This window comes from Oncorhynchus mykiss, chromosome 6 (genome assembly GCF_057628025.1).
Source record: "Oncorhynchus mykiss isolate SJ-2025 chromosome 6, ASM5762802v1, whole genome shotgun sequence".
NCBI lineage: Eukaryota > Metazoa > Chordata > Actinopteri > Salmoniformes > Salmonidae > Oncorhynchus > Oncorhynchus mykiss.
Window position 1 is genome coordinate 956,904 of NC_143027.1, and position 72,089 is coordinate 1,028,992.

Genomic DNA, 72,089 nt, shown 5'->3' on the forward strand with positions numbered 1-72,089 from the left:
CAACACAATTCACCACTACTATGGCTGACCCTGTAAAACAACACAATTCACCACTACTATGGCTGACCCTGTAAAACAACACATAGATACTGAGTCATAGATGATGATTAAATGATTAGACTCATCACATCGATGAGTCTACTCACTATCTATCTATGATGAGCCTACTCACTATCCATGATGAGTCTACTCACTATCTATGATGAGTCTATTCACTAGTATCTATGATGAGTCTACTCACTATCGATGATGAGTCTACTTACTGTCTATCTATGATGAGTCTAATCAATAGTATCTATGATGAGTCTAATCACTATCTGTGAATAGACTACTCAATATCTATGATGAGTGTACTCACTAGTATCTATGATGAGTCTACTCACAAGTATCTATGATGAGTCTACTCTAGAATCTATGATGAGTGTACTCACTAGAATCTATGGTGAGTCTACTCACTACCTTTGATAAGTCTACTCACTATCTATGATGAGTTTACTCACTATCTCTCTGTGATGAGTCTAATCAATAGTATCCATGATGAGTCTAATCACTATCTGTGAATAGACTACTCAATATCTATGATGAGTCTACTCACTCACTATCTATGATGAGTCTACTCACTATCTATGATGAGTCTACTCACTAGTATCTATGCTGAGTCTACTCACTTGTATCTATGATGAGTCTGTTCACTAGTATCTATGGTGAGTCTACTCACTATCTATGATGAGTCTACTCACTAGTGTCTATGATGAGTCTACTCACTATCTATGATGAGTCTACTCACTAGTATCTATGATGAGTCTACTCACTAGTATATATGATGAGTCTGCTCACTGGTATCTATGATGACTCTACTCACTATCTATGATCCGTCTACTCACTATCTATGATGAGTCTACTCACTATCTATCTATGATGATTCTACCCACTAGTATCTATGGTGTGTCTACTCACTAGTATCTATGATGAATCTACTTACTATCTATGATGAGTCTACTCACTAGTATCTATGATGAGTCTACTCACTACTATGATGTGTCTACTCACTAGTATCTATGATGAGCCTACTCACTATCTATGATGAGTCTTCTCACTATCTATGATGAGTCTACTCACTATCTATGATGAGTCTACTCACTATCTATGATGAGTCTACTCTAGAATCTATGATGAGTCTATTCACTAGTATCTATGGTGAGTCTGCCCACTAGAATCTATGGTGAGTCTACTCTAGTATCTATGATGAGTCTACTCACTAGTATCTATGATGAGTCTACCCACTAGTATCTATGATGAGTCTACCCACTATCTATGATGAGTCTACCCACTAGTATCTATGATGAGTCTACTCACTATCTATGATGAGTCTACCCACTAGTATCTATGATGAGTCTACTCACTATCTATGATGAATCTACTCTAGAATCTATTCACTAGTATCTATGGTGAGTCTACTCACTAGTCTCTATGATGAGTCTACTCACTAGTATCTATGATGAGTCTACTCTAGAATCTATGATTAGTCTACTCACTAGTATCTATGATGGGTCTACTCACTACTATCTATTATGAGTCTTTCTAGTCCTTCTAGCATGGACATGTCTTACTGCATCCTTCTAGTATGGACATGTCTTACTGCATCCTTCTAGCATTGACATGTCTTACTGCATCCTTCTAGTATGGACATGTCTTACTGCATCCTTCTAGTATGGACATGTCTTATTGCATCCTTCTAGCATGGACATGTCTTACTGCATCCTTCTAGCATGGACATGTCTTACTGCATCCTTCTAGTATGGACATGTCTTACTGCATCCTTCTAGCATGGACATGTCTTACTGCATCCTTCAAGCATGGACATGTCTTACTGCATCCTTCTAGTATGGACATGTCTTACTGCATCCTTCTAGTATGGACATGTCTTACTGCATCCTTCTAGTATGGACATGTCTTACTGCATCCTTCTAGTATGGGCATGTCTTACTGCATCCTTCTAGTATGGACATGTCTTACTGCATCCTTCTAGTATGGACATGTCTTACTGCATCCTTCTAGTATGGACATGTCTTACTGCATCCTTCTAGTATGGACATGTCTTACTGCATCCTTCTAGTATGGACATGTCTTACTGCATCCTTCTAGTATGGACATGTCTTACTGCATCCTTCTAGTATGGACATGTCTTACTGCATCCTTCTAGTATGGACATGTCTTACTGCATCCTTCTAGTATGGACATGTCTTACTGCATCCTTCTAGTATGGACATGTCTTACTGCATCCTTCTAGTATGGACATGTCTTACTGCATCCTTCTAGCATGGACATGTCTTACTGCATCCTTCTAGCATGGACATGTCTTACTGCATCCTTCTAGTATGGACATGTCTTACTGCATCCTTCTAGTATGGACATGTCTTACTGCATCCTTCTAGTATGGACATGTCTTACTGCATCCTTCTAGTATGGACATGTCTTACTGCATCCTTCTAGCATTGAACTTCTGTCTTTGAAAGTCCAGACACACACAAAATAATAAAATGCAAATGAATTACTTAAAAATAATGCAGTGTGATTTTCTGGATTTTTGTTTTAGATTCCGTCTCTCACAGTTGAAGTGTATCTATGAAAAACAATTACAGACTTCTACATGCTTTGTAAGTAGGAAAACCTGCAAAATCAGCAGTGTATCAAATACTTGTTCTCCCCACGGTACATATCCGTCTGTCTGTGACCAAAGGTTTGCTTCCACTCTATACCCTTCTCTACTCTCCCCCTGTACTGCCATCACAAATATAACCTCGGCGTTCAGCCATGCTGCTGGAATGAGGTTGACCTTCTCTGTTAACAGCTGCTCTCTCCCTCTCTCTCACACACACACAGCCTGACCCTCTCACTCACTCATACACCTCTCACAGACACAGTCGTGCTTCCCTACCCAGGAGTATCAGCCTAACCCGGACCCAACGAGGTAGAACCCCAACACGACTACAACATGTCGGATAATAGCTCTAAGATCGACACGGACGTGTGGACCCTAACTCGGTTTGTGATGGAGACGGGGCGCCAGGTCAAGGGGTCAACAGGAGAGCTGACCCAGCTGATTAACAGTCTGCTGACATCCATCAAAGCCATCTCCTGCGCCGTGCGTAAGGCCGGACTCGCACACCTGTAAGTACTACACTGTCTCCCTGACTACAGCACACCTGTCAGTACTACACTGTCTCTCTGCACCTCCACCTGTAAGTACTACACTGTCTCTCTGCACCTCCACCGGTAAGTACTACACTGTCTCTCTGCACCTCCACCTGTAAGTACTACACTGTCTCTCTGCACCTCCATCTGTAAGTACTACACTGTCTCTCTGCACCTTCACCTGTAAGTACTACACTGTCTCTCTGCACCTCCACCTGTAAGTACTACACTGTCTCTCTGCACCTCCACCTGTAAGTACTACACTGTCTCTCTGCACCTCCACCTGTAAGTACTACACTGTCTCTCTGCACCTCCACCTGTAAGTACTACACTGTCTCTCTGCACCTCCACCTGTAAGTACTACACTGTCTCTCTGCACCTCCACCTGTAAGTACTACACTGTCTCTCTGCACCTCCACCTGTAAGTACTACACTGGCTCTCTGCACCTCCACCTGTAAGTACTACACTGGCTCTCTGCACCTCCACCTGTAAGTACTACACTGTCTCTCTGACTACAGCACACCTGTAAGTACTACACTGTCTCTCTGCACCTCCACCTGTAAGTACTACACTGTCTCTCTGCACCTCCACCTGTAAGTACTACACTGTCTCTCTGCACCTCCACCTGTAAGTACTACACTGTCTCTCTGCACCTCCACCTGTAATTACTACACTGTCTCTCTGCACCTCCACCTGTAAGTACTACACTGGCTCTCTGCACCTCCACCTGTAAGTACTACACTGTCTCTCTGCACCTCCACCTGTAAGTACTACACTGTCTCTCTGCACCTCCACCTGTAAGTACTACACTGTCTCTCTGCACCTACACCTGTAAGTACTACACTGTCTCTCTGCACCTCCACCTGTAAGTACTACACTGTCTCTCTGCACCTCCACCGGTAAGTACTACACTGTCTCTCTGAACCTCCACCTGTAAGTACTACACTGTCTCTCTGCACCTCCACCTGTAAGTACTACACTGTCTCTCTGCACCTCCACCTGTAAGTACTGCACTGTCTCTGTGCACCTCTACCTGTAAGTACTACACTGTCTCTCTGCACCTCCATACCTACCTGTAATTACTACACTGTCTCTCTGCACCTCCACCTGTAAGTACTACACTGTCTCTCTGCACCTCCACCTGTAAGTACTACACTGTCTCTCTGCACCTCCACCTGTAAGTACTACACTGTCTCTCTGAACCTCCACCTGTAATTACTACACTGTCTCTCTGCACCTCCACCTGTAAGTACTACACTGTCTCTCTGCACCTCCACCTGTAAGTACTACACTGTCTCTCTGCACCTCCACCTGTAAGTACTACACTGTCTCTCTGAACCTCCACCTGTAAGTACTACACTGTCTCTCTGCACCTCCACCTGTAAGTACTACACTGTCTCTCTGAACCTCCACCTGTAAGTACTACACTGTCTCTCTGAACCTCCACCTGTAAGTACTACACTGTCTCTCTGCACCTCCACCTGTAAGTACTACACTGTCTCTCTGCACCTCCACCTGTAAGTACTACACTGTCTCTCTGCACCTCCACCTGTAAGTACTACACTGTCTCTCTGCACCTCCACCTGTACCTTTGAAACATAATTCAAAAGTTATTGGAAAGTCCTGATTGAAAGTTATGAACCATTTTCAATTCATTCATGCAACATGGATGGCAGAAGAGATTGAGAGACAGACAGTGTTTGTGATAGAGACAGTATATAGTGTTAATTAAGGACGTTCCCCTCTGCAGTGTGACATGTTTCTACGGTACTCCCCTCTCAGTTGAATCAGAGCAACAGGATGTTAAAGTCAGTTAGCTAACTACTGTTTGAGAGTAACCTACAGGCAGCAGCATGTGAATGAAATGGGTGTGGTGAGTTGAATGCATGGGGACACATGCTTCTGCCATGACCTGTGATATTTAAGGCTGAATGTACTGTATGCTCCAGCAAGAGATAGCTGTTCTCTGGGACAGTACAGGATGTTGTATTCAGCAGGAGATAGCTGTTCTCTGGGACAGTACAGGATGTTGTATTCAGCAGGAGATAGCTGTTCTCTGGGACAGTACAGGATGTTGTATTCAGCAGGAGATAGCTGTTCTCTGGGACAGTACAGGATGTTGTATTCAGCAGGAGATAGCTGTTCTCTGGGACAGTACAGGATGTTGTATTCAGCAGGAGATAGCATTTTTAAAGCCCTTTTTGCATCAGCCGATGTCACAAAGTGCTATTCAGAAACGCAAGCAATGCAGATGTAGAAGCCTGGTGGCTAGGAAAAACTCCCTAGAAAGGCAGGAACTTAGGAAGAAATCTAGAGAGGAACCAGGGGCTGAGGGGTGGCCAGTCCTCTTCTGGCTGTGCCAGGTGGAGATAATAAAAGTACATGGCCAAGATGTTCATAGATGACCAGCAGGGTAACATAATAATAATCACAGTGGTTGTAGAGGGGGCAACAGGTCAACACCTCAGGAGTAAATGTCAGTTGGCTTTTCATAGCCGATCATTCAGAGTTAGAGACAGCAGACGCAGTAGAGAGAGAGTCGAAAACAGCAGGTATGGGACAAGGTAGCACGTCCGGTGAACAGGTCAGGGTTCCATAGCCGCAGGCAAAACAGTTGAAACTGGAGCAGCAGCACGACCAGGTAGACTGGGGACAACAAGGAGTCATCATGTCAGGTAGTCCTGAGGCATGGTCCTAGGGCTCAGGTCCTCCGAGAGAAGAGAGAAAAGAGAGAAAGAGAGAGAGAAAGAGATAGAGGGAGCATACTTAAATTCACACAGGACACCGGATAAGACAAGAGAAATACTCCAGATATAACAGACTGACCCTAGCCCCCCCGACACATAAACTACTGCAGCATAAATACTGGAGACTGAGACAGGAGGGGACTGGAGGCACTGTGGCCCCGTCCGACGATACCCCCGGACAGGGTCAACCAGGCAGGATATAACCCCACCCACTTTGCCAAAGCACAGTTCTAGTCAAGATTTTTGGTTCTAGTCAAGATCCTAGCAGCCGTGTTAAGAACTTGTTTAGATCTTATTGTTTCTTGGGACGTAGAACTAGCATCTCTGTTTTGTTCGAGTTTAAACGTAACACATTTTCCTTGTGTCTGAAACACAGGCTTCCAGGGAGGGCAATTTTAGGGCTTCACCATGTTTCATTGAAATGTACAGCTGTGTATCATCCGCATAGCAGTGAAAGTTAACATTATGTTTCCAAATGACATCAACAAGAGGTCAAATATATAATGAAAACAATAGAGGTCCTAAAACGGAACCTTGAGGAACACCGACATTTACAGTTGATTTGTCAGAGGACAAACCATCCACAGAGACAAACTGATATCAAAAGCAGCATTAAGGTATAGGAGCACAATGACAGATGCAGAGCCTCGGTCTGATGCCATTAAAAGGTAATTTACCACCTTCACGACTGCAGTCTCAGTACTATGATGGGGTCTAAAACCAGACTGAAGCATTTCGTATACATTGTTTGTCTTCAGGAAGGCAATGAGTTGCTGCGCAACAGCTTTTTCAAGAATGTTTGAGAGGAATGGAAGATTCGATATAGGCCGATTAGTTTTTATATTTTCTGGGTCAAGGTTTGGCTTTTTCAAGAGAGGCTTTATTACTGCCACTTTTAGTGAGTTTGGTACACATCCGGTGGATAGAGAGACGTTTATTATGTACAACATAGGAGGACCAGGCACAGTGGCAGCCCTTTCCGTAGTTTATTTGGAATAGGGTCCAGCATGCAGCTTGAAGGTTTTGAGGCCATGATTATTTTCATCAATGTGTCAAGAGATATAGTACTAAAACACTTGAGTGTTTCCCTAGGTCCTGGCAGTGTTGTGCAGACTCAGGACAACTGAGCTTTGGAGGAATACGCAGATTTAAAGAGGAGTCCGCAATTTGCTTCCTAATGATCATGATCTTTGTGAAAGCCATCCTCTCTTGGGGAATGCTGTTTTTAGTTAGCTTTGCTACAGCAACAAACATTTATTTTGGATTGTTCTTATTCTCCTCAATTAAGTTGGAAAAATAGAATGATGGAGCAGCAGTGAGGGCTCTTTGATACGGTACTGTCTTTCCAAGCTAGTCAGAAGACTTCCAGTTTGGTGTAGCAGCAGTAAGGGCTCTTCGATACTGGACGGTACTGTCTTTCCAAGCTAATTAGAAGACTTCCAGTTTGGAGGAGCAGCAGTGAGGGCTCTTCGATACTGCATGGTACTGTCTTTCCAAGCTAATTGGAAGACTTCCAGTTTGGTGTAGCAGCAGTAAGGGCTCTCCGATACGGTACTGTCTTTCCAAGCTAGTCAGAAGACTTCCAGTTTGGTGGAGCAGCAGTGAGAGCTCTTCGATACTGGACGCTACTGTCTTTCCAAGCTAATTGGAAGACTTGCAGTTTGGTGCAGAGCCATTTTCTTTCCAATTTTCTGGAAGCTTGCTTCAGGGCTTGGGTTTTTCTGTATACCAGGGAGCTAGTTTTTATGACAAATGTTTTAGGGGTGCGCCTGCATCTAGGGTATTACGCAAGGTTACATTTAATTCCTCAGTTAGGTGGTTAACCGATTTTTGGGTAGGTGGAGGGAGTCTGAAAGGGCATCTAGGAATCTTTGGGTTGTCTGAGAATTTGTATCCGGTGGGTAGGGAGGCGTTCATTATATTCAACATAGGAGGGCCAAGCACAGGAAGCAGCCTGTTAGGTGGTTAACCGATTTTATAGCACGGCTTTTGATGATCCCTGGTTGGGGTCTGAGCAGATTATTTGTTGCGATTGCAAACATAAAAAAATGTTGGTCCAACAGTCCAGGATTATGAGGAAAAACATTAAGATCCACAATATTTATTCCACTGGACAAAACTAGGTCCAGACTGTGGCAGTGAGTCGGTCTGGAGACATGTTGGACAAAACTAGATCCACTTTTCCATGTGAATATTAAAGTCACCAAAAGTCACCAAAAATGTTTATATTATCTGCCATGACTACAAGGTTCGATAGGAATTCAGGGAACTCAGTGAGGAATGCTGTATACAGCCCAGGAGACCTGTAAACAGTAGCTGTAACAAGTGTTTGAGTAGGCTGCATAGATTTCATGACTAGAAGCTCAAACCGAAAACGCAGCTTCATTAACTAGTACCCTCAAACACCAGTCTCAACGTCAACAGTGAAGAGGTGACTCCGGGATGCTGCCTTCTAGGCATAGTTCCTCTGTCCAGTGTCTGTGTTCTTTTGCTCATCTTAATCTTTTATTTTTATTGGCCAGTCTGAGATATGGCTTTTTCTCGTTTGCCCATCTTAATCTTTTCTTTTTATTGGCCAGTCTGAGATATGGCTTTTTCTTTGCATCTCTGCCTAGAAGGCCAGCATCCCGGAGTCGCCTCTTCACTGTTGACGTTGAGACTGGTGTTTTGCGGGTACTATTTAATTAAGCTGCCAGTTGAGGACTTGTGAGGCGTCTGTTCTCAAACTAGACACTCTAATATACTTGTCCTCTTGTTCAGTTGTGCACTCTTTCTATTCTCCCACTCTTTCTATTCTGGTTAGATCCAGTTCACGCAGTTCTGTGAAGGGAGTTGTACACAGCGCTGTACGGGATCTGCAGTTTCTTGGCAATTTCTCGCATGGAATAGCCTTCATTTCTCAGAACAAGAATAGACTGACGAGTTTCAAAAGAAAGTCCTTTGTTTCTGTCCATTTTGACCCACAAATACTGATGCTCCAGATACTCAACTAGTCTAAAGAAGGCCAGATTTATTACTTCTTTAATCGGGACAACAGTTTTCAGCTGTGCTAATATAATTGCAAAAGGGTTTTCTAATGATCAACTAGCCTTTTAAAATTATCAACTTGGATTAGCTAACACAACGTGCCATTGGAACACAGCAGCGATGGTTGCTGATAATGGGCCTCTTTACGCCTATGTAGATATTCCATTAAAAATCTGCCGTTTCCAGTTACAATAGTCATGGGCCGTACGCACCACCGTCTGTAGCGCCTGGTCAGAAGCAGTTGCCGTACTAAGAGGTGATGCAGCCAGTCAAGATGCTCTCAATGGTGCAGCTCTAGAACTTTTTGAAGATCTGAGATCAGAAAATGTTTCACCCTTCTGAGGGAGAAGAGGTGTTGTCGTGCCTTCATGTGGCGAATGCAACATGAAATCCGTGTGTGGACCATTATAATTCCTTAGTGGTGGAAGGAGGGAGGGGGAGGGAGGGGGAGGGAGGGGGAGAGAGGGGGAGGGAGGGGGAGGGAGGGGAAGGGAGGGGGAGAGAGAGAGATTCAGATTTCGAAAACTTTAATGTCCTCAAAGAGGCAATTCATCTTGCAGCAGTCATAAAACATAAAACATCTAAACATCTAAAAATAAATAGCAAAGGATATTTACAAACAAACAGGCAGGGCAAGTCCAACATTTGTTAAGAACAAATTCTTATTTTCAATGACGGCCTAGGAACAGTGGGTTACACCTTATCCTGTACTGGAGAGTCTGTCTGTAACATTGTCTGTTACACCTTATCCTGTACTGGAGAGTCTGTCTGTAACATTGTCTGTTACACCTTATCCTGTACTGGAGAGTCTGTCTGTAACATTATCTGTTACACCTTATCCTAGTACTGGAGAGTCTGTCTGTAACATTGTCTGTTACACCTTATCCTGTACTGGAGAGTCTGTCTGTAACATTGTCTGTTACACCTTATCCTGTACTGGAGAGTCTGTCTGTAACATTGTCTGTTACACCTTATCCTGTACTGGAGAGTCTGTCTGTAACATTGTTTATAACAACTCCTTAATGGATTTAAACCACAGCATCTTTGACTGACTGACAGCTAATGTTGCATGTCGCTCTGCAAGGAAACCCACAGACACAGAAGGCATCTGCTCCAGCAGGTAGACTTCTCACAGTACAGTGAAGGTGGCAGGAGACGTGGTAACAAGGGTGTGTGTGTGCGTGCGTGTGCGTGTGTGTGTGTGCGTGTGTGTGTTCCAGCCAGGGCATTGCAGGGACAGTGAACACGACGGGTGATGACCAGAAGAAGCTGGACATCCTCTCTAATGACCTGGTCATTAATATGCTGAGGTCTTCATATGGAACCTGCTGCATGGTGTCAGAGGAGAACGAACATGCCATCATCACACCCAAGGAAAAGAGGGTATCTTTTCATCTTCTCTCTAATTGTTTAGATAAAAGTTTGGGAGACTATTCTCTTTCTCAGTTAATCTTTCATCGATTCCTCACATTCACTCTCCTTGCCTCTTCTAAAGGCCATTGAGGTTCCTTGGACCTTCTCCTCCAATACGGGTGACGAGGAGGCAAAAAGATGGGATTTGAGGAGTCACAGAAAGACAAATTGAGAAAGAGACATAAAAATGTGCTATAAGCATACAGTACAGTCCCTAACAGCCTTCGAACACGCATTTAATTACCCTGGTGGGAAGTCATGTCTTTTAATGACCCAGATGGAAGTTATGTAATTTAATGACCCAGATGGAAGTCATGTAATTGAATAACCCTGATGGAAGTCATGTCTTTTAATGACCCAGATGGAAGTCATGTAATTGAATAACCCTGATGGAAGTCATGTCTTTTAATGACCCAGATGGAAGTCATGTAATTGAATAACCCTGATGGAAGTCATGTCTTTTAATGACCCAGATGGAAGTCATGTAATTTAATAACCCTGATGGAAGTCATGTAATTTAATAACCCTGATGGAAGTCATGTCTTTTAATGACCCAGATGGAAGTTATGTAATTGAATAACCCTGATGGAAGTCATGTCATTTAATGACCCAGATGGAAGTCATGTAATTGAATAACCCTGATGGAAGTCATGTCATTTAATGACCCAGATGGAAGTCATGTAATTGAATAACCCTGATGGAAGTCATGTCTTTTAATGACCCAGATGGAAGTCATGTAATTTAATAACCCTGATGGAAGTCATGTCTTTTAATGACCCAGATGGAAGTTATGTAATTTAATGACCCTGATGGGAAGTCATGTAATTTAATAACCCTGATGGAAGTCATGTCTTTTAATGACCCAGATGGAAGTCATGTAATTTAATAACCCTGATGGAAGTCATGTCTTTTAATGACCCAGATGGAAGTTATGTAATTTAATGACCCTGATGGGAAGTCATGTAATTTAATAACCCTGATGGAAGTCATGTAATTGAATAACCCTGATGGGAAGTCATGTCATTTAATAACCCTGATGGAAGTCATGTAATTTAATAACCCTGATGGGAAGTCATGTCTTTTAATGACCCAGATGGAAGTCATGTCATTTAATGACCCAGATGGAAGTCATGTCTTTTAATGACCCAGATGGAAGTCATGTCATTTAATGACCCAGATGGAAGTCATGTCTTTTAATGACCCAGATGGAAGTTATGTAATTTAATGACCCTGATGGGAAGTCATGTAATTTAATAACCCTGATGGAAGTCATGTCTTTTAATGACCCAGATGGAAGTCATGTCATTTAATGACCCAGATGGAAGTCATGTCTTTTAATGACCCAGATGGAAGTCATGTAATTGAATAACCCTGATGGAAGTCATGTCTTTTAATGACCCAGATGGAAGTCATGTAATTTAATAACCCTGATGGAAGTCATGTCTTTTAATGACCCTAATGGAAGTTATGTAATTTAATGACCCTGGTGGGAAGTCATGTCATTTAATGACCCAGATGGAAGTCATGTCTTTTAATGACCCAGATGGAAGTCATGTCATTTAATGACCCAGATGGAAGTCATGTAATTTAATGACCCAGATGGAAGTCATGTAATTTAATAACCCTGATGGAAGTCATGTCTTTTAATGACCCAGATGGAAGTCATGTAATTTAATAACCCTGATGGAAGTCTTGTCTTTTAATGACCCAGATGGAAGTCATGTCATTTAATGACCCAGATGGAAGTCATGTCATTTAATGACCCAGATGGAAGTCATGTCATTTAATGACCCAGATGGAAGTCATGTCATTTAATGACCCTGGTGGGAAGTCATGTCATTTAATGACCCAGATGGAAGTCATGTAATTGAATGACCCTGGTGGGAAGTCATGTCATTTAATGACCCAGATGGAAGTCATGTAATTTAATGACCCTGGTGGGAAGTCATGTAATATTAGTGTAGCAATATACATGTCCCCCTACCTCTACCCTCAGTTGACCCCTCTGGTCTCTCCTCCAGGATATATACGTGGTGTGTTTTGACTCCCCTGGTCTCTCCTCCAGGGTAAATACGTGGTGTGTTTTGACTCCCCTGGTCTCTCCTCCAGGGTAAATACGTGGTGTGTTTTGACTCCCCTTGTCTCTCCTCCAGGGTAAATACGTGGTGTGTTTTGACTCCCCTTGTCTCTCCTCCAGGGTAAATACGTGGTGTGTTTTGACTCCCCTTGTCTCTCCTCCAGGGTAAATACGTGGTGTGTTTAGACCCCTGGTCTCTCCTCCAGGATATATACGTGGTGTGTTTTGACGCCCCTTGTCTCTCCTCCAGGGTAAATACGTGGTGTGTTTTGACCCTCTGGTCCCTCCTCCAGGGTAAATACGTGGTGTGTTTTGACTCCCCTGGTCTCTCCTCCAGGGTAAATACGTGGTGTGTTTTGACTCCCCTTGTCTCTCCTCCACGGTAAATACGTGGTGTGTTTTGATGCCCCTTGTCTCTCCTCCAGGGTAAATACGTGGTGTGTTTTGACTCCCCTTGTCTCTCCTCCAGGGTAAATACGTGGTGTGTTTTGACTCTCTGGTCTCTCCTCCAGGGTAAATACGTGGTGTGTTTTGACTCTCTGGTCTCTCCTCCAGGGTAAATACGTGGTGTGTTTTGATCCTTTGGATGGCTCCTCTAACATCGACTGCTTAGCTTCCATCGGCACCATCTTCGCAATCTACAAAAGGGTGAGTAAGTCTGTAGTACAGTACACAGCATGTCAACACATTAAATACCTTTTAGACATTTGTGTGTTCAACTATACAGTATGGAAATACTTTTTAAGAAACAGATATACCTGACAGAAGTGTAGAAACAGATCAAATCAAATCAAATGGTATAGGTCACATACACATGGTTAGCAGATGTTATTGTGAGTATAGCGAAATGTTGGTGCTTGTAGTTCCGACAGTGCAGCAATATCTAATAAGTAATCTAACAATTCCACAACAACTACCTAATACGCTTCTGTCAGGTATATCTGTTTCTACACTTCTGTTAGGTATATGTGTATTTTTTTGTTATCTGTGATCATTTTGTTTGTCTTATTTAGTTTTTTAATCATTGTACCTAAACTGTATGTGTAAACATGTATACGTAGGGCACAGCTGTAAAAGAGACCTTGGTCTCAGTCTGTGTTCCTTGTTGAAATAAAGGTATAATAAAACACAATCTAAAGAGATGGAATACAAATATGTACATATAAATATTTGGATGGGCCCTGACCTAGCAGCATAGACAATATGCAATAGATGGTATAAAATACAGTATATACATCTGGGATGAATAGTGAAAGATATGTAAACATCATTATTAAAGTGCCGTTAATAAAGTGACTAGTGTTCCATTTAAAGTGGCCAATGATTTCAAGTATGTATGTAGGCAGCAGCTTCTCTGTGCTAGTGATGGATGTTTAACAGTCTGATGGCCTTGAGATAGAAGCTACGTTTCAGTCTCTCGGGCCCAGCTTTGATGCACCTGTACTGACCTCGCCTTCTGAATGGTAGTGAGGTGAACAGGCAGCGGATCGGGTGGTTGATGTCCTTGATGATCTTTTTGGCCTTCCTGTGACATCGGGTGCTGTAGGTGTCCTGGAGGGCAGGTAGTTTTCCTCCGGTGATGCGTTGTGCAGACCACACCACCCTCTGGAGAGCCTTGTGGTTGTGGGCGGTGCAGTTGCTGTACCAGGCTGTGATACAGCCCAACAGGATGCTCTCAATTGTGCATCTATAGAAGTTTGTGAGAGTTTTAGGTGACAAGCCAAATTTCTTCAGCCTCCTGGCGCTGTTGTGCCTTCTTCACCACACAGTCTGTGTGGGGTGGACCATTTCAGTTTGTCCGTGATGTGTACGCCGAGTGGCAGAAGTGTAGAAACAGATATGCCTAACAGAAGTGTAGTGTATTTGTGACATTCAATACATGCTGAGTGGCAATTTAGTATGGGTAAATCTGTTGTTCATATGCACTCTGTCTGTGTCTGTTCTCTGACGTGTGTCTCCTTGTGTCTCTCTCCATGTGCCTCTCCAGATTGACGAGGTAACTGCCCCACTGATCGCCAGCCTGATCAAATACACCAGCTAAGCTATGGAATTATATTATGGAACTGTTAAAGCTAGGATTGACACATTCCTTAGACATTAGACACTAGCATGGACACATTCTTTAGACATTAGTCATTAGGATTGACACATTATTTAGACATTAGTCGTTAGGATTGACACATTCTTTAGACATTAGTCGTTAGGATTGACACATTCTTTAGACATTAGACACTAGCATGGACACATTCTTTAGACATTAGTCGTTAGAATTTACACATTCTTTAGACATTAGTCGTTAGGATTGACACATTCTTTAGACATTAGTCGTTAGGATTGACACATTCTTTAGACATTAGTCATTAGGAGTGACACATTCTTTAGACATTAGTCATTAGGATTGACACATTCTTTAGACATTAGTCGTTAGGATTGACACATTCTTTAGACATTAGTCATTGGAATTTACACATTCTTTAGACATTAGTTGTTAGGATTGACACATTCTTTAGACATTAGTCGTTAGGATTGACACATTCTTTAGACATTAGTCGTTAGGATTGACACATTCTTTAGACATTAGTCATTAGGATTGACACATTCTTTAGACATTAGTCGTTAGGATTGACACATTCTTTAGACATTAGTCGTTAGGATTGACACATTCTTTAGACGTATCAGGACTCAGGCTAAGACACAGATCCAGACACAGGAGGTGGATTGTACAAGTCTCAGAGTTTATTATAGTACAAGGGACAGGCAAAAGGTAAGTCAAGGCAGGCAAAGAGTTGAGATCCAAATCAGAGTCAGGCAGGTACAGGACAGCAGGCAGGATCAGGACAGCAGGCAGGATCAGGACAGCAGGCAGGATCAGGACAGCAGGCAGGATCAGGACAGCAGGCAGGTACAGGACAGCAGGCAGGATCAGGACAGCAGGCAGGATCAGGACAGCAGGCAGGATCAGGACAGCAGGCAGGATCAGGACAGCAGGCAGGATCAGGACAGGCAGAAAGGTCAGAACTGGGAAGACTAGGAAAAACAAAAATACAGGAACACGCTGGTAGGACATGACAAGACAAACTTGGAACAGACAAACAGAAAACGTAGGTATTAATACACAGGAGATAATGGGGACAAATGGGAGACACCTGGTGGGGGGTGAAGACACCTGGTGGGGGGTGTCAAGCACAAGACAGGTAAAACAGACATTAGACATTAGACACGAACAACATGATTCTTTGTATCATAGTATCAGATTTTATTTCACTGACTCAAGTTAGCATGTTATATCTAGTGTGTATAGCTCTATTAGGGGGAATATCCAGATGGCCCATGTTAGCATGTTAGCATGTTATATCCAGTGTGTATAGCTCTATTAGGGGGAATATCCAGATGGCCCATGTTAGCATGTTAGCATGTTATATCCAGTGTGTATAGGTCTATTAGGGGGCATATCCAGATGACCCATGTTATATCCAGTGTGTATAGGTCTATTAGGGGGAATATCCAGATGGCCCATGTTAGCATGTTATATCCAGTGTGTATAGGTCTATTAGGGGGAATATCCAGATGGCCCATGTTAGCATGTTAGCATGTTATATCCAGTGTGTATAGGTCTATTAGGGGGAATATCCAGATGGCCCATGTTAGCATGTTAGCATGTTATATCCAGTGTGTATAGGTCTATTAGGGGGAATATCCAGATGGCCCATGTTAGCATGTTATATCCAGTGTGTATAGGTCTATTAGGGGGAATATCCAGATGGCCCATGTTAGCATGTTAGCATGTTATATCCAGTGTGTATAGGTCTATTAGGGGGAATATCCAGATGGCCCATGTTAGCATGTTAGCATGTTTTATCCAGTGTGTATTGGTCTATTAGGGGGCATATCCAGATGACCCATGTTATATCCAGTGTGTATAGGTCTATTAGGGGGATATCCAGTGTGTATAGGTCTATCAGGGAGGAATATCCAGCTGGCCCATATTCTATCCAGTGTGTATAGGTCTATTAGGGGGGATATCCAGTGTGTATAGGTCTATTAGGGGGAATATCCAGATGGCCCATGTTATATCCAGTGTGTATAGGTCTATCAGGGAGGAATATCCAGATGACCCATGTTATATCCATTGTGTATAGGTCTATCAGGGAGGAATATCCAGATGACCCATGTTATATCCAGTGTGTATAGGTCTATCAGGGGGCATATCCAGATGACCTATGTTATATCCAGTGTGTATAGCTCTTTTAGGGGGAATATCCAGATGGCCCATGTTATATCCAGTGTGTATAGGTCTAGCCAGTGGACACAGCCCGTGTGTAGCTTATGTTCTAATTCATGTCTACTTGGCAGAATCACAATCATGAAAATTTAGACTGCTCTGGGCAGGTCTGATTGTAGCTAGATATGTTCGAGTCGTTTCAGGAACAATTTTAGCTAACCCTAACTGTTTTCCTACCTAATTCTCCTAACCGTAACCTAATTTTCCTAACGTACCACATTAATTCTCCTAACCTTAACCTAATTGTCCTAACCTGCCAAGTTAATTCTCCTAACCTTAACCTAATTCTCCTAACCTGGCATGTTAATTCTCCTAAACTTAACCTAATTCTCCTAACCTGCCACGTTAATTCTCCTAACCTTAACCTAATTCTCCTAACCTGGCATGTTAATTCTCCTAAACTTAACCTAATTCTCCTAACCTGCCACGTTAATTCTCCTAACCTTAACCTAATTCTCCTAACCTGGCATGTTAATTCTCCTAAACTTAACCTAATTCTCCTAACCTGCCACGTTAATTCTCCTAACCTTAACCTAATTCTCCTAACCTGGCATGTTAATTCTCCTAAACTTAACCTAATTCTCCTAACCTGCCACGTTAATTCTCCTAACCTTAACCTAATTGTCCGAACCTGCCACGTTAATTCTCCTAACCTTAACCTAATTCTCCTAACCTGGCATGTTAATTCTCCTAAACTTAACCTAATTCTCCTAACCTGCCACGTTAATTCTCCTAACCTTAACCTAATTCTCCTAACCTGGCATGTTAATTCTCCTAAACTTAACCTAATTCTCCTAACCTGCCACGTTAATTCTCCTAACCTTAACCTAATTCTCCTAACCTGGCATGTTAATTCTCCTAAACTTAACCTAATTCTCCTAACCTGCCACGTTAATTCTCCTAACCTTAACCTAATTCTCCTAACCTGGCATGTTAATTCTCCTAAACTTAACCTAATTCTCCTAACCTGCCACGTTAATTCTCCTAACCTTATCCTAATTCTCCTAACCTGCCACGTTAATTCTCCTAACCTTAACCTAATTCTCCTAACCTGCCACGTTAATTCTCCTAACCTTAACCTAATTGTCCTAACCTGCCACGTTAATTCTCCTAACCTTAACCTAATTCTCCTAACCTGGCATGTTAATTCTCCTAAACTTAACCTAATTCTCCTAACCTGCCACGTTAATTCTCCTAACCTTAACCTAATTGTCCTAACCTGGCATGTTAATTCTCCTAAACTTAACCTAATTCTCCTAAACTTAACCTAATTCTCCTAATCTGACAAGTAAATTCTCGTAACTTAATGATCGGACCCTTTATTTCATTGACATACCCCAAATCTAACTGCCCTGAAGCAGGGATATGCATATTCTTGGTACCATTTGAAAGGAAACTCTTTGAAGTTTGTGGAAATGTAGAATATAACACATTAGATCTGGTAAAAGACATTACAAAGAAAAAAACAACTGTTTTTTTGTACCTTTATCTTTAAAATGCAAGAGAAAGGCCATAATGTATTATTCCAGCCCAGGTGCAATTTAGATTTTGGCCACAAGATGGCAGCAGTGCATGTGCAAAGTTTTAGACTGATCCAATGAACCATTGCATTTATGTTCAAAATGTTGTATCAAGACTGCCCAAATGTGCCTAATTTGTTTATTAATAACTTTTCAAAGTTCAAAACTGTGCACTCTCCTCAAACAATAGCATGGTATTCTTCCACTGTAATAGCTACTGTAAATTGGACAGTGCAGTTAGATTAACAAGAATGTAAGCTTTCTGCCAATATCAGATATGTCTATGTCCTGGGAAATGTTCTTGTTACTTACAACCTCATGCATTAGCCTACGTTAGCTTAACCATCCCGCAGGGGACCCACCAATCCTAAAGAAGTTTCTCCTAACATTAACCTAATTCTCCTAACCTGCTACTAAAAGTCAGTAATCGTCAAAACCGGCAGACTTGCCCTGAGAGTAGTGTGAATATCCACTAATATGATACAATGTCTATTTTTGTCAGACATCAACTAACGACGCCACAGAGAAGGATGCGCTGCAGCCTGGCAGCAAGATTGTTGCCGCGGGATACGCACTCTATGGTAGTGCCACCTTGGTTGCCCTCTCCACCGGACAGGGCCTCAACTTCTTTATGCTGGACCCTGTGAGTTTGTGGAAGTAATAGCCCCATATTCAAAGTTAATTCACAGGAGTTTCCTTAGCGCAGGCTAATCCACCACCCACACTGAGCAACAGTGTTTACTCAGACTCGAGGACAGATATAGAGGACAGAGAACAGAGACCGAGGCAGGGGGCAAGGACAGAGACAGAGGTCAGAGACAGAAGAAAGAGGACAGAGACAGAGGACAGAGACAGACAGAGGTCAGAGACAGAAGAGAAACAATGTAAAAATACATACAGAGGACAGGGACAGAGACAGAGGGCAGAGGACAGAGGACAGTGGACAGGGAGAGTGGACAGAGGACAGGGACAGAGACAGAGGCCAGAGGACAGTGGACAGGGACATTGACAGAGGACAGAGGACAGTGGTCAGAGACAGAAGAGAAACAATGTAAAAAGACATACAGAGGACAAGGACAGAGACAGAGGCCAGAGGGCAGAGGACAGAGGACAGAGGCCAGTGGACAGAGGACAGTGGACAGTGGACAGTGGACAGTGAACAGGGGACAGAGGACAGAGGACAGTGGACAGTGAACAGGGGACAGAGGACAGAGGACAGGGACAGAGGACAGTGGACAGAGGACAGAGGACAGTGGACAGTGGACAGTGGACAGTGGACAGAGGACAGTGGACAGAGACAGAGGACAGAGGACAGTGGACAGAGGACAGAGGACAGAGACAGAGGCCAGTGGACAGAGGACAGAGGACAGAGGACAGAGACGGAGGCCAGTGGACAGAGACAGAGGACAGAGACGGAGGCCAGTGTCGGTAAAATAACAAGTGAATGTCCTTAACTAACTGTGTTGTTAACTAACCCTAACCCTAACCCTTAACTAACTGTGTTGTTTGGTTTCCAGGCGATTGGAGAGTTTATCCTGACAGAGAAAAATGTGAAGATCAAGCCCAAAGGAAAGATCTACAGTCTGAACGAGGGATACGCCAAATACATGCACCCATCCATCAACGCGTACCTGAAGCACAAGAAATACCCAGAGGTACACACACACACATACACACACACACGCAAACATGATCATCACCTGACACCTTGAGCTTTGGAACCACAAATAACTTTTAGCGATCTTCCATTTCCCCATTAAACACACTAGCCTTATGGAACCCATTAAACACACTAGCCGTATGGAACCCATTAAACACACTAGCCTTATGGAACCCATTAAACACACTAGCCTTATGGAACCCATTAAACACACTAGCCTTATGTATTCTTGCTGACAGTGAGTCCAGTAGTCAGTTAGCCTCACAGTAACCTCTCTGTCTAGCCTTATGGAACCCACCATAAGTGTATTCTTGCTGACAGTTATTCCAGTAGTCAGTTACTCTCACCTCACGGTACCACTCACTAGCTCATACTACAGGTAAAGGGGGGTCAAACACAACCCCATTCACATCGAGGAGGCTGTAGTGGAGTGGGTCGAGAGTTCCTTTGTGTCCACATCACCAACAAACTATCATGTTCAAAAACTCACCAAGAAAGTCGTGAAGAGGGCACCACAACACCTTCTCCCCCTCAGGAGACTGAAAAGATTTGGCATGGGTCCCCAGATCCTCAAAAATGTCTACAGCTGCACCATCGAGAGCACACTGACCAGTTGTATGGTAACTGCTCGGCATCCGACCATACGGCGCTACAGAAGGTAGTGCGTATGGCCCAGGATATTCACTGCGGCCAAGCTTCCTGCCATCCTGTACCTATATACCAGGCGGTGTCAGAGAAAGGCCCAAAAGATTGTCACCCAATACTCCAGTCACCTAAGTCATAGACTGTTCTTTCAGCTACCGCACGGCAAGCGGTACCAGAGCGCCAAGTCCAGGTCCAAAAGGCTCCTTACCAGCTTCTACCCCCAAACCATAAGACTGCTGAACAGCTTCTACCCCCAAGCCATAAGACTGCTGAACACCTTCTACCCCCAAGCCATAAGACTGCTGAACACCTTCTACCCCCAAGCCATAAGACTGCTGAACACCTTCTACCCCCAAGCCATAAGACTGCTGAACACCTTCTACCCCCAAGCCATAAGACTGCTGAACACCTTCTACCCCCAAGCCATAAGACTGCTGAACACCTTCTACCCCCAAGCCATAAGACTGCTGAACACCTTCTACCCCCAAGCCATAAGACTGCTGAACACCTTCTACCCCCAAGCCATAAGACTGCTGAATACCTTCTACCCCCAAGCCATAAGACTGCTGAACACCTTCTACCCCCAAGCCATTAGACTGCTGAACACCTTCTACCCCCAAGCCATTAGACTGCTGAACAACTAATCAAATGGCCACCAGAACCATTTACATTGACCCCCACCATTTGTTTTGTACACTGCTGCTACACGCTGTTTATTATCATCAAATCAAATGTATTTATAAAGCCCTTCTTACATCAGCTGATATCTCAAAGTGCTGTACAGAAACCCAGCCTAAAACCCCAAACAGCAAGCAATGCTGTTTGGCACCTCAGGAGTAAATGTCAGTTGGCTTTTCATAGCCGATCCTTCAGAGTGTCTCTACCGCTCCTGCTGTCTCTAGAGAGTTGAAAACAGCAGGTCTGGGACAGGTAGCACGTCCGGTACTATGCATATTATCTATGCATAGTCACTTTACCCCTACCTACATGTACAAATGACCTTGTTTTACTAACCTGTACTCATGCACAATGACTAGGCACCGGTACCCCCTGTATATAACCTTATTTATATAGCCTCATTATTGTTATTTTGTGTTACTTTTTAATAGATTTTTTTACGGTGTTTTATTTTGTAAATCTTTACTTAACTCTATTTTCCCAAAACTGCATTGTTGGTTAAGGGTTTGTAAGTAGGAATTTCACGGTAAGGTCTACTACACCTGTTGTATCCGGCTCATGTGACAAATAACATGTGTTTTGATTTGATTATATTTTATTTATTTTTATTATTATTTTTTTTTATTATTTTTTTTATTATTATTTATTTTTATATTTTTTATTTTATTTGATCTGTGTGAGGATGCATCAATCAAATGTATTTTTAAAGCCCTTTTTACATCAGCCGATGTCACAAAGTGCTGTACAGAAACCGAGCCTAAAACCACAAACAGCAAGCAATGCAGGTGTAGAAGCATGGTGGCTAGGAAAAACTCCCAAGAAAGGAAGGAACCTAGGAAGAAACCTAGAGAGCAACCAGGCTCTGAGGGGTGGCCAGTCATCTTCTGGCTGTGCCGGGTGGAGATTATAACAGTACATGGCCAAGATGTTTAAACGTTCAAAGATGACCTGCAGGGTCAAATAATATTAATAATCACAGTGGTTGTAGAGGGTGCAACAGGTCAACACCTCATGAGTAAATGTCAGCTGGCTTTTCATAGCCGAGCATTTAGAGTTAAAGAAAGCAGGTGCGGAAGAGAGAGAGAGTTGAAAACAGCAGGTCTGGGACAGGTAGCACGTCCGATGAACAGGTCAGGATTCCATAGCCGCAGGCAAAACAGTTGAAACTGGAGCAGCAGCACGGCCAGGTGGACTGGGGACAGCAAGGAGTCATCATGCCAGGTAGTCCTGAGGCTTGGTCATAGGGCTCAGATCTTCCGGGAGGGAGAAGGAGAGAGAGAGAATTAGAGATAGTATACTTAAATTCACACAGGACACCGGATACGATAGGAGAAGTACTCCAGATATAACAAACTGACCCTAGCCCCCGACACATAAACTACTGCAGCATAAATACTGGAGGCTGAGACAGGAAGGGTCAGGAGACACTGTGGCCCCGTCCGACGATACCCCCAGACAGGGCCAACCAGGCTGAAAATAACCCCACCCACTTTGCCAAAGCACAGTCCCCACACCCCTACAAGGATATCTTCAACCACCAACATACTACCCTGAGACAAGAGTATTGATCACAAAGATCTCCCCCACGGCACAACCCAAGGGGGGGCGCCAACCCGGACAGGAAGATCACATCAGTGACTCAACCCATTCAAGTGATGCACCCCTCCTAGGGATGGCATGGAAGAGCACCAGTAAGCCAGTGACTTAGCACCCGTAATAGGGTTTGAGGCAGAGAATCAGGGTGGAGAGAGGGGAACCGGCCAGGCAGAGACAGCAAGGGCTGTTCGTCGCTCCAGTGCCTTTCCGTTCACCTTCATACCCCTGGTCCAGACTACACTCAATCATAGAACCTACTGAAGAGATGAGAATTCAATGAAGACTTACAGGTCGAGACCGAGTCTGTGTCTCTCACATGGATAGGCAGACCATTCTGTAAAAATTGAGCTCCATGGGAGAAAGTCCTGCCCCCAGCTGATTGCTTAGCCATTCTAGGGACAATAAGGAGGCCTGTGTCTTGTGATCGTTGCGAACGTGTAAGTATGTACGGCAGGGCCAAATCGGAGAGATAGGTAGGAGCAAGCCCATGTAATGCTTTGTAGGTTAGCAGTAACCTACTTAAAATCATCCCTAGCCTTAACAGGAAGCCAGTGTAGAGAGGCTAGCACTGGAGTAATATGATCACATCTTTTGGTTCTTGTCAAGATTCTAGCAGCCGTGTTTAGCACAAACTGAAGTTTATTTAGTGCTTTATCCGGGTAGCAGAGCATAGCAGTAGTCTAATCTAGAAGTGACAAAAGCATGGATTAATTTTTCTGCATCATTCTTGGACATAAAGTTTCAGATTTTTGCAATGTTATGAAGATGGAATAAAGCTGTCCTTAAAACAGTCTTGAAATGTTCGTCAAAAGAGAGATCAGGGTCCAGAGTAACGCCAAGGTCCTTCACAGTTTTATTTGAGACGACTGTACAACCATCAAGATTAATTATCAGATCCAACAGAAGATCTCTTTGGGACCTAGAACAAGCATCTCTGTTTTGTCCGAGTTTAAAAGTAGAACATTGGCAGCCATCCACTTCCTTATGTCTGAAACACAGGCTTCTAGCGAGGGCAATTTTGAGGCTCCACCATGTTTCATTGAAATGTACAGCTGTGTGTCATCCGCATAGCAGTGAAAGTTAACATTGTGTTTCCAAATGACATCACCAAGAAATAAAATATATAGTGAAAATCATAGTGGTCCTAAAACGGAACCTTGAGGAACACCGAAACTTACAGTTGATTTGTCAGAGGACAAACCATCCACATATACAACCTGATGTCTTTCCGACAGATAAGATCTAAACCAGGCCAGAACTTGTCCTTATAGACCAATTTGGGTATCCAATCTCTCCAAAAGAATGTGGTGATCGATTGTGTCAAAAGCAACACTAAGGTCTAGGAGCACGAGGACAGATGCAGAGCCTCAGTCTGATGCCATTAAAAGGTAATTTACCAACTTCACGAGTGCAGTCTCAGTGCTATGATGGGGTCTAAAACCAGACTGAAGCGTTTCGTATACATTGTTTGTTTTCAGGAAGTCAATGAGTTGCTGTACAACAGTTTTTTCTAAACATTATGAGAGGAATGGGAGATTCGATATAGGCCGATTATGTTTCATATTTTCTCGGTCAAGGTTTGGCTTTTTCAAGATTGGCTTTATTACTGCCACTTTTAGTGCATTTGGTACACATCCGGTGGATAGGGAGGCGTTTGTTATGTTCAACATAGGAGGGCCAAGCACAGGAAGCAGCTCAGATAGGTGGTTAACCAAGTTCATAGCACGGCTTTAGATGATCCTTGGTTGGGGTCTAAGCAAAATATTTGTTGCGATTGCAAACTTGATAAAATGGCGGTCCGATAGTCCAGGATTATGAGGAAAAACATTAAGATCCACAATATTTATTCCACGGGACAAAACTAGGTCCAGAGTATGACTGTGGCAGTGAGTAGGTCCGGAGACATGTTGGACAAAACCCAGACATGTTGGATGATGACTCCGAAAGCCTTTTGGAGTGGGTCTGTGGACCTTTCCATGTGAATATTAAAATCACAAAAAAATTGAATATTATCTGCCATGACTACAAGGTCCGACAGGATTTCAGGGAACTCAGTGAGGAATGCTGTATACAGCACAGGAGGCCTGTTAAGGGTTGTGTGGGGGATATGGTCACTTATGTAAGCAGGAGGAGAGGCCTCATTTAACAGTTAATAGACTTAAGCTATGTTTCAGTCAGGCTAATCACATCAAGATTATGATCAGGGATTTGTTCATTCAATATAACTGCCTTGGAAGTGAGGGATCTAACATTAAGTAGCCCTATTTTGAGATGTGAGATATCACAATCTCTTTCAATAATGACAGGAATGAAGGAGGTATTTATTCCAGTGAGATTGCTAAGGAGAACACTGCCATGTTTAGTTTTGCCCAACCTAGATCAAGGCACAGACACGGTCTCAATGGGGATAGCTGAGCTGACTTCACTGACTGTGCTAGTGGCAGACTCCACTAAACTGTCAGGCTGGCTAACAGCCTGCTGCCTGGCCTGCACCCTATCTGCTGCCTGGCCCCAGCCTCAAACTCAGGTCATGTGTGTACCTAACTGACCCTCTCTGCCCATTCATCACCATTTACCCGTTGCTGTCTTAGCTCTCCTGATCAACACCTGTGATTGCTTTATGCCTCTCTCTAATGTCAATATGCCTTGTCTACTGCTGTCTCAGTTAGTACTTATTGTATCTCTGGAGGCACCAGTTAAGCTAGGTGAGGTCTCCTCATGTGTGGGGGGTGGGACAAAAGAGCTATCTAAGGCATGTTGAGCAGTCAAATAAAACAATCTCTTTCATTGTCACTCAACATCTAGGTTTACCTCCACTATACTCACATCCTACCATACCCTTGTCTGTACATTATGCCCTGAATCTATTCTACCACGCCCAGAAGCCTGCTCCTTTAATTATCTGTTCCCAGTGCACTAGACGACCAGTTCTTTTAGCCTTTAGCCTTACCCTATTCCCCCTCTGTTCCTCTGGTGATGTAGAGGTTAACCCAGGCCCTGTAGCCCCCAGTACCACACCTATTCCCCAGGCACTCTCATTTGTTGACTTCTGTAACCTTAAAAGCCTTGGTTTCATGCATGTTAATTAACATCAGAAGCCTCCTCCCTAAGTTTGTTTTATTCACTGCTTTAGCACACTCCACCAACCCTGATGTCCTTACCGTGTCTGAATCCTGGCTTAGGAAGGCCACTAAAAATTCAGAAATGTCCATCCCTAACTACAACATATTGTCACACCCTGACCATAGTTTGCTTTGTATGTTTCTATGTTTTGGTTGGTCAGGGTGTGATCTGAGTGGGCATTCTATGTTGGATGTCTTGTTTGTCTATTTCTATGTCTGGCCTGATATGGTTCTCAATCAGAGGCAGGTGTTAGTCATTGTCTCTGATTGGGAACCATATTTAGGTATCCTGGGTTTCACTGTGTGTTTGTGGGTGATTGTTCCTGTCTCTGTGTTTTGCACCAGACAGGGCTGTTTTTTGGTTTTCCACGTTTGTTGTTTTGTAGTGTTCGTGTTTATCCTTTTTGTTATTAAACATGAATCAACATAATCACGCTGTTTTTTGGTCCGCCTCTCCTTCACCACAAGAAGACCGTTACACGTATTCCGTCAAGATAGAACTGCCAAAGGCTGCGGAGTTACAATCCACTGCAGAGTTCTATCATACTATCCAGGTCTGTGCCCAAACTATTCGAGCTTCTACTTTTAGAAATCCACCTTTCCAGAAACAAGTCTCTCACCGTTGCCGCTTGTTATTGACCCCCTTCAGCTCACAGCTCTGCCCTGGACACCATATGTGAATTGATTATCACCCATTTATCTTCAGAACTCGTGCTGCTAGGTGACCTAAACTGGGACATGCTTAACACAATCTCACACAAATTATCAAGGAACCTACCAGTTACAACCCAAAATCTGTAACCACGGGCACCCTCTTAGATAACATCCTGACCAACTTGCCCTCTAAATACACCTCTGCTGTCTTCAACCAGGATCTCAGCGTCACTGCCTCATTGCCTGCGTCGGTAATGGATCCGCGGTCAAACGGCCACCCCTCATCACTGTCAAACGTTCCCTAAAACACTTCTGCAAGCAGGCCTTTCTAACCAATCTGGCCTGGGTATCCTGGAAGGATATTGACCTCATCCCGTCAGTAGAGGATGCTCTTCTAAAGTGCTTTCCTCTCCACCTTAAATAAGCATGCCCCATTCAATAAATGTAGAACTAAGATCCGATATAGCACTTGGTTCACCCCAGACTTGACTGCCCTTGACCAGCACAAAAACATCCTATGGCGTTCTGCATTAGCATCGAATAGCCCCCATGATATGCAACTTTTCAGGGAAGTTAGGAACCAATATACACCGTCAGTTAGGAAAGCAAAGGCTATCTTTTTCAAACAGAAATTTGCATCCAGTTGCACAAATTCCAAAAAGTTTTGGGACACTGTAAAGTCCATGGAGAATAAGAGCACCTCCTCCCAGCTGCCCACTGCACTGAGGATAGGAAATACTGTCACCACCGATAAACACCTCGCGACACAACGCCTCTCCCGTATTTGACCTAAATAGTTTGTATGTATGTATTGATATGTAGAGCACGTGTGCATTTTAAAAATGTATATAGTTCTTTCCTTGAGCTGCTCTTGTCTAAAGATGTTCTGTATTATGTAATTCTGTATTATGTTTCATGTTTTGTGTGGACCCCAGGAAGAGTAGCTGCTGCTTATGCAACAGCTAATGGGGATCTTAATAAAATACCAAATACCAAAATTGCATATTTCCCAGCATGCTTTTCAAGTGAATGTGAGAGATGTCCACCTATGACTATGTTTGTTAGTGACAGAGACATATTTGTTACATTAATACATTTGCAGCACTGGATCCTTCACCAAGTGATTGCCTAAGTGAATGTATTTGAATTTAAATTGAACTCTTTGTGACTTGTACATTATACACTTCAGAAGGCCTTTAGTTATGTACTAGTTGTTCTGAAAATCCTGATCTGCAAGTCACAATACGCTGGTGTGTGAAGTGATTAGTTATTCCTATCGGAATCCAGCCAGTGGGAGGATGTCCAACAATTGGAATATTTTATCCCCCACCACCTGCATTCAGCCTGACTGCTATTGTGAAGGACTTGACAACCAATACTACCTAAACCATGTAAACTGGAGTATCTCAGTAACAGGTGTAATAAGTCCAACCCCTTACAGATTGGATTAGTTTAGAAACATTTCAGTTATTTATCTTTGTATAGTATAAGATTAATGAATCAATGTGCATGCAGAAACATAGATATTAAAATAAAAAATGTCTAAAAATCAACCTGCAACAAAGTATCCTGGGAAATACTGTATGATAAAGAGGCCCTTCAACATATTCTTTTACTCCGAGAGTTAACGGAAATGAACTCAACACAGTCGATTAACCGATACCACTGTAATTCAAATAACACTTTATTTATTCACCGCAGGTGGTATCAATTTTAATCCCACTGGTGTTAACACCACTAGAATCAACACTCAGATATAACACTGGTGTTAACCCCATTAGAATCAACACTCAGATATAACACTGGTGTTAACCCCACTAGAATCAACACTCAGATATAACACTGGTGTTAACCCCATTAGAATCAACACTCAGATATAACACTGGTGTTAACCCCATTAGAATCAACACTCAGATATAACACTGGTGTTAACCCCACTAGAATCAACACTCAGATATAACACTGGCGTTAAACCCATTAGAATCAACACTCAGATATAACACTGGTGGTAACCCCATTAGAATCAACACTCAGATATAACACTGGTGTTAACCCCATTAGAATCAACACTCAGATATAACACTGGTGTTAAACCCATTAGAATCAACACTCAGATATAACACTGGTGTTAACCCCATTAGAATCAACACTCAGATATAACACTGGTGTTAAACCCATTAGAATCAACACTCAGATATAACACTGGTGTTAAACCCATTAGAAGCATCGCTCAGATATAACACTGGTGTTAACCCCATTAGAATCAACGCTCAGATATAACACTCACAACACTTTTTACCTTAACACTGAGATTTTAACACGTGCAAATGTGCTGTGTAGCTGTGCATAGCCTCCTGTTGCTTGCTACTGTAGCTTCATCTATGGCTCTGGCAAACGAATATGGTTGTGATGGTATCAATCAAAACTGTACATCAATCAATCAAAGTTGTTTAGATAACAGTGTATGGTGATGAGAGTGAGTTCAGTGTCTTGTTGTCTCTGCCCCTATAGGACGGGAGCGCCCCCTATGGAGCAAGGTATGTGGGCTCTATGGTGGCAGACGTCCATCGCACCATCGCATATGGAGGAATCTTCATGTACCCCGCCAATGAAAAGAGCCCTAAGGGAAAGGTAGGTTTAGCCTTAACCATTGACCTCTAACCCCTAAACCCTGACCTTTAGCCCTAACCCTATCAACAAGAAGATAATGTTTGAAGAGGTAGGGTTTCAGATGTTTTCAGAAGATGAGCAGGGACTCTGATGTCCTAGATTCAGGGGGAAGCTGGTTCCACCATTGGGGTGCCAGAACAGAGGAGGAGCATAGACTGGGCTGAGACAGGAGCTGCCCTCCCGTGGGGGTTGAAGGGCCAAGGGACCTGAGGTGACAGAACAGAGGAGGAGCATAGACTGGGCTGAGACAGGAGCTGCCCTCCCGTGGGGGTTGGAGGGCCAAGGGACCTGAGGTGACAGAACGGAGTGCTCGGGTTGGGGTGTAGGGTTTGAGCCTGAAGGTAGGAAGGGGCAGTTCCTCTTGCAGTTCCGTAGGTAAGCATCATGGTCTGGTAGTGGAGCTTCAACTGGAGGCCAGTGGAGAGTGAGGAGGAGCGGCGTGACATGAGGGAACTTGGGTTCAAAACCAGGCGGCCTGCTGCAATCTCAATAGGTTGCATGGGTTTGACGGCACAAGCGGGGAGCCCAGCCAACAGAGAGTTGCAGATGTCCAGACGGTAGATGACAAGTCCCTGGATTAGGACCTGCGCCACTTCCTGTGTGAGGTAGGGTCATACTCTACGGTTGTTGTTGAGCATGAACCTGCAGTAGTCACTGCTTTGATGTTTGCAGAGAACAACAGGGTGTCGTCCAGGGTCACGCCAAGGTTCTTTGTACTCTGGGAGGGCGACACTGTGGAGTCAACCGTGATGGAGAAGTCTTTAATTCAGCGGGGAGGCCATCCCCGGAAGGAAGAGCAGCTCCGTCTTGTTGAGCTCGAGGTGGTGGGACGACATCCAAGCTGAGGTATCTGTCAGGCATTCAGAGATGCGTTTCGCCACCTGCGTGTCAGAAGGTGGGAAGAAGAAAAGTAGTTGAGTGTCATCCGCATAGCAATGACAGGAGAGACCATGTGAGGATATAGCTGTAGTAATACCATTGCAGCTGTAGTAATGCCATTGTTGTAGTAGAGGCTCTGTCCATGGGGAAACAGGGGCCAGGTCTCTCTGGCTATGGGGAAACAGTGCCCAGGTCTCTCCGGCTATGGGGAAACAGGGCCCAGGTCTCTCTGGATGTGGGAAAACAGGGCCCAGGGCTCTCCGGATGTGGGGAAACAGGGCCCAGGTCTCTCTGGCTATGGGGAAACAGGGCCCAGGTCTCTCTGGCTATGGGGAAACAGGGCCCAGGGCTCACTGGCTATGGGGAAACAGGGCCCAGGGCTCACTGGCTATGGGGAAACAGGGCCCAGGTCTCTCCGGCTATGGGGAAACAGGGACCAGGTCTCTCTGGATGTGGGGAAACAGGGCCCAGGTCTCTCTGGATGTGGGGAAACAGGGCCCAGGTCTCTCTGGCTATGGGGAAACAGGGCCCAGGTCTCTCTGGCTATGGGGAAACAGGGCCCAGGTCTCTCTTGCAAGGAGAAGGAAAGTTAAGAAAGATATAAACAATAGCTAATCCAGTTAAATAGGTTGAAGCTGTGTGTCACGCCTTCACATTCCCTCCTCTAATCTTGGTGTGTGTATTCCTTTCCCTTCCCTAGCTGCGTTTGCTGTACGAGTGCAACCCCATCGCCTTCCTGATCGAGCAGTGTGGAGGCGTGGCGACTACGGGAGAAGGGCGTGTCCTAGACGTGGTTCCAACCAACATCCACCAGAGAGTTCCGTTTATTGTGGGTTCACCTGATGACGTCAACGAGTACCTCGACTTTGTCAAGAAGCACAAGTAGAACGACAACAAAACTTGAATAAAAGTTAAATACCAACAAGAAAAACATGAGTAACTACATGTCTGTCCATCAGCAAGAAGAGCAAATAGCACCCTCTTCCTTATATACTGCACTGCTTTTGACCAGGGCCCATATTTCAGGATTCAGATATTCCACTCTTCCTGTTCATGTAACCCTATCCTCAACTCTACTAGAACCAGAACTCTGACAGCTGTTTGTCTCATGCAGTTTCCTTTCTCCTTATTTAGGCTCACTTTATACTCTAGAGAGCAGCCTGCCAGTAGTGAGACACAGTATCAATAATATCACCCTAAAGCCAAACTAACCTGAAGTATTGAGAGACATCCGTGAGACCGGGCTGACTTGTCTGTGTTTTGTGACGTGTGCTAAAGATTAGCTTGCGCCGCCAACGGTCCACCCTGGCAATCAGAGATCAGAAAGAGAAGGAAAGGAGGGAAGAAGGAAATAGAGACAAAGCTAAGTCTGCATAAAGCAGAGACAGGGTCCAGATAAAGTAGCAGTTACTTTCATAGGAACTACACAATAACACTGATCTAGGTCTGATGAACAACAAGCTCCTCTCCTATCCAACTAGGAACTACACAATAACACTGATCTAGGTCTGATAAACAACAAGCTCCTCTCCTATCCAACTAGGAACTACACAATAACACTGATCTTGGTCTGATGAACAACAAGCTCCTCTCCTATCCAACTTGGAACTACACTGTGACCCTGATCTAGGTCTGATAAACAACAAGCTCCTCTCCTATCCAACTAGGAACTACACAATAACACTGATCTAGGTCTGATGAACAACAAGCTCTTCTCCTATCCAACTAGGAACTACACAATAACACTGATCTAGGTCTGATGAACAACAAGCTCCTCTCCTATCCAACTAGGAACTACACAATAACACTGATCTAGGTCTGATAAACAACAAGCTCCTCTCCTATCCAACTAGGAACTACACAATAACACTGATCTAGGTCTGATGAACAACAAGCTCCTCTCCTATCCAACTAGGAACTACACTGTGACCCTGATCTAGGTCTGATAAACAACAAGCTCCTCTCCTATCCAACTAGGAACTACACAATAACACTGATCTAGGTCTGATGAACAACAAGCTCTTCTCCTATCCAACTAGGAACTACACAATAACACTGATCTAGGTCTGATAAACATGATGAAAGGTAACCTTTCAGAGTGTGCCATGACTTCTGACCTCTACCATAACAAGACATTCAGCTGGCTCGGAGCTCAGTGGTAAGGGAAAACACAAACACATCATATGACCACAACAGGGTCTCGAAGGCACGAGGGCATGCCAGAGATATCCCAATTACATCTTCAACACTCCACAGTGTGAGGGGGTCTGGACAAGGAAAACCACTGCTTGTATAAATACTGTGTACATACAGACACACAATATACACACCCAGTTCTGTTGTTATAAAACACACCCAGTTCTGTTGTTATAAAACACACCCAGTTCTGTTGTAACACACACCCAGTTCTGTTGTAACACACACCCAGTTCTGTTGTAACACACACCCAGTTCTGTTGTTATAAAACACACCCAGTTCTGTTGTTATAAAACGCACCCAGTTCTGTTGTTATAACACACACCCAGTTCTGTTGTTATAAAACACACCCAGTTCTGTTGTTATAAAACGCACCCAGTTCTGTTGTTATAAAACGCACCCAGTTCTGTTGTTATAACACACACCCAGTTCTGTTGTTATAACACACACTCAGTTCTGTTGTTATAACACACACCCAGTTCTGTTGTTATAACACACACCCAGTTCTGTTGTTATAAAACGCACCCAGTTCTGTTGTTATAAAACACACCCAGTTCTGTTGTTATAACACACACACCCAGTTCTGTTGTTATAACACACACCCAGTTCTGTTGTTATAACACACACCCAGTTCTGTTGTTATAAAACACACCCAGTTCTGTTGTTATAAAACACACCCAGTTCTGTTGTTATAAAACACACCCAGTTCTGTTGTTATAAAACACACCCAGTTCTGTTGTTATAAAACACACCCAGTTCTGTTATAAAACACACCCAGTTCTGTTATAAAACACACCCAGTTCTGTTGTTATAAAACACACCCAGTTCTGTTGTTATAACACACACCCAGTTCTGTTGTTATAACACACACCCAGTTCTGTTGTTATAACACACACCCAGTTCTGTTGTTATAACACACACCCAGTTCTGTGGTGCGGGAGATGCGGGAATTGACTGTGGAGTTTTATAAAAAATTCTGGGGAATAATTGGACTGGACTTTTGCATGTTGCGTGAGTGCGTTGGGGTAGGAGAGTTGACTCTCCTGCCCAAGAAAGGGGACTTGTGTTTACTTAAGAACTGGAGGCCTGTGGCATTACTCTGCTGCGGACTACAGGATATTTGCCAAGGTCCTCGTTAACTGACTGAAGTCCCATCTGGACTCTAAAGTAGACAACGACCAGGCATATTGTGTACCGGTACTCTCAATCACGGACAACTTGTTCTTAACCAGGGACACGATTGTCTTGTAGAGAGTTTCTAATGTGAACTTTGGACTGGTCTCTTTAGACCAAGAGAAGGCTTTTCATAGAGTGGACTATGAGTATCTGTTTAATGTGATGTCTGTGTTTGGGTTTGGGGTAAGGCTTGTGGCCTGTGTGAAGATGGGGCATTAGACAAGGATGCCCTCTATCGGAGCAGTTATATACACTAGCCATTGAACCTTTTTTGGGCCTGCTACGCAGGAGACTGCAGGGAGTGTTCTGGACAGGTATGGGGTGTGTTGACAGGCATAGCAGTGTCGGCGTATGCAGATGACGTTTCTATGATGGTCAGGTATTGGCAGGATATGCAGGCACTAGAGACAAGTCTGAAGGTGTATGAGGGAGCTTTGTCAGCTAAGGTGAAGTGGGGTAAGAGCAAAACTCTGTTATGTGGGGCATGGAGGGATAGGGCCCCCCTCTTCTTCCACGGGTTTTGCAGTGGGGTTGTGAAGGGCTTAACATTTTGGAGGTGTACCTGGGCTCGAAGAGGTGGGTCAGGAAGAACTGGGAGGGGCTTTCACAGGCAGTGGTGTCAAGACTGGCCAGGTGGAGGTGGCTCCTGTCCCAAGTGTCATAATCAACAAACTAGTGGCATCCTCCCTGTGGCATAAACTGGCAGTCCTCAACCCCCCTGCGGGTCTGCTCACAGACCTGCTACGTAAGCTGGTGGATTTTTTCTGGTCGGGACATAGAGAGCAGGGTGGCTGCATGACTAACGGCGGCAGAAAGACTGCTGTGCCATACTGATGTCGGCAGGAAGAGCTGGTGGACTAGGGTTGGACTGGTGGCTGTTCCTCATAAGGCTGGAGAAGCTGAATACAGCAGGTCTCTCAGATTTTGACTCTGTGGTGCTGAGGGCCTGGCAGCTGTTAAGACCTACACGAGAAGGAGGTGTGGGAGGAGCCTATCTTCCACAACCCAGCCATCCTTTTGAGATCGGTTCAGTCTGCCACCCTGCAAAGGAGACTGATGACACAGGGTTTACTAAGGCTGGGTGACCTGCGGCTGCGGGGGGAGGAGGGGTGGAAAACCCTGGAAGTCCTAGCACAACAAACAGGACTAGATATATTTCTGGGGAAGGTCCAGGAGGCACTGTCTGAGCCGGTAAGGGGGTGTTTGAGCGGCCAAAGAGGGAGGGGGCACCAATATTTCCGCCACTGCAGGTGATGGCAGACAATAGGGACTGGCAAGGGGGTCTGGAGGAATTATATATTTTGTTTGTTTATCCGTTATTTTAACAGGTAAATTGACTGAGAACACGTTCTCATTTACAGAAACGACCTGGGGAATAGTTACAGGGGAGAGGAGGGGGATGAATGAGCCAATTGTAAACTGGGGATTATTAGGTGACCGTGATGGTTTGAGGGCAGATTGGGAATTTAGCCAGGACACCGGGGTTAACACCAGTTAGATTTTAACAATCCGAGCCTGGGGAAGTTTAAGATGGTGGAAGGTAAAGCCCTCTGCATTAAGGTGCGGAACATTAGGAGCCTAACAGGAGTGAAGGCAGGGGGTATGTGGGGCGTAGAGACCTCCAGTGGAAGGCTCTACATGGAGTCCTGGCCACTAACAGCGGTAACAGTGTGGCTGTAATACGGTCAGCATAACAACCCTAGGTGTGACTGGATTATCTGGTGTGACTGGATTGTCTGGTGTGACTGGATTGTCTGGTGTGACTGGGTTGTCTGGTGTGACTGGGTTGTCTGGTGTGACTGGGTTGTCTGGGTTGTCTGGTGTGACTGGGTTGTCTGGTGTGACTGGGTTATCTGGTGTGACTGGGTTATCTGGTGTGACTGGGTTATCTGGTGTGACTGGATTATCTGGTGTGACTGGGTTGTCTGGTGTGACTGGATTATCTAGTGTGACTGGGTTGTCTGGTGTGACTGGATTATGTGGTGTGACTGGGTTGTCTGGTGTGACTGGGTTGTCTGGTGTGACTGGGTTGTCTGGTGTGACTGGGTTGTCTGGTGTGACTGGGTTGTCTGGTGTGACTGGATTGTCTGGTGTGACTGGGTTGTCTGGTGTGACAGGGTTGTCTGGTGTGTCTGGATTATCTGGTGTGACTGGGTTGTCTGGTGTGACTGGGTTGTCTGGTGTGACTGGGTTGTCTGGTGTGACTGGATTATCTGGTGTGACTGGGTTGTCTGGTGTGACTGGATTATCTGGTGTGACTGGGTTGTCTGGTGTGACTGGATTATCTGGTGTGACTGGATTATCTGGTGTGAATGGGTTGTCTGGTGTGACTGGGTTGTCTGGTGTGACTGGGTTGTCTGGTGTGACTGGGTTATCTGGTGTGACTGGGTTATCTGGTGTGACTGGATTATCTGGTGTGACTGGATTATCTGGTGTGACTGGGTTGTCTGGTGTGACTGGGTTGTCTGGGTTGTCTGGTGTGACTGGGTTGTCTGGTGTGTGCGCATGCATGTGTATGTTTGTTTGTTCGTGTGAGTACCTACCTGCCTGAATTCTTATGTGTGTGTTTGTGTGTGTCTGCTGACAATCAGAGCCCTGACCTGTCTGTCTGAGTTCACTATAAACTATCAGTCTGTTTTGTAGGCTCATTAATATACTGGAGCTACTCTCTGTTGTAGAGAAACAGTCAGTAATATACTGGAGCTGTAGAGAAACAGTCAGTAATGTACTGGAGCTGTAGAGAAACAGTCAGTAATGTACTGGAGCTGTAGAGAAACAGTCAGTAATGTACTGGAGCTGTAGAGAAACAGTCAGTAATGTACTGGAGCTGTAGAGAAACAGTCAGTAATATACTGGAGTTGTAGAGAAACAGTCAGTAATGTACTGGAGCTGTAGAGAAACATTCAGTAATGTACTGGAGCTGTAGAGAAACAGTCAGTAATCTACTGGAGTTGTAGATAAACAGTCAGTAATGTACTGGAGCTGTAGAGAAACAGTCAGTAATGTACTGGAGCTGTAGAGAAACAGTCAGTAATCTACTGGAGCTGTAGAGAAACAGTCAGTAATGTACTGGAGCTGTAGAGAAACAGTCAGTCATGTACTGGAGCTGTAGAGAAACAGTCAGTCATGTACTGGAGCTGTAGAGAAACAGTCAGTAATGTACTGGAGCTGTAGAGAAACAGTCAGTAATCTACTGGAGCTGTAGAGAAACAGTCAGTAATATACTGGAGCTGTAGAGAAACAGTCAGTCATGTACTGGAGCTGTAGAGAAACAGTCAGTAATCTACTGGAGCTGTAGAGAAACAGTCAGTAATATACTGGAGCTGTAGAGAAACAGTCAGTCATGTACTGGAGCTGTAGAGAAACAGTCAGTAATCTACTGGAGCTGTAGAGAAACAGTCAGTAATCTACTGGAGCTGTAGAGAAACAGTCATGTCACACCCTGATCTGTTTCACCTGTCTTTGTGATTGTCTCCACCCACCTCCAGGTGTCCCCCATCTTCCCCATTATCTCCTAGGTATTTATACCTGTGTTCTCTGTCTGTTACCAGTTCGTCTTCTTTGTTCAAGTTAACAAACATTTTGTGTCTCAGCTCCTGCTTTTTCCAGTCTCTCTTTTCTCCCGCTCCTGGTTTTGACCCTTGCCTGTCCTGCCTCCGAGCCCGCCTGCCTGACCCCTCTGCCTGACCCCTGAGCCTGCCAGCCGTCCAGTACCGTTGCCCCACCTCTGGTTTATTGACCTCTGCCTGACCCCTCTGCCTGACCCCTCTGCCTGACTTCTCTATTGTCTGCCCCTGTTGGATTATAAAACCATTGTTTATTCAACATTGTTTGCATTTGGGTCTTACCTTCATAGCTGATAAAGTCATTTTGAACATCTTGAAGAACAATCTGGCCTTAATGGCCATGTACTCTTATAATCTCCACCCGGCACAGCCAGAAGAGGACTGGCCACCCCTCAGAGCCTGGTTCCTCTCTAGGTTTCTTCCTAGGGAGTTTTTTCTAGCCACCAAGCTTCTACATCTGCATTGCTTGATGTTTTGGGTTTTTGGCTGGGTTTCTGTATAGCACGTTGTAACACCTGTGGATTTAAAAGGGCTCAAAAAATACATTTGATTGATTGTTTGATTGAGTAATATAGTGGAGCTACTCTACTGTAGATAAACAGTAACATACTTTCTGGAGAAGATGGAGCCGACAGACATGGCAGCTCTGCTTTTAGCGCCTAACCAACTTTACAGTATTTTTTAAAAGTTTTTGTGTTATTTCTAAAATTATTAGCCCAAAACATTTTTAGGTGTTATTACATACACACGGAAGTTTTGGCTATCAGAGCAGCGGTAACTCAACAGCATTCTGACCAGAAATATGACTTTCACAAATTGGATCCTTTGTTGGTAGCCCCCAAGGCAATTTAACTTATCCCAGAGTCTGCTCCAGGATCCCGCAGCTGGAGAAGAGGTATTCGGAGTGGACCTCTAGTCCGCCTCAGGAGGCGTGCACACCATCCACCACTTCCGAGTATATTACTCGCTAATGTTCAGTCGCTTTATAATAAAGTAGTCAAGCTCAGGGCGAGGATCTTCGTCCAGATAGACATCAGGGACTGTAACATACTCTCTTTCATGGAATCATGGCTCTCTCTGGATATACTGTCCCTGTCCAAACAGCCAGCTGGGTTCTCAGTACATCGGGCAGACAGGAATAAAGAACTCTCTGGGAAGAAGAAAGGCGGTGGTGTATGTTTCATGATTAACTACTCATGGTGTGATTGTAATAACGTACAGGAACTCAAGTCTTTTTGTTCACCCGACCTAGAACATCTCACAATCAAAGGCCGACAGTATTACCTCTATTACCTACACTGGACTTTCTGCAAACCACATATCATGAGGCCGCTTTAAAAAAAATATATTAAAAAATATATATATATACTGTATATATCTATATCTATAAATATATATATATATATATATATATATATATATATATATATATATATATATATATATATATATGTTACCTTTATTTAATTAGGCAAGTCAGTAAGAACAAATTCTTATTTACAATGACGGCCTACCCCAGCCAAACCCAGACGATGCTGGGACAATTGTGTGCCGCCCTATGGGACTCCCAATCACAGCTGGATGTGATTCAGCCTGAATTCGAACCAGGGACTGTATTCACGGTGGGTGGGGACTTGAACAGGAAATGAGGAAAATGCTACCAAAGTTTTATCAACACATTACCTGTAGTACTCACTCTTCAAAAACTCTCAACCATTGTTACTCTCCCTTCCGGGATGGCTATGAGGCCCTCCCCCGCCCTAACTCTAACCCCCCAACCTCCCTCCCTAACTCTAAACCCCAAACTCCATCACTAAGTCTAACCCCCATCCTCCCTCCCTGAACTCTAACCCCCAGCCTCCCTCCCTCCCTAACTCTAACCCCCATACTCCCTCCCTAAATCTAACCCCCTCCCTCCCTAACACTAACCCCCCAACCCCCCTCCCTAACTCTAACCTCCCTAACTCTAACCCCCCAACCTCCCTCCCTAACTCTAACCCCCCAACCTCCCTCCCTCCCAAACTCTAACCCCCAACCTCCCTCCCTCCCAAACTCTAACCCCCAACCTCCCTCCCTAACTCTAACCCCCAACCTCCCTCCCTAACTCTAACCCCCAACCTCCCTCCCTAACTCTAACCCCCAACCTCCCTCCCTAACTCTAACCCCCCATCTCAATCTTTCTACCTCTCCTCGACTATCTGTGACCTCCCCAACTACCCTCCCTCCGAAACTCCACACACACACACACACACAGTGATCAGTCATGGGCGGCAGCTGCTGTTGTCACCTACCGCAGGCCTCTCCCACTGGCCTCATTGGTAATGCCAGGGCCTCACAGCGGACATTCCTCTAGCCGGCTCAGTCAGGACAGAAGTATCTTAATAATCTAAACATGTGCTGCATGGACAGAGTGAGGGGGGAAAAAAACAATGTTGTTTAGGTTTGTTTAGCACACACGTATGACCAGGGGAGTGCTGTTCTGAGAACTGCACACTAGGTTCCCGCTTCCTAGGTGTCGAGTTTAGTTTATTATTTATGGTGGTAACATGTCTAGGTCTGCCTCTGTGGTTTACCCATCATACTCTCTGCCTCATGTTGTAACAGGAGAGGGCAGGTGAGTCCTTAAGGGGGTATGACCGAACAGACACAGAGCCCCTAGCAGGCATGCCGAAGGTGCATCACATAGTTGGCCTCTGGTTGTGAGGTATCCTGCATGAATGTGGAAGAGGATCTGTGTCAGGAGGGAGGCCAACCTGAGTCCCCTGATGCACTGCCCTGTCCAGAGTAAGGAGGACATCACCGTGTAGCATAACTGTGAGGTGGCACACAGGCAAGCACACATGTACACTCTCATACACACAAATATTCAGACACTTCTACTTCTCTTCCGCATCCTACTTCTATTCCTCCTCATCCTCCATCTCATATATAGATGCGAGGAGCGACATGACAACTCTAGACGTCATGTCTCTCCTCTCCTCACGTCTAGAGTTGTCATGTCTCTCCTCACGTCTAGAGTTGTCATGTCTCTCCTCTCCGCACAACTCTAGACATGAGGAGAGACATGACAACTCTAGACGTGAGGAGACATGACAACTCTAGACGTGAGGAGAGACATGACAACTCTAGACGTGAGGAAAGGAGAGACATGACAACTCTAGACATGAGGAGAGACATGACAACTCTAGACGTCATGTCTCTCCTCTCCTCACGTCTAGAGTTGTCATGTCTCTCCTCACGTCTAGAGTTGTCATGTCTCTCCTCTCCTCACAACTCTAGACATGAGGAGAGACATGACAACTCTAGACGTGAGGAGAGACATGACAACTCTAGACGTGAGGAGAGACATGACAACTCTAGACGTGAGGAGACATGACAACTCTAGACGTGAGGAGACATGACAACTCTAGACGTGAGGAGACATGACAACTCTAGACGTGAGGAGACATGACAACTCTAGACGTGAGGAGACATGACAACTCTAGACGTGAGGAGACATGACAACTCTAGACGTGAGGAGACATGACAACTCTAGACGTGAGGAGACATGACAACTCTAGACGTGAGGAGACATGACAACTCTAGACGTGAGGAGACATGACAACTCTAGACGTGAGGAGACATGACAACTAGACGTGAGGAGACATGACAACTCTAGACGTGAGGAGACATGACAACTCTAGACTTGAGGAGACATGACAACTCTAGACGTGAGGAGAGGAGAGACATGACAACTCTAGACGTGAGGAGAGACATGACAACTCTAGACGTGAGGAGAGACATGACAACTCTAGACGTGAGGAGAGACATGACAACTCTAGACATGAGGAGAGACATGACAACTCTAGACGTGAGGAGAGACATGACAACTCTAGACGTGAGGAGAGACATGACAACTCTAGACGTGAGGAGAGACATGACAACTCTAGACGTGAGGAGAGGAGAGAGGAATAGTGGAAGGAAAAGTCATCATTCAGGTTGTTCCTCTCCGTCTCTAGTCATCTCTAGAGGAGAGGATCCTAAACAGGACAGGTTGTTTTTCTCTGTCTCTTCCTGATTGACCTGTTAACAGGATACTACGAACTCAGTTTCCTGTATCTCACTGAAGTTTAGACCTGGTTAAATATGTATTAAGTTGCATTGTTAGATATTACTGGTACACTGTAATCTTGGGAATCTCTCATTTGAGTCATTTAACAGACACTCTTGTCAAGAGCCACTTAGATGAAGTTCCCACGGCCCGATACTAGTTCTTTATTCAGAGTAAAAACACAATGAAACATCCCTTAGCAGGTCTCAAACCTCAAACGCCCTAATCACTGTTCCAATAAAGGATATCTTTAGGGCATGCGCTTGACTTTCTCTACTTTTTGTTGTGTTACAGCCTGAATTTAAAACGGATAAAACAGAGATTTTGTGTCACTGGCCTACACACAATAGCCCATAATGTCAAAGTGGAATGACGTTTTTAGAATTTTTTACTAATTAATAAAAAATGTAAACTGAAATGTCTAGACTTAAAAAGTATTTGTCCCCTTTGTTATGGCAAGACTAAGTAAGTTCAGTAGTAAACATTAACAGGTAATATAATACGCTGCATGGCCAATAACAGTGTTTTGTCACGCCGTGATCTGTTTCACCTGCCTTTGTGCTTGTCTCCACCCCCTCCAGGTGTCGCCCATCTTCCTCATTATCCCCAGTGTATTTATACCCGTGTTCTCTGGTTGTCTGTTGCCAGTTCATTTTACTTTGTCAAGCCTACCAGCGGTTTTTCCCGTGCTCCTGTCTGTCTCTAGTTCCTGTTTTCTAGCTTTCCTGGTTTTTGACCATTCTACCTGCCCTGACCCTGAGCCTGCCGTTCTCTACCTTTCAGACTCTGCTATAGACTACTGACCTCTGCCTGACCCTGAGCCTGCCTGCCGTTCTCTACCTTTCAGACTCTGCTCTGGATTACTGACCTCTGCCTGACCCTGACCCTAGTATCACTGCTCTGGATAGTATAACTGCTCTGGATAGTATCACTGCTAGTATCACTGCTCTGGATAGTATCACTGCTCTGGATAGTATCACTGCCCTGGATAGTATCACTGCTCTGGATAGTATCACTGCTCTGGATAGCATCACTGCCCTGGATAGTATCACTACTTGTATCACTGCTCTGGATAGTATCACTGCTCTGGATAGTATCACTGCTAGTATCACTACTCTGGATAGTATCACTGCTCTGGATAGTATCACTGCTCTGGATAGTATCACTGCTCTGGATAGTATCACTACTCTGATAGTATCACTGCTCTGGATAGTATCACTGCTCTGGATAGTATCACTGCTCTGGATAGTATCACTACTCTGATAGTATCACTACTCTGGATAGTATCACTGCTCTGGATAGTATCAGTACTTGTATCACTGCTCTGGATAGTATCACTACTAGTATCACTACTCTGGATAGTATCACTGCTCTGGATAGTATCACTACTCTGATAGTATCACTGCTCTGGATAGTATCACTGCTCTGGATAGTATCACTGCTCTGGATAGTATCACTGCTCTGGATAGTATCACTACTCTGATAGTATCACTGCTCTGGATAGTATCACTGCTCTGGATAGCATCACTGCCCTGGATAGTATCACTGCTCTGGATAGTATCACTACTCTGATAGTATCACTGCTCTGGATAGTATCACTGCTCTGGATAGTGTCACTGCTCTGGATAGTATCACTACTCTGATAGTATCACTGCTCTGGATAGTATCACTGCTCTGGATAGTATCAGTACTTGTATCACTGCTCTGGATAGTATCACTACTAGTATCACTACTCTGGATAGTATCACTGCTCTGGATAGTATCACTGCTCTGGATAGTATCAGTACTTGTATCACTGCTCTGGATAGTATCACTACTAGTATCACTGCTCTGGATAGTATCACTACTAGTATCACTGCTCTGGATAGTATCACTACTAGTATCACTGCTCTGGATAGTGTCACTGCTCTGGATAGTATCACTACTCTGATAGTATCACTGCTCTGGATAGTATCACTGCTCTGGATAGTATCAGTACTTGTATCACTGCTCTGGATAGTATCACTACTAGTATCACTGCTCTGGATAGTATCACTGCTCTGGATAGTATCACTACTCTGGATAGTATCACTACTCTGGATAGTATCACTACTCTGGATAGTATCACTGCTCTGGATAGTATCACTGCTCTGGATAGTATCACTGCTCTGGATAGTATCACTGCTCTGGATAGTATCACTACTCTGGATAGTATCACTGCTCTGGATAGTATCACTGCTCTGGATAGTATCACTGCTCTGGATAGTATCACTGCTCTGGATAGTATCACTACTCTGGATAGTATCACTACTCTGATAGTATCACTACTCTGATAGTATCACTACTCTGATAGTATCACTGTTCTGGATAGTATCACTGCTAGTATCACTGCTCTGGATAGTATCACTGCTAGTATCACTACTCTGGATAGTATCACTGCTCTGGATAGTATCACTACTAGTATCATTGCTCTGGATAGTATCACTGCTAGTATCACTACTCTGGATAGTATCACTGCTCTGGATAGTATCACTGCTCTGGATAATATCACTGCTCTTGATAGTATCACTACTAGTATCACTGCTCTGGATAGTATCACTACTCTGGATAGTATCACTGCTCTGGATAGTATCACTGCTCTGGATAGTATCACTACTCTGGATAGTATCACTGCTCTGGATAGTAATCACTACTCTAGATAGTATCACTACTAGTATCATTGCTCTGGATAGTATCACTACTCTGGATAGTATCACTGCTCTGGATAGTATCACTACTAGTATCACTGTTCTGGATAGTATCACTACTCTGGATAGTATTACTGCTCTGTCTAGTATCACTGCTCTTGATAGTATGCTTTGAAGATGGACCAGTGGATCATGATCGACTAGGAATGCCTTGGAGATGGACCAGTGGATCGTGCTCGACTAGGGATGCCTTGGAGATGGACCAGTGGATCGTGCTCGACTAGGGATGCCTTGGAGATGGACCAGTGGATCGCGATCGACTAGGGATGCCTTGGAGATGGACCAGTGGATCGTGCTCGACTAGGAATGCCTTGGAGATGGACCAGTGGATCGTGCTCGACTAGGGATGCCTTGGAGATGGACCAGTGGATCGTGCTCGACTAGGGATGCCTTGGAGATGGACCAGTGGATCGCGATCGACTAGGAATGCCTTGGAGATGGACCAGTGGATCGTGATCGACCGGTTGGTGACCACTGCTCTAGAAGGTTGAGTGAAGTTAAATCTCTTCTTCTTACACGGAACCCAAACCGGCTGCGCGTGTGCACCATCGTGCATACGTTTATTTAGCCCCCGCACACCAAACGCGATCACGACACGCAGGTTCAAATATCAAAACAAACTCTGAACCAATGACATTAATTTGGGGACAGGTCGAAAATCATTAAACATGTATGGCAATTTAGCTAGTTAGCTTGCATTTGCTAGCTAACGTTACATTTGTCCGATTTAGCTAGCTTGCTGTTGATAGCTAATTTGTCCTGGGATATAAACATTGAGTTGTTATTTTACCTGAAATGCACAAGGACCTCTACTCCGACAATTAATCCACACATAAAATGGCCAACCGAATCGTTTCTAGTCATCTCTAGAGATGGCACGTGGGTACCTGCTTCTATAAACCAATGAGGAGATGAGAGGCAGGACTTGCAGCGCGATCTGCGTCAGAAATAGAAAGGACTTCTATTTTAGATCTTGGCATCGCAGACGGTCGTTGGCGCGCGCGAGCAGTGTGGGTGTAATAATTTAATAACGTGGGTTTCTAAATGTATTTTGCCACGCTCGCGACGTGTCCGATCTGGTCAGCATGTTAGACCAGGAATTCCACGTGGGTTGTGTCCGGTCTGGTCAGCATGTTAGACCAGGAATTCCACGTGGGTTGTGTCCGGTCTGGTCAGCATGTTAGTGGGAACATTGCTCATGAAGGAAGTCGTGTTGCCCGTTACACACCGGTTTCAAGTACTGTGACCCGCACATTTAATTTGTCTTAGGAAGGCCTATAGTTTCTTCTCTAGGCTCCTTGTCTGAGAAGATAACATGCTACCTACCGTACCAGCCTATGAGAGATCCCATGGATATGATAAGCACATTGAAGTCTATTGGGCATGCATCAAATAACTATATTTAAGAAACATTTAAAACCAATAAATTATACTATAGTCCTGCTAAATTACTCACAGCATAAAAAACAGAACAGAAAAAAAATTGTTTAGAAGATGGTCCAATTGTTGATTAAGCAAACATTGGATGACTTGGTGAAGCCGTGGTAGAGACAAGCCGCGGTAGAGACAAGGCGCAGTAGAGACAAGGCGCGGTAGAGACAAGCCATCCTAGTGAATCATTTAGATTCAAATGTAGTCCACTCCGGACCAGCTAAATGTTCACATTAGCAACGTAAGGATATACAACCCCAACACAACACTCGCTGTTGTTGTTCCAAATGCATTACTATTGTCTCACGTTAATCAGGACAGTCCTGATCAACAGCAGGAGTCTGGGACAAGGTAGAACGGACGGGGGAAATCAGAGGCCAGGTGTCGGAAAGGCTCAGCTCTTCCGGGAGCGGAGACACAGAGAGAAAAGGGGGGAATCTGTCAGGTCCCAAAAGTCAATATAATTGGATTCATTATGTAAAAGTAAAGACTGATCCTAGATCGGCACTCCTACTCTAAGACGCTTTGTGAATACAGGTCCAGATAAGGCCCTAGCCCACCGGCACATAAGATACTGTAGAATAAATACTGGGGACTGAGACAGGTTGGGAGACACTATGGCCTAGTCCAATGTCACTCCTGGACAGTGAGCCAGGAAGTAGTTTACAGTACAAATAGCAAGCTGATGTTCCAGCTAGCTAGTTGATGTTCCAGCTAGCTCACCCAAAGCAGGCATTTCTCCTCCTCACTGCTCTGCAGGACTACATGATAATGATGTTGTGGCTGTAACATTTAATGGACACTAGAACTAGCTAGCTATGTCAGACATGTTCAGGAAAAGCAGCTCATAGCAAGCCAATAAAATGTATATCACTGCATTGGTTCGACATTGACATCTAGCAATCAACACAGGGCTTCTACACAGCTTCCATTTCCTTTCCTAAATCAATAAACCAACCAATCTTTACAAGAGTGGTGCCATTTTGGACAGTGCCGGTGCTGATAGGACATTGGATAACAAAACCAAACTAATGTAAGAAATATTTTATTTTTTACGTTTTCAAAATTGCATTACATATTTACAATTCTTTGATGTCATGAAAACGGTTATTCCTACAGTTGACAGCAGTAAACCTGTCTTTTTCTTGTTTCCCTTTATAACGTAAACCAACGAGGAGAAAAGAGGCAAAGTGGTATAAATCAATTTAAAAGTAGAGGTCATCCCTTGTAACATTTCCACAACAGATCAGACAGTATCATGAGTTTCACATATTACAAGAGAGGACATTGGAGGTTCCATTGAAAGAGTTGTGATTTATGCTTTGTTTTATCAAAACGTTCAACGAATTAGAATGTGATCTCAAAAAGCAAAAAATAAAATAAAAAACAATTTATTAAGAAATGCAGACAGATGCGTAGTCAAGTGAAGTAAAAGACTGAGCGAGTGCGCTCCCTCTAAGGACTCGGAAGTTGTGCACTTTGTGTTTGAAGTTGAACCAGTGAAAAGTTGAAATCCTCTGAGATGCGGTTCACTGAAGGACCGTCAGAGGAATCAGAATTCCTCCTCCGCGTTGCGGCTGCGTGAGGCCTTCAGCTGTTTGAGACGCTCCATACACTCATTGACGCTGCGTTCTCCGTGCACCTTGTTGTCACGAGTACGCACGTTCACCGTCTCGCTGGTCTTCTCCTTCTCTCCCACAACTGGACAGAAAAGAGGATTTCATTATGATTTAATGTCTTGACTGTTTAGTGATAAAACCGTAAATTGCTTCTCTGTTACGCTTTCAAGTAGAATCCCTGAGATGACTAATACAATCAATTATGGCCCGTCATTTCCAGCTGTCTATTTAACACGTGTAGTTTTCAGATCGTATTGGATCTCCCTGCTGCATGTTGCTCTGGTTGTCGTGGTCTAATAACATGTGGAAATAGACAGTCAACCTATAGAATGAGATTCATAGTCAGCTTAACATTTTTACATGTTGTTCAAGGCTCAAACTCCCATGATTCCATCTGGCAAAACCACTCCCACCATCACCGGCCGAAGCTGTAGCTCCGGCAGCCATTGTGCACTTTCTAAACAGCCTATATTTTCATATCGAATTACTTGTAAACTTCATACATTTTAATAGGCTTCCAGTGTTGTTGGATGGCTGCTTGGACAGTATTTGTCAGTTATCGTTGAACAAACCATTTCAGATGCAGCGTGTTTAGCTAGCTAGCATTGCTAACGTTACATTAGCACCAAAGACAGGCTGAGAGACTATGATTCCGTAATGATTTGCCTGTAAATTTCATAATAAATGTGTTCTTCTAACAGGCCTACGTGTTGTTAGATGGTTGTTTAGGACAGTCACTAGTTGAGGGTCCGGGACCCATGTTGGGGCCCCTGAGAGAGTATTTACTCTTATCAAACACATTGACTTGTTTCTCTTCAAATGGGTTTATAAAACAACATTTAGAGTCAACTAAGGGCCTTTTACACCGCCAGAATTCACTGTCATGTCGGGACAGCCGGTGGGACCTAAAATTGGGTGAAAAACAGTATATAGACAATTTAAATATAAAGATTCAGAGTTTACTGAGTTCCAGTTCATATAAGGAAATCATCAGTCATCAGACAAATGTTTTTCTTTCAAAAACAAGGACATTTCTAAGTGACCCCAAACTTTTGAACAGTTGTGTGTGTGTGTGTGTACGTACACACACACACCCCACCACTCAGCCCATACCCTAGACCCCACCACTCAGCCCATACCCTAGACCCCACCACTCAGCCCATACCCTAGACCCCACCACTCAGCCCATACCCTAGACCCCACCACTCAGCCCATACCCTAGACCCCACCACTCAGCCCATACCCTAGACCCCACCACTCAGCCCATACCCTAGACCCCACCACTCAGCCCATACCCTAGACCCCACCACTCAGCCCATACCCTAGACCCCACCACTCAGCCCATACCCTAGACCCCACCACTCAGCCCATACCCTAGACCCCACCACTCAGCCCAAAGCCCATACCCTAGACCCCACCACTCAGCCCAAAGCCCATACCCTAGACCCCACCACTCAGCCCAAAGCCCAAACCCTAGACCCCACCACTCAGCCCAAAGCCCAAACCCTAGACCCCACCACTCAGCCCAAACCCTAGACCCCACCACTCAGCCCATACCCTAGACCCCACCACTCAGCCCATACCCTAGACCCCACCACTCAGCCCAAAGCCCATACCCTAGACCCCACCACCACTTACCCAGGATGAAGTTGTACTGTGCCAGCTGTGCGTTGCGTATCTTCTTGTTCAGGGTGCAGCTGGCATCACAGTCTACGTCTGTCATCAGACCTCCACGGTGGAAATCATCACGGATCTTCTGAGCATAGTCATCCAGTGTGGGTCCTACAGGTACCACCATCACCTGACGAGGAGACAGCCACAGCGGCCTGGGGAGGGTATTGACATCTTATTACAGAGTTTAAGCGGTTAAAACTAACAGCTGCTTTGGATCCGGTACCAGCTCCTGAGATTTGTTTTGGGGCAACCAACGCATTTTCTTTTCAAGTGACAATTCAATTTGAAATCTACAGCCGTCGTCGTTTTGGAAATCAAACTCCAATCTTACTGATGGAAATGTCATAAGAATGTTTCTCCTGTAAAATTCTGCATACAGCAGAACTCGGCGAAACAAAAAGGCTGTACTCCCTAAAAATCTTCTCTTGAAAAACAATATTACGGCTGTTTGTCACTCTTGAGCCACCGTAGCAACATACCCACTATCACTTCCTCAAAATAAGTTGAATTCATCTAAGATAAAGCAAGTAATCTGTAATTCATTGACATTCTTGCAGAGGTCTTAGTCACGTCAAAGAATCCAATCTGTAGTTCCCACTAGGAGTAGACTAGGAGTAGACTAGGAGTAGACTAGGAGTAGACTTCGGCTGCCGAACTTTGACTTACCGTAAGAAGAAAATGTTCGCGCACGAAAATAAAATCCCGCCGATGACCAAAACAAACAAAAAAGGTCACAGGTGTGTGAACTGTTGGTTCGACTGGAACACATACAGTAACCTTAGGTGGGAAAGTATTCCTGTATGACGAAAGATGACGTTTCTGAAACGGCTGTGTTCATGTTTAGAGCAGCACAATCAGAGATCTAACCTTTTTAATTACCAGCTACAGTGGATTAGATAGTAGTAGAGACAGTATTAACAGCTACAGTAGATTAGTTAGTAGTAGAGACAGTATTAACAGCTACAGTAGATTAGATAGTAGTAGAGACAGTATTACCAGCTACAGTAGATTAGATAGTAGTAGAGACAGTATTAACAGCTACAGTAGATTAGATAGTAGTAGAGACAGTATTACCAGCTACAGTAGATTAGATAGTATTACCAGCTACAGTAGATTAGATAGTATTACCAGCTACAGTAGATTAGATAGTAGTAGAGACAGTATTACCAGCTACAGTAGATTAGATAGTATTACCAGCTACAGTAGATTAGATAGTATTACCAGCTACAGTAGATTAGATAGTATTACCAGCTACAGTAGATTAGATAGTAGTAGAGACAGTATTAACAGCTACAGTAGATTAGATAGTAGTAGAGACAGTATTACCAGCTACAGTAGATTAGATAGTATTACCAGCTACAGTAGATTAGATAGTATTACCAGCTACAGTAGATTAGATAGTAGTAGAGACAGTATTACCAGCTACAGTAGATTAGATAGTATTACCAGCTACAGTAGATTAGATAGTATTACCAGCTACAGTAGATTAGATAGTATTACCAGCTACAGTAGATTAGATAGTATTACCAGCTACAGTAGATTATATAGTATTAACAGCTACAGTAGATTAGATAGTAGTAGAGACAGTATTACCAGCTACAGTAGATTAGATAGTAGTAGAGACAGTATTACCAGCTACAGTAGATTAGATAGTAGTAGAGACAGTATTACCAGCTACAGTAGATTAGATAGTAGTAGAGACAGTATTACCAGCTACAGTAGATTAGATAGTAGTAGAGACAGTATTACCAGCTACAGTAGATTAGATAGTAGTAGAGACAGTATTACCAGCTACAGTAGATTAGATAGTAGTAGAGACAGTATTAACAGCTACAGTAGATTAGATAGTAGTAGAGACAGTATTACCAGCTACAGTAGATTAGATATTAGTAGAGACAGCATTACCAGCTACAGTAGATTAGATAGTAGTAGAGACAGTATTAACAGCTACAGTAGATTAGATAGTAGTAGAGACAGCATTACCAGCTACAGTAGATTAGATAGTAGTAGAGACAGTATTACCAGCTACAGTAGATTAGATAGTATTACCAGCTACAGTAGATTAGATAGTATTAACAGCTACAGTAGATTAGATAGTAGTAGAGACAGTATTACCAGCTACAGTAGATTAGATAGTAGTAGAGACAGTATTACCAGCTACAGTAGATTAGATAGTAGTAGAGACAGTATTAACAGCTACAGTAGATTAGATAGTAGTAGAGACAGCATTACCAGCTACAGTAGATTAGATATTAGTAGAGACAGTATTACCAGCTACAGTAGATTAGATATTAGTAGAGACAGTATTAACAGCTACAGTAGATTAGATAGTATTACCAGCTACAGTAGATTAGATAGTAGTACCAGCTACAGTAGATTAGATAGTAGTACCAGCTACAGTAGATTAGATAGTAGTACCAGCTACAGTAGATTAGATAGTAGTACCAGCTACAGTAGATTAGATAGTATTACCAGCTACAGTAGATTAGATAGTATTACCAGCTACAGTAGATTAGATAGTAGTACCAGCTACAGTAGATTAGATATTAGTAGAGACAGTATTACCAGCTACAGTAGATTAGATATTAGTAGAGACAGTATTACCAGCTACAGTAGATTAGATAGTATTACCAGCTACAGTAGATTAGATAGTAGTAGAGACAGTATTACCAGCTACAGTAGATTAGATAGTAGTAGAGACAGTATTAACAGCTACAGTAGATTAGATAGTAGTAGAGACAGTATTACCAGCTACAGTAGATTAGATAGTAGTAGAGACAGTATTAACAGCTACAGTAGATTAGATAGTATTAGAGACAGTATTACCAGCTACAGTAGATTAGATAGTAGTAGAGACAGTATTACCAGCTACAGTAGATTAGATAGTAGTAGAGACAGTATTACCAGCTACAGTAGATTAGATAGTAGTAGAGACAGTATTACCAGCTACAGTAGATTAGATAGTAGTAGAGACAGTATTAACAGCTACAGTGGATTAGATAGTAGTAGAGACAGTATTAACAGCTACAGTAGATTAGATATTAGTAGATATTAGTAGAGACAGTATTAACAGCTACAGTAGATTAGATAGTAGTAGAGACAGTATTACCAGCTACAGTAGATTAGATAGTAGTAGAGACAGTATTACCAGCTACAGTAGATTAGATAGTAGTAGAGACAGTATTAACAGCTACAGTGGATTAGATAGTAGTAGAGACAGTATTACCAGCTACAGTGGATTAGATAGTAGTAGAGACAGTATTAACAGCTACAGTGGATTAGATAGTAGTAGAGACAGTATTACCAGCTACAGTAGATTAGATATTAGTAGAGACAGCATTACCAGCTAGAGTAGATTAGATAGTAGTAGAGACAGTATTACCAGCTACAGTAGATTAGATATTAGTAGAGACAGCATTACCAGCTACAGTAGATTAGATATTAGTAGAGACAGTATTACCAGCTACAGTAGATTAGATATTAGTAGATATTAGTAGAGACAGTATTAACAGCTACAGTAGATTAGATAGTAGTAGAGACAGTATTAACAGCTACAGTGGATTAGATAGTAGTAGAGACAGTATTACCAGCTACAGTGGATTAGATAGTAGTAGAGACAGTATTAACAGCTACAGTAGATTAGATAGTAGTAGAGACAGTATTAACAGCTACAGTAGATTAGATAGTAGTAGAGACAGTATTACCAGCTACAGTAGATTAGATAGTAGTAGAGACAGTATTACCAGCTACAGTAGATTAGATAGTAGTAGAGACAGTATTAACAGCTACAGTAGATTAGATAGTAGTAGAGACAGTATTACCAGCTACAGTAGATTAGATAGTAGTAGAGACAGTATTACCAGCTACAGTAGATTAGATAGTAGTAGAGACAGTATTAACAGCTACAGTAGATTAGATAGTATTACCAGCTACAGTAGATTAGATAGTAGTAGAGACAGTATTACCAGCTACAGTAGATTAGATAGTAGTAGAGACAGTATTAACAGCTACAGTAGATTAGATAGTAGTAGAGACAGTATTACCAGCTACAGTAGATTAGATAGTAGTAGAGACAGTATTACCAGCTACAGTGGATTAGATATTAGTAGAGACAGTATTAACAGCTACAGTATATTAGATAGTAGTAGAGACAGTATTAACAGCTACAGTAGATTAGATAGTAGTAGAGACAGTATTACCAGCTACAGTAGATTAGATAGTAGTAGAGACAGTATTACCAGCTACAGTAGATTAGATAGTAGTAGAGACAGTATTAACAGCTACAGTAGATTAGATAGTAGTAGAGACAGTATTAACAGCTACAGTAGATTAGATAGTAGTAGAGACAGTATTAACAGCTACAGTAGATTAGATAGTAGACAGTATTAACAGCTACAGTAGATTAGATAGTAGTAGATATTAGTAGAGACAGTATTACCAGCTACAGTAGATTAGATAGTAGTAGTATCAGTACTAATATAGCCCCTTACCATTTCCCTCCGTAGTTCTCAGTGAGGATAGCGATCATCCTCTCTACTGATCCCAGGATGGCTCTGTGGATGATGACTGGCCTCTGCTTATCGTCTCCATCATGGCTACACACACACACACACACACAATTCCATCAGACACATCTAGCACAAAAATAAGTCCTCAAAATGAGCTTTAGTTCCACACAGTGACCCCGTTCTCCCCATTTCTTGCCAGTTGACAAACCAACTACAGAAGACCATTAGAAAAAGTGTGACCAATCACGATGCTGCTCTGTCAACAAACTCCTGTCTAGCAACCAATCGCAAACTGTGTTACAGAGATGTCAGAGGAAGTGTTACCTGACAAAGGTGAGGTTGAAGCGGATTGGTAGCTGGAAGTCCAGCTGGATGGTGGCACACTGGTGGTATCGACCAATAGCATCCTTGATCTGGATGTCAATCTACAACCGGGTACCACACACAGCATGGCGTCACTACCGCTTGGCGTATAAGCAATGTTTCCATTCCTCCATGATGAGTTATAGGAGACGCCATATTCCCTTTCCATCCTTATAACGTTCAATACAACATGACAACATGGGTCGGTCTTACCTTCGGTCCGTAGAAGGCCCCGTCTCCAGGGTTGAGGACCCACTTCTCGCCAAACTCATTCAGACTGTTCTCCAGTTGCTGCAATCACACAGGAGAGAACAGAGTTTGGAGGTTTGCTAAATGACCAACTTACATTTTTCATTTAGCAGAGACTCTTATCCATAACAACCACATATCACCAGTATATAACAGTATACGCTTAACTTTACATTAACCCTTCATAAACAACTCAGTACATCGCCGGGGCTGAGCTCTCTGCCATCCAGCCCTATTTATCAGAGGGTAGTGAGGACAACCCAGGATATCCCTGGGGCTGAGCTCTCTGCCATCCAGCCCTATTTATCAGAGGGTAGTGAGGACAACCCAGGATATCACTGGGGCTGAGCTCCCTGCCATCCAGCCCTATTTATCAGAGGGTAGTGAGGACAATCCAGGATATCCCTGGGGCTGAGCTCCCTGCCATCCAGCCCTATTTATCAGAGGGTAGTGAGGACAACCCAGGATATCACTGGGGCTGAGCTCCCTGCCATCCAGCCCTATTTATCAGAGGGTAGTGAGGACAACCCAGGATATCCCTGGGGCTGAGCTCCCTGCCATCCAGCCCTATTTATCAGAGGGTAGTGAGGACAACCCAGGATATCAATGGGGCTGAGCTCCCTGCCATCCAGCCCTATTTATCAGAGGGTAGTGAGGACAACCCAGGATATCCCTGGGGCTGAGCTCTCTGCCATCCAGCCCTATTTATCAGAGGGTAGTGAGGACAACCCAGGATATCCCTGGGGCTGAGCTCCCTGCCATCCAGCCCTATTTATCAGAGGGTAGTGAGGACAACCCAGGATATCCCTGGGGCTGAGCTCTCTGCCATCCAGCCCTATTTATCAGAGGGTACAGACAAACTGAACAAGTTCCACAGACATGTGACTAACAAATGGAATGTGTCCCTGAACAAAGGGGGGGTCAAAAGTAACAGTCAGCATCTGGTGTGGCCACCAGCTGCATTAAAAACTGCAGCGCATCTCCTCATCTTGAACTGCACCAGATTTACCAGTTCTTGCTGTGAGATGTTACCCCACTCTTCCACCAAGGCACCTGCAAGTTCCCGGACATTTCTGGGGGGGGGGCCCTAGCCCTCAACCTCCGATCCAACAGGTCCCAGACGTGCTCAATGGGATTGAGATCCGGGCTCTTCGCTGGCCATGGCAGAACACTGACATTCCTGTCTTGCAGGAAATCACACACAGAATGAGCAGTATGGCTGGTGGCATTGTCATGTCAGGATGAGCCTGCAGGAAGGGTACCACATGAGGGAGAAGGATCTCTTTCCTGTAACGCACAGTGTGGAGATTGCCAGCAATGACAACAAGCTCAGTCCGATGATGCTGTGACACACCGCCCCAGATCATGACGGACCCTCCACCTCGATCCCGCTGCAGAGTACAGGCCTTGGTGTAACGCTCATTCCGTCGACGAAAAACGTGAATCCGACCATCACCCCTGGTGAGACAAAACCGCGATCCGTCAGTGAAGAGCACTTTTTGCCAGTCCTGTCTGGTCCAGCGACGGTGGGTTAGTGCCCATAGGTGGGATTGTTGCCGGTGATGTCTGGTGAGGACCTGCCTAACAGGCCTACAAGCCCTCAGTCCAGCCTCTCTCAGCCTATTGCGGACAGTCTGAGCACTGATGGAGGGATTGTGCGTTCCTGGTGTAACTCGGGCAGTTGTTGTTGTTGCCATCCTGTACCTGTCCCGCAGGTGTGATGTTTGGATGTCCTGATCCTGTGCAGGTGTTGTTACACGTGGTCTGCCACTGTGAGGACGATCAGCTGTCCATCCTGTAGCGCTGTCTTAGGCGTCTCAGTACGGACATTGAAATGTATTGCCCTGGCCACATCTGCAGTCCTCATACCTCCTTGCAGCATGCCTAATGCATGTTCACGCAGATGAGCAGGGACCCTGGGCATCTTTCTTCTGGTGTTTTTCAGTCAGGACACTAAAGAAGCCTACTAAGTTTTCATAACTGTATTTTTATTTTTTGGTTTTGTAGTTTTCTATTCAATGCCATTACAGTATTCATTGACTTAGGACTCAATCTGCAGTTCCTATGCCTTCCACTAGATGTCCACAGTCTTTAGAAATTGTTTCAGGCTTGTATTCTTATGAATGAGGGAGTAAGACCAGTCTGAATGTGTGGACCCTGACGTGTCACAGAGCTTTTCCAAATCCAGACCTCCATGGGTTGATAAATTTGATTTCCATTGATAATTTGTGTGATGATGTTGTCAGCACATTCAACTAAGTAAAGAAAAAAGTATTTACCTTGTGACTAGGGGGCAGTATTTTCATTTTTGGAAAAATAACATTCCTGTAGTAAACGGGATATTTTATCAGGACAAGATGCTAGAATATGCATATAATTGACAGCTTAGGATAGAAAACACTCTAAAGTTTCCAAAACTGTAAAGATATTGTCTGTGAGTATAACAGAACTGATGTTGCAGCTGAAAGCCTGAGAAAAATCCAATCCGGAAGTGCCCCATGTTTTGAAAGCTCTGCGTTCCAATGAGTCCCTATTGAGCAGTGAATGGGCTATCAACCAGATTACTCTTTCTCCGTATTCCCAAAGGTGTCTACAGCATTGTGACGTAGTTTTACGCATTTATGTTGAAGAATACCCGTAAGCGGCTACATTGCGCAACTAGGTCACCTGATGGCTCCCAGAGTGATTATCGCGTAAAATACAGAGGTAGCCATTATTCCAATCGGTCCTACTGAAAAACCAATTGTCCCGGTGGATATATTAATCAAATAGATATTTGAAAAACACCTTGAGGATTGATTATAAACAACGTTTGCCATGTTTCTGTCGATATTAGGGAGCTAATTTTGAATATTTTTCAGCGTTTTCGTGACTGCAATTTCCGGGCGATTTCTCAGCCAAACGTGAAGAACAAACGGAGCTATTTCGCCTACAAAAATTATATTTTTGGAAAAAAGGAACATTGGCTATCTAACTGGGAGTCTTGTGAGTGAAAACATCCGAAGTTCATCAAAGGTAAACTATTTAATTTGATTGCTTTTCTGATTTGTGACCAAGTTAGCTGCTGCTAGCTGGACAAAATGCTATGCTAGGCTATCGATAAACTTACACAAATGCTTGTCTAGCTTTGGCTGTAAAGCATATTTTCAAAATCTGAGATGACAGGTTGATTAACAAAGGACTAAGCTGTGTCTCAATATTCACTTGTGATTTCATGAATAGGAATATTTTCTAGGAATATTTCTGTATATATTGATCTGACCCTGTATATAGTATTATTAACTGACCCTGTATATAGTATGATATTAACTGACCCTGTATATAGTATGGTATTAACTGACCCTGTATATAGTATGGTATTAATCTGACCCTGTATATAGTATTAACTGACCCTGTATATAGTATGATATTAACCTGACCCTGTATATAGTATGATATTAACCTGACCCTGTATATAGTATGGTATTAATCTGACCCTGTATATAGTGTGGTATTAACCTGACCCTGTATATAGTATGATATTAACTGACCCTGTATATAGTATGGTATTAACTGACCCTGTATATAGTATGGTATTAACTGACCCTGTATATAGTATGGTATTAATCTGACCCTGTATATAGTATTAACTGACCCTGTATATAGTATGGTATTAACTGACCCTGTATATAGTATGGTATTAACTGACCCTGTATATAGTATGGTATTAACTGACCCTGTATATAGTATGGTATTAATCTGACCCTGTATATAGTATTAACTGACCCTGTATATAGTATGATATTAACTGACCCTGTATATAGTATGGTATTAACTGACCCAGTATATAGTATGGTATTAACTGACCCTGTATATAGTATGGTATTAACTGACCCTGTATATAGTATGGTATTAACTGACCCTGTATATAGTATTGTATTAACTGACCCTGTATATAGTATGGTATTAACTGACCCTGTATATAGTATGGTATTAACTGACCCTGTATATAGTATGGTATTAACTGACCCTGTATATAGTATGGTATTAACTGACCCTGTATATAGTATGGTATTAACTGACCCTGTATATAGTATTGTATTAACTGACCCTGTATATAGTATGGTATTTAACTGACCCTGTATATAGTATGGTATTAACTGACCCTGTATATAGTATGGTATTAACTGACCCTGTATATAGTATGGTATTATTTCACCCTGTATATAGTATGGTATTAACTGACCCTGTATATAGTATGGTATTAACTGACCCTGTATATAGTATGGTATTAACTGACCCTGTATATAGTATGGTATTAACTGACCCTGTATATAGTATGGTATTTAACTGACCCTGTATATAGTATGGTATTAACTGACCCTGTATATAGTATGGTATTAACTGACCCTGTATATAGTATGGTATTAACTGACCCTGTATATAGTATGGTATTAACTGACCCTGTATATAGTATGGTATTAACTGACCCTGTATATAGTATGGTATTATCTGACCCTGTATATAGTATGGTATTAACTAACCCTGTATATAGTATGGTATTAACCTGACCCTGTATATAGTATGGTATTAACTGACCCTGTATATAGTATGGTATTAACTGACCCTGTATATAGTATGGTATTATTTCACCCTGTATATAGTATGGTATTAACTGACCCTGTATATAGTATGGTATTAACTGACCCTGTATATAGTATGGTATTATTTCACCCTGTATATAGTATGGTATTAACTGACCCTGTATATAGTATGGTATTAACTGACCCTGTATATAGTATGGTATTGACTGACCCTGTATATAGTATGGTATTGACTGACCCTGTATATAGTATGGTATTAACTGACCCTGTATATAGTATGGTATTAACTGACCCTGTATATAGTATGGTATTATTTCACCCTGTATATAGTATGGTATTAACTGACCCTGTATATAGTATGGTATTGACTGACCCTGTATATAGTATGGTATTGACTGACCCTGTATATAGTATGGTATTAACTGACCCTGTATATAGTATGGTATTAACTGACCCTGTATATAGTATGGTATTATTTCACCCTGTATATAGTATGGTATTGACTGACCCTGTATATAGTATGGTATTGACTGACCCTGTATATAGTATGGTATTAACTGACCCTGTATATAGTATGGTATTAACTGACCCTGTATATAGTATGGTATTAACCTGACCCTGTATATAGTATGGTATTATTTCACCCTGTATATAGTATGGTATTATTTCACCCTGTATATAGTATGGTATTATTTCACCCTGTATATAGTATGGTATTATTTCACCCTGTATATAGTATGGTATTATTTCACCCTGTATATAGTATGGTATTAACTGACCCTGTATATAGTATGGTATTAACTGACCCTGTATATAGTATGGTATTATTTCACCCTGTATATAGTATGGTATTAACTGACCCTGTATATAGTATGGTATTAACTGACCCTGTATATAGTATGGTATTAACTGACCCTGTATATAGTATGGTATTATTTCACCCTGTATATAGTATGGTATTAACTGACCCTGTATATAGTATGGTATTTAACTGACCCTGTATATAGTATGGTATTAACTGACCCTGTATATAGTATGGTATTAACTGACCCTGTATATAGTATGGTATTAACTGACCCTGTATATAGTATGGTATTAACTGACCCTGTATATAGTATGGTATTAACTGACCCTGTATATAGTATGGTATTAACTGACCCTGTATATAGTATGGTATTTAACTGACCCTGTATATAGTATGGTATTAACTGACCCTGTATATAGTATGGTATTAACTGACCCTGTATATAGTATGGTATTAACTGACCCTGTATATAGTATGGTATTAACTGACCCTGTATATAGTATGGTATTATCTGACCCTGTATATAGTATGGTATTAACTGACCCTGTATATAGTATGGTATTAACTGACCCTGTATATAGTATGGTATTAACTGACCCTGTATATAGTATGGTATTTAACTGACCCTGTATATAGTATGGTATTAACTGACCCTGTATATAGTATGGTATTAACTGACCCTGTATATAGTATGGTATTAACTGACCCTGTATATAGTATGGTATTAACTGACCCTGTATATAGTATGGTATTAACTGACCCTGTATATAGTATGGTATTATCTGACCCTGTATATAGTATGGTATTAACTGACCCTGTATATAGTATGGTGTTAACTGACCCTGTATATAGTATGGTATTAACTGACCCTGTATATAGTATGGTATTATTTCACCCTGTATATAGTATGGTATTGACTGACCCTGCATATAGTATGGTATTAACTGACCCTGTATATAGTATGGTATTAACTGACCCTGTATATAGTATGGTATTAACTGACCCTGTATATAGTATGGTATTATTTCACCCTGTATATAGTATGGTATTAACTGACCCTGTATATAGTATGGTATTAACTGACCCTGTATATAGTATGGTATTAACTGACCCTGTATATAGTATGGTATTAACTGACCCTGTATATAGTATGGTATTGACTGACCCTGTATATAGTATGGTATTAACTGACCCTGTATATAGTATGGTATTATTTCACCCTGTATATAGTATGGTATTAACTGACCCTGTATATAGTATGGTATTAACTGACCCTGTATATAGTATGGTATTAACTGACCCTGTATATAGTATGGTATTAACTGACCCTGTATATAGTATGGTATTAACTGACCCTGTATATAGTATGGTATTAACTGACCCTGTATATAGTATGGTATTAACTGACCCTGTATATAGTATGGTATTATTTCACCCTGTATATAGTATGGTATTAACTGACCCTGTATATAGTATGGTATTATTTCACCCTGTATATAGTATGGTATTAACTGACCCTGTATATAGTATGGTATTAACTGACCCTGTATATAGTATGGTATTAACTGACCCTGTATATAGTATGGTATTAACTGACCCTGTATATAGTATGGTATTATTTCACCCTGTATATAGTATGGTATTAACTGACCCTGTATATAGTATGGTATTAACTGACCCTGTATATAGTATGGTATTAACTGACCCTGTATATAGTATGGTATTAACTGACCCTGTATATAGTATGGTATTAACTGACCCTGTATATAGTATGGTATTAACTGACCCTGTATATAGTATGGTATTAACTGACCCTGTATATAGTATGGTATTAACTGACCCTGTATATAGTATGGTATTAAACTGACCCTGTATATAGTATGGTATTAACTGACCCTGTATATAGTATGGTATTAACTGACCCTGTATATAGTATGGTATTAACTGACCCTGTATATAGTATGGCACTGAACTGACCCTGTATATAGCATGGTATTAACTGACCCTGTATAAAGTATGGTATTAACTGACCCTGTATATAGTATGGTATTAACTGACCCTGTATATAGTATGGTATTAACTGACCCTGTATGTAGTATGGTATTAACTGACCCTGTATATAGTATGGTATTGACTGACCCTGTATATAGTATTAACTGACCCTGTATATAGTATGGTATTAACTGACCCTGTATATAGTATGGTATTAACTGACCCTGTATATAGTATGGTATTAACTGACCCTGTATATAGTATGGTATTAACTGACCCTGTATATAGTATGGTATTAACTGACCCTGTATATAGTATGGTATTAACTGACCCTGTATATAGTATGGTATTATCTGACCCTGTATATAGTATGGTATTAACTGACCCTGTATATAGTATGGTATTAACTGACCCTGTATATAGTATGGTATTAACTGACCCTGTATATAGTATGGTATTAACTGACCCTGTATATAGTATGGTATTAACTGACCCTGTATATAGTATGGTATTAACTGACCCTGTATATAGTATGGTATTAACTGACCCTGTATATAGTATGGTATTAACTGACCCTGTATATAGTATGGTATTAACCTGACCCTGTATATAGTATGGTATTAACTGACCCTGTATATAGTATGGTATTAACTGACCCTGTATATAGTATGGTATTAACTGACCCTGTATAGTATGGTATTAACTGACCCTGTATATAGTATTGTATTAACTGACCCTGTATATAGTATGGTATTAACTGACCCTGTATATAGTATGGTATTTAACTGACCCTGTATATAGTATGGTATTAACTGACCCTGTATATAGTATGGTATTAACTGACCCTGTATATAGTATGGTATTATTTCACCCTGTATATAGTATGGTATTATTTCACCCTGTATATAGTATGGTATTAACTGACCCTGTATATAGTATGGTATTATTTCACCCTGTATATAGTATGGTATTAACTGACCCTGTATATAGTATTGTATTAACTGACCCTGTATATAGTATGGTATTTAACTGACCCTGTATATAGTATGGTATTAACTGACCCTGTATATAGTATGGTATTATTTCACCCTGTATATAGTATGGTATTATTTCACCCTGTATATAGTATGGTATTAACTGACCCTGTATATAGTATGGTATTAACTGACCCTGTATATAGTATGGTATTAACTGATCCTGTATATAGTATGGTATTATTTCACCCTGTATATAGTATGGTATTAACTGACCCTGTATATAGTATGGTATTAACTGACCCTGTATATAGTATGGTATTAACTGACCCTGTATATAGTATGGTATTAACTGACCCTGTATATAGTATGGTATTAACTGACCCTGTATATAGTATGGTATTAACTGACCCTGTATATAGTATGGTATTAACTGACCCTGTATATAGTATGGTATTAACTGACCCTGTATATAGTATGGTATTAACTGACCCTGTATATAGTATGGTATTAACTGACCCTGTATATAGTATGGTATTAACTGACCCTGTATATAGTATGGTATTAATCTGACCCTGTATATAGTATTAACTGACCCTGTATATAGTATGGTATTAACTGACCCTGTATATAGTATGGTATTAACTGACCCTGTATATAGTATGGTATTAACTGACCCTGTATATAGTATGGTACTAACTAACCCTGTATATAGTATGGTATTAACTGACCCTGTATATAGTATGGTATTAACTGACCCTGTATATAGTATGGTATTAACTGACCCTGTATATAGTATGGTATTAACTGACCCTGTATATAGTATGGTATTAACCTGACCCTGTATATAGTATGGTATTAACTGACCCTGTATATAGTATGGTATTAACTGACCCTGTATATAGTATGGTATTAACTGACCCTGTATATAGTATGGTATTAACCTGACCCTGTATATAGTATGGTATTAACTGACCCTGTATATAGTATGGTATTATTTCACCCTGTATATAGTATGGTATTAACTGACCCTGTATATAGTATGGTATTAACTGACCCTGTATATAGTATGGTATTAACTGACCCTGTATATAGTATGGTATTAACTGACCCTGTATATAGTATGGTATTAACTGACCCTGTATATAGTATGGTATTAACTGACCCTGTATATAGTATGGTATTAACTGACCCTGTATATAGTATGGTATTAACTGACCCTGTATATAGTATGGTATTAACTGACCCTGTATATAGTATGGTATTAACTGACCCTGTATATAGTATGGTATTAACTGACCCTGTATATAGTATGGTATTAACTGACCCTGTATATAGTATGGTATTAACTGACCCTGTATATAGTATGGTATTATTTCACCCTGTATATAGTATGGTATTATTTCACCCTGTATATAGTATGGTATTATTTCACCCTGTATATAGTATGGTATTATTTCACCCTGTATATAGTATGGTATTATTTCACCCTGTATATAGTATGGTATTATTTCACCCTGTATATAGTATGGTATTATTTCACCCTGTATATAGTATGGTATTAACTTGTATTCTTGCTTACTTTAAGTTATTTTTATATCTTGTGTGTTTTTGTTCTCCCTTGTTATTTGTAGTATTACATTGTCATTGACTACAACCTTGTTTGATTCGAGCTGTAAGTGGCATTTCACTGTACTTGGGCCTGTGACATTGAAACTTAGACCTTATAAAGGGTTTATTATCGTTACCTTCTCAGCCTGATCCCAGACCGCAGGCTCTCCCAGGAACTTCTCAGGCCGGGTGGACAGGTTGAGTTTGAAGGAGAAACCAAAACAGTCGTAGACTGTACGCAGGAAGTCCAGACAACCCTTAATCTCCTCCTCAATCTGGAGGTTGAGGAAAAGACAAAACCACACAATTTTCCTTCAGCTTTAGTCAAGGCTTCATGGTGTCTAAAATAGTGTGACAGCTGAAATGGTCCACTGGAAGATTATCCCAGGAGGTGAACTAACTGACCCATGCCGTGTGGCGCTACATGGAGAAGAGGAGTGTGCCTGACCCACAGGAGGGTTAAGGCCTGACCCGCAGGAGGGTTAAGGTCTGACACGCAGGAGGGTTAAGGTCTGACACGCAGGAGGGTTAAGGTCTGACACGCAGGAGGGTTAAGGTCAGTCTGACTGCTCCACAAGTGATTGGGGGGGGGGGGGATGTTTTACGATGTATCAAACTCCTTTCGATTACCCGGCCCAGTCCCCATAATGCTTACCCGGCCCAGTCCCCATAATGCTTACCTGGTCCATGGTGCAGAAGATGTGGGCATCGTCCTGCTGGAAGCGTCGTACACGGGTCAGCCCAGTCAGAGCGCCAGACAGCTCGTTACGATGCAGCACGCCGAAGTCAGCCATTCGCAGAGGCAGCTCCCTCCAGGACCGCGGCCGGTGGTCAAACATCAGACTAGAAATGGGGGAGGGGGGGGGGGTCACCGTGAGAGAAAGAGACAGGGCGAACCTGAACCAAACTGTGCTGGCGCTTGTTCTTCTAAATAGATTGGCAACCAGGGTAATTATGCGTAACCAAGGTAATTATGGGTAACCAGGGTAATTATGGGTAACCAGGGTAATTACGGGTAACCAGGGTAATTATGGGTAACCAGGGTAATTATGGGTAACCTGGCCAGCTCAGTACAGCATAACTCACCAGTAGCTCAGTAGTATGAAAAGCCCTAAAGCTGTACTCACCAATGTCCCGGGCAGTTCATAGGTTTGAGGGCGAACACCTCCTTCTCCACTTCGAAGGAGAACATGTTGTCACTGTAGTGCTGCCAGTGGCCTGATGTCTGCCACAGCTTACTGTTATAGATGTTGGGGGTTACCACCTCCTGGAAGCCTCGCTTACGGTACTCAGACTAGAGACAGAGACACTACATGACTAAATGCATGTGGACACCTGCTAGTCCAACATCTTATTCCAAAATCATGGACATTAATATGGAGTTGGTCCCCCCTTTGCTGCTATAACAGCCTCCACTCTTCTGCTAAGTCATTAATATGGAGTTGGTCCCCCCCTTTTCTGCTATAACAGCCTCCACTCTTCTGGGAAGGCTTTCCACTAGATGTAGGAACATTGCTGCTATAACAGCATCCACTCTTCTGGGAAGGCTTTCCACTAGATGTAGGAACATTGCTGCTATAACAGCATCCACTCTTCTGGGAAGGCTTTCCACTAGATGTAGGAACATTGCCGCGGGGACTTCTTCCATTCAGCTACAACAGTATTAGTGAGGTCAGTCACTGATGTTGGGCGATTAGTCCTGGCTCACAGTCGGCGTTCCAATTCATCCCAAAGGTGTTCGATAGGGTTGAGGTCAGGGTTGTGTGGGCCAGTTCAGTCCTGCCACACCGTTCAACCAACCAGTTCTGTATGGACTTCGATTTGTTGTCATTCTGAATCAGGAAAGTGCCTTCCCCAAATTGTTGCCACAAAGTTTGCATAATCGTCTAGAATGTTATTGTATTCTGTAGCGTTAAGATTTTCCTTCACTGGAACTAAGGGGCCTGAACCATAAAAAAACAGCCCCAGACCATTATTCCACCTCCAAACTTTACAGTTGGTACTATGCTTTCGGGTAGGTAGGGTTAAATGCAACACTTTACATGTTGCATTTATGTTATTGTTCAGGACAGATTAAATAAAAAATATAAAATAAACTAGGCAAGTCAGTTAGGAACAAATTATTATTTACAATGACAGCCTACACCAGCCAAACACACTGAGATGCAGTGCCTTGCGCCACTCGAGAGCCCTGATGTTAGGGGTCTATTCAACTATATTCTTACGGGGGCGTGGTTAATTGGGGGGGGGGGGGGGGGGGGGGGGGGCAGAGATTCTCCACATGCGATTATTCGTAAGAACTGTATAAAGAAGCAACACACCAATAAAGCACTTCCCTTAAAAATAAATGTTGCTTAAAGTAATTAGGGAACCGGAGGGCACTCAACCAATTAAAGTCGAGCTGCAACAAAAATACATGATTGAAAAAGGCGCTCAAGCACCATTTATTTAACCTATTAAAATGCTTCAAAGGTTATTATGTTAAAATCTGAAAAATTAAGAAACTAAGCGTCTCAATAAATAAAGACATGTCAAATCAGGTCAAATTCCAGTCTGAAGGAAGAACGATTTGAATTAATTACCCTCAGTCATTAGGTGTTTTTTTTGGTCACTTCTAAACAAGTCCTTGTGAGCATCAGAGAGGAAACAGCAGGTCTGTGTAGCTGAGAACCATAGTTTTCAGGAATGTAACCAAAACCTTTTGTAGCTTAAACCACTCAAACGCTAGAACCAACTTCATTAGAAGAAAAACACATCACCATCTCATAGGGGCTAGAAAGCCCCCTATATAAACCACAGTGCTTGTCCTTCTGGCACTGAACGGCGATTATTATTCATGTTCAGAAAGGGCCAGTCTAGATTAATAAGTTAAATAGCCCTGGTCCAAAGGTACTGCATCTGGCTACCAGTTAAATAGCCCTGGTCCAAAGGTACTGCATCTGGCCACCAGTTAAATAGCCCTGGTCCAAAGGTACTGCATCTGGCCACCAGTTAAATAGCCCTGGTCCAAAGGTACTGCATCTGGCTACCAGTTAAATAGCCCTGGTCCAAAGGTACTGCATCTGGCCACCAGTTAAATAGCCCTGGTCCAAAGGTACTGCATCTGGCCACCAGTTAAATAGCCCTGGTCCAAAGGTACTGCATCTGGCCACCAGTTAAATAGCCCTGGTCCAAAGGTGCTGCATCTGGCCACCAGTTAAATAGCCCTGGTCCAAAGGTGCTGCATCTGGCCACCAGTTAAATAGCCCTGGTCCAAAGGTACTGCATCTGGCCACCAGTTAAATAGCCCTGGTCCAAAGGTACTGCATCTGGCCACCAGTTAAATAGCCCCGGTCCAAAGGTACTGCATCTGGCCGCCAGTTAAATAGCCCTGGTCCAAAGGTGCAGTTACCATCGCCTGGAAACCTCACAGTTCTCTATAGGGTTAGATATATACTGTACCTAACCCATAGGGAGAGATACCGTACCTATAGAGATAATTACAGCGCTCACTCTAGGGCTATCAGACATAGAACAGACAGAGTTCCCATTCTACAGGGGATGCCCATCTTACGGCAATGACTACTCACCCTGATAAAGTCCACCAGACTGTTGTAGATGTAGGATCCTTTAGGCAGGAAGAAGCAACTGCCTGGAGACAGATCATGGAAGAAGAACAGATCCTGTTCCTGTAGGAGAGAGCAGAGAGAGTTGGATGATCAGTGTTACCCTACAGCAGATACTAACCAGGAGGACATCTGCACCACGTCACTGATCAGTTCCCCCCCCTACCCCTCTAAAGACAGAGGACCCAGTAATCTCCTGCTGTTCCCAGACAATATTTCCACAATGTTTCTGTAAAAACTGCTGTATAAATAACATTTGATTGATTAACTGTAGTGGAGCAGGTCAATAAATGAATACCAGGCAGTGTCAGAGGAAGGCCCCCCAAAACTGTCGAAGGCTCCAGTCACCCAAGTCACAGACTGTTTTCTCTGCTACCACATGGCAAGCAGTGCCGACGTAGCAGGTCTGGAACCAACAGGACCCTGACCAGCTTCTATCACCAGGCCTGCTAAATGGTTAGTTAAGTAGTAACCCAAATAGCTACCCGGACTACGTGCACTGACCCCCTTTTCACTAACACAGTTGGTACTGTTTATCATCTTTCCTGTCATCTAGTCACTTCACCTCTACCCATACCGTACCTGTCAAACGTTTGGACACCTACTCATTCAAGGGGTTTCTTTATTTTGACTATTTTCTACATTGTAGAATAATAGTGAAGACATCAAAACTATGAAACAACATATGGAATCATGTAGTAACCAACAAAGTGCTAAACAAATCAAAATATATAAGTAGCCACCTTTTGCCAAATAACTATTGAATTAGGTGGTGCTGTCTGGTACTGTATGTACATACAGCATTACCTCCATTACCTGGTACCTCTGCACATTGGTACCCCGTGTATAGCCACGTCATTACCTCCCCGTGTATAGCCACGTCATTACCTCCCCGTGTATAGCCACGTCATTACCTCCCCGTGTATAGCCACGTCATTACCTCCCCGTGTATAGCCACGTCATTACCTCCCCGTGTATAGCCACGTCATTACCTCCCCGTGTATAGCCACGTCATTACCTCCCCGTGTATAGCCACGTCATTACCTGGTACTCCCTGTATATAGCCATGTTATTACCTGGTACTTCCTGTATATAGCCATGTTATTACCTGGTACTCCCTGTATATAGCCATGTTATTACCTGATACTCCCTGTATATAGTTATGTTATTACCTGGTACTCCCTGTATATAGCCATGTTATTACCTGGTACTCCCTGTATATAGCCATGTTATTACCTGGTACTTCCTGTATATAGCCATGTTATTACCTGGTACTCCCTGTATATAGCCATGTTATTACCTGGTACTTCCTGTATATAGCCATGTTATTACCTGGTACTCCCTGTATATAGCCATGTTATTACCTGGTACTCCCTGTATATAGCCATGTTATTGTTACTCATTGTGCATTTATTCCTTGTGTTATCATTCTATTACATTCTTCTCTCTGCATTGTTGGGAAGTGTCTGTAAATAAGCATTTCACTGTTCATCTACACCTGTTGTTTAAGAAGCATTTGACAAATACCATTTGAGTGATTTGAATAACAGTCCCGTACCCGTCCCAGTTTGCGGTGGTCCCTGTTCTTGGCCTCCTCCTGGAAGCGTTCCCACTCCTTTAGCATCTTAGGATCAGGGAAGGAGATGCCGTAGATCCTCTGAAGAGTCTCCATGTCAGCCTTGCCCTCCCAGTAGGTAGAGGAGTTCTGGAGGTTAGAGAAGCAGACTAGAAGAGTCTAAAACACGCTCCATGTCAGCCTTGCCCACCCAGTAGGTAGAGATTATGTGCACAATTTGGTTAAGGAACTTAAAAGCTGTAAAAACAGTCCAACATATTTCTGATAGTATTTCAGTTAATCTTGGATGAATATTTAGAAAGTTAAATACTAACCACGTTTCCATCCAGTTTTTATGCAAGTCATACCGAATAAATAAAACTAAATTGACAGCTGTGATGGAAAAAGGATATTTGTTTGTGTTACTGTAATTTAATTATGCCAATGTGCTTTCATCAATTGAAAGCCCTTAATCTATTTTATGAGAATTTCTAAGATTTCTTGTTTGCATAAAATAGACGCAGACCAGTCTTTCAATAATAGGTTATATAATTTATTCCCGGAGCGCGCTGCCACTTAACCACGAACAACAGTTTATATACAGATCATGACGTTTCATTGCTTTAACAGAATCCCCTCCTCTCGACCGGGACAAAGTGAGGTGAAAAGTTCATTCTAACACACCCCCAGATAACTTTTGACCCCTCAACATTATCGATCACCACTGAACTGACAGTTTTAATTAACAGAAAAGGCAGTGAGTGCATTCCTAGGTTATCTAAAAACCCCAGAGCTAAGTTTCAGTAGGTTCAACGTTAGGCTAACGACCTTATCTGTTTTCACAGTCCCCAACCCATTTGTTTCTTCCTAGTTGGAATGGTGTTCATGAACTTTAATTACTCCTTGTCCGTGTCACACAATCCCTTCTTATGAACTCATATTGTTAATCAGATATAATAAAACAGAGTATAAGTTTACAGTTCCATTTAAAATGATTTGTTCAGTCATATCATAATTTCCCAACAGTTTGTTTAACAACCTCTTGAATCTAGGGGGCAGTATTTTCATTTTTGGAAAAATAACGTTCCCAAAGTAAACAGACTATTTTGTCAGGACAAGATGCTAGAATATGCACATAATTGACAGCTTAGGATAGAAAAGACTAAAGTTTCCAAAACTGTAAAAATATTGTCTGTGAGTATAACAGAACTGATATTGCAGGCGCAAGCCTGAGAAAAATCCAATCAGGAAGTGACTCTTATTTAGAAACCTCTGCGTTCCTATGCGTCCCTATTGAGCAGTGAATGAGATATCAAACAGATTCCTTTATCTATGGCTTCCCTAATGTGTCTAGTGTCACAATACATAGCTTCAGGCTTTTATTTTGAAAAATGAGCCTGAACGTCAACATTGCGTCAGTGGTCAGCTGAAGTCTGAGTGTTTTGTGCGTAAAGGACAAATGCGGCCATTGTTTCTCTCTATCCTACTAAGTAGCCACGAGACCCGGTAGATATATTATCGAATAGATATTTGAAAAACACCTTGAGGATTGATTATAAACAATGTGTGCCATGTTTCTGTCGATATTATGGAGCTAATTTGGAATATTTTTCGGTGTTGTAGTGACCGCAATTTCCGGTCGATTTCTCAGCCAAACGTGAAGAACAAACGGAGCTATTTCGCCTACAAAAATAATATTTTTGGGAAAAAAGGAACATTTTCTATCTAACTGGGAGTCTTGTGAGTGAAAACATCCGAAGCTCAAAGGTAAACGATTTAATTTGATTGCTTTTCTGATTTGTGATCAAGTTACATGCTGCTAGCTAGGCATAATGCTATGCTAGGCTATCAAACTTACAAAAAAGATTGGTCTTGCTTTGGCTGTAAAGCATACTTTCAAAATCTGAGATGACAGGGTGATTAACAAAAGGCTAAGCTGTGTTTCAATATATTTCACTTGTGATTTTCATGAATATGAATATTTTCTAGTAATATTTATGTCTGTTGCGTTATGCTAATTAGTGTCAGTTGATGATTACGCTCCCGGACCCGGGATGGTAGAGACAAGAGGTTAATAAGGGATCTTTTAGTGTCTAAAATGAATTCTGGGAGAAATGGCGGTAGAAACGCAGTAAACTTGATGGCATGGTGCTCCCCCCTCCCACTACAACTAGCGAAACCATACAGTTTAAATCTGGCTGAAGGAAACCTGAACTTCAAAAAGGTGATATCAACTGAGCCTGGGAGACCACAACAAACAGGAAATGGGATAAAACACGTCAAGGTATCCAGTCTAAGATCAGCATATCCCAGGCATCTTTTTCAGCACTCTCATAACTGGGAAAGGAGCCGATTCAGGTTATTGTAAAACAGGATATGTTTATATGAGACAACATCAAGACCGAATACTTGAATCCCGAATAATACCGGGATGTTGGAGTGTAAATGTGGTCATGGAAACCTTAGAGTGGTAGGACATGTACAACTGGGACGACTTCAGAGAACCATCAAGAGAATTAAAATAAAGATCCTTCAAAAGAAACTAAATAGAAGAATGAAAACATAGCGGAGACAAAAACAGAAGTGTGCTTTACCTTGTGGATCTTCAGGGCCTTGATCTTTCCAGTGTGTCGGACATGGGGTCCTCGACACAGGTCAATCAGCGGACCACACCTAGTCAGCACAGACAGGATAAATACACAGGGAATCTGGATCGGCCCAAACACCCATTCCAGAACGACCGGGTCGGGATGCAGCTCACCTGTACACAGTAGTGGTTGGGGTGGTCACCTTCTCATTCAAGATCCGGCACTTAAATTTGTTGTACTGCAGAGGAGGAGAGAGATGTTCAGATCAGTTGTGGAACAGCAGAAATACATCACACTAGAGAGGACGGAGAGAGAGCGAGAGACCAGACAGGAAGAGAGAGAACAGACAGAATATTGCAAAGCAAAATTATTTATTACAATGTATATTATATATAGTGTTGCTTTGGCAATATTGATACAATGTTTTATGCCAATAAAGCAGCTTGAATTTGAGACAGGGAGAGACAGTAACATGGCACTACCATACAGGTTCTCAAATTACAATTCCACTGGATTCTCCAATTACAGTGAATGAACTACAGGACAAAATACAAACCCTTCAACCCAAAAAGGCAAGTGATGTTTATTGTATCCTGAATGAAATATACAGAC

At 42.8% G+C, this 72,089-nt stretch overlaps 2 protein-coding genes across 2 annotated transcripts in view; one reads left to right on the forward strand and one right to left on the reverse strand.

Annotated features, from left to right (window-relative positions):
- Nucleotides 1–2,796: 2,796 nt before the first annotated feature.
- fbp2 (fructose-bisphosphatase 2) lies at nucleotides 2,797–31,097 on the forward strand. The gene is made up of 8 exons (XM_036979182.2): nucleotides 2,797–3,171; nucleotides 10,191–10,353; nucleotides 13,016–13,108; nucleotides 14,448–14,456; nucleotides 18,765–18,905; nucleotides 19,780–19,917; nucleotides 29,129–29,248; nucleotides 30,867–31,097. Exons 1-8 carry the CDS (start codon nucleotides 2,996–2,998, stop codon nucleotides 31,050–31,052), a joined length of 1,026 nt encoding a protein of 341 aa, XP_036835077.1. The 5' UTR covers nucleotides 2,797–2,995; the 3' UTR covers nucleotides 31,053–31,097.
- A 15,283-nt stretch (nucleotides 31,098–46,380) lies between these two features.
- Nucleotides 46,381–72,089, reverse strand: part of tars1 (threonyl-tRNA synthetase 1) — a 39,552-nt gene continuing 13,843 nt past the window's right edge. Inside the window, exons 7-18 of the mRNA XM_036979181.2 lie at nucleotides 71,651–71,715; nucleotides 71,484–71,562; nucleotides 68,893–69,039; nucleotides 67,299–67,397; nucleotides 64,857–65,023; nucleotides 64,410–64,572; nucleotides 63,867–64,004; nucleotides 53,729–53,806; nucleotides 53,477–53,577; nucleotides 53,135–53,239; nucleotides 48,609–48,796; nucleotides 46,381–47,052 (exon numbers count right to left, since the gene is read on the reverse strand). Of these exons, the coding sequence (XP_036835076.2) occupies nucleotides 46,904–47,052; nucleotides 48,609–48,796; nucleotides 53,135–53,239; nucleotides 53,477–53,577; nucleotides 53,729–53,806; nucleotides 63,867–64,004; nucleotides 64,410–64,572; nucleotides 64,857–65,023; nucleotides 67,299–67,397; nucleotides 68,893–69,039; nucleotides 71,484–71,562; nucleotides 71,651–71,715 (1,479 nt within the window). The 3' untranslated portion in view covers nucleotides 46,381–46,903. The remainder of the gene's footprint in view (nucleotides 47,053–48,608; nucleotides 48,797–53,134; nucleotides 53,240–53,476; nucleotides 53,578–53,728; nucleotides 53,807–63,866; nucleotides 64,005–64,409; nucleotides 64,573–64,856; nucleotides 65,024–67,298; nucleotides 67,398–68,892; nucleotides 69,040–71,483; nucleotides 71,563–71,650; nucleotides 71,716–72,089) is intronic.

Bases quoted from the DNA above. Each gene is read 5' to 3' on its own strand.
- fbp2 (XM_036979182.2), top strand. From the start codon at position 2,996: ATGTCGGATAATAGCTCTAAGATCGACACGGACGTGTGGACCCTAACT. The intron at 3,172-10,190 runs GTAAGTACTACA...TGTGTGTTCCAG, and splicing joins AAGGCCGGACTCGCACACCT to CCAGGGCATTGCAGGGACAG. The intron at 29,249-30,866 runs GTAGGTTTAGCC...TCCCTTCCCTAG, and splicing joins AAAAGAGCCCTAAGGGAAAG to CTGCGTTTGCTGTACGAGTG.